This window comes from Notolepis coatsorum (genome assembly GCF_963971535.1).
Source record: "Notolepis coatsorum genome assembly, chromosome: 1".
NCBI classification, from domain to species: Eukaryota; Metazoa; Chordata; class Actinopteri; order Aulopiformes; family Paralepididae; genus Notolepis; species Notolepis coatsorum.
In genome coordinates this window covers 189795266-189867354 of record NC_140165.1, presented here as the reverse complement: position 1 = coordinate 189867354, position 72089 = coordinate 189795266, and the positions used below count along the sequence as shown (strand labels likewise).

Genomic DNA, 72089 nt, shown 5'->3' with positions numbered 1-72089 from the left:
TATATAGCTAGAACATCTTCCTCTGTCATCCTGATATATAGCTAGAACATCTTCCTCTGTCATCTTGATATATAGCTAGAACATCTTCCTCTGTCATCCTGATATCTAACTAGAACCTCTTCCTCTGTCATCCTGATATATAGCTAGAACATCTTCCTCTGTCATCCTGATACATAGCTAGAACATCTTCCTCTGTCATCCTGATATATAGCTAGAACATATTCCTCTGTCATCCTGATATCTAGCTAGAACATCTTCTTCTGTCATCCTGATATATAGCTAGAACATCTTCCTCTGTCATCCTGATATATAGCTAGAACATCGTCCTCTGTCATCCTGATATATAGCTAGAACATCTTCCTCTGTCATCCTGATATATAGCTAGAACATCTTCCTCTGTCATCCTGATATATAGCTAGAACATCTTCCTCTGTCATCTTGATATATAGCTAGAACATCTTCCTCTGTCATCCTGATATATAGCTAGAACCTCTTCCTCTGTCATCCTGATATCTAACTAGAACATCTTCCAATGTCATCCTGATATCTAACTAGAACCTCTTCCTCTGTCATCCTGATATATAGCTAGAACATCTTCCTCTGTCATCCTGATATATAGCTAGAACATCTTCCTCTGTCATCCTGATATATAGCTAGAACATCTTCCTCTGTCATCCTGATATCTAACTAGGACATCTTCCTATGTCATCCTGATATATAGCTAGAACCTCTTCCTCTGTCATCCTGATATATAGCTAGAACATCTTCCTCTGTCATCCTGATATATAGCTAGAACATCTTCCTCTGTCATCCTGATATATAGCTAGAACATCTTCTTCTGTCATCCTGATATCTAACTAGAACATATTCCTCTGTCATCCTGATATCTAACTAGAACCTCTTCCTCTGTCATCCTGATATATAGCTAGAACATCTTCTTCTGTCATCCTGATATCTAACTAGAACATATTCCTCTGTCATCCTGATATCTAACTAGAACCCCTTCCTCTGTCATCCTGATATATAGCTAGAACATCTTCCTCTGTCATCCTGATATATAGCTAGAACATCTTCTTCTGTCATCCTGATATCTAACTAGAACCTCTTCCTCTGTCATCCTGATATCTAACCAGAACATCTTCCTCTGTCATCCTGATATATAGCTAGAACATCTTCCTCTGTCATCCTGATATATAGCTAGAACATCTTCCTCTGTCATCCTGATATATAGCTAGACATCTTCCTCTGTCATCCTGATATCTAACTAGAACCTCTTCCTCTGTCATCCTGATATATAGCTAGAACATCTTCCTCTGTCATCCTGATATCTAACTAGAACCTCTTCCTCTGTCATCCTGATATATAGCTAGAACATCTTCCTCTGTCATCCTGATATCTAACTTACTAGAACATCTTCCTCTGTCATCCTGATATCTAACTAGAACCTCTTCCTCTGTCATCCTGATATATAGCTAGAACATCCTCCTCTGTCATCCTGATATCTAGCTAGAACATCTTCCTCTGTCATCCTGATATCTAACTAGAACCTCTTCCTCTGTCATCCTGATATCTAACTAGAACCTCTTCCTCTGTCATCCTGATATATAGCTAGAACCTCTTCCTCTGTCATCCTGATATATAGCTAGAACATCTTCCTCTGTCATCCTGATATATAGCTAGAACATCTTCCTCTGTCATCCTGATATATATAGAACATCTTCTTCTGTCATCCTGATATCTAACTAGAACATCTTCCTCTGTCATCCTGATATCTAACTAGAACCTCTTCCTCTGTCATCCTGATATATAGCTAGAACATCTTCCTCTGTCATCCTGATATCTAGCTAGAACATCTTCCTCTGTCATCCTGATATATAGCTAGAACATCTTCCGCTGTCATCCTGATATCTAACTAGAATATCTTCCTCTGTCATCCTGATATATAGCTAGAACATCGTCCTCTGTCATCCTGATATATAGCTAGAACCTCTTCCTCTGTCATCCTGATATATAGCTAGAACATCTTCCTCTGTCATCCTGATATCTAACTTACTAGAACATCTTCCTCTGTCATCCTGATATATAGCTAGAACATCTTCCTCTGTCATCCTGATATATAGCTAGAACATCTTCCTCTGTCATCCTGATATCTAACTTACTAGAACATCTTCCTCTGTCATCCTGATATATAGCTAGAACATCTTCCTCTGTCATCCTGATATCTAACTAGAACATCTTCCTCTGTCATCCTGATATCTAGCTAGAACATCTTCCTCTGTCATCCTGATATATAGCTAGAACATCTTCCTCTGTCATCCTGATATCTAGCTAGAACATCTTCCTCTGTCATCCTGATATCTAGCTAGAACATCTTCCTCTGTCATCCTGATATCTAACTAGAACCTCTTCCTCTGTCATCCTGATATATAGCTAGAACCTCTTCCTCTGTCATCCTTATATATAGCTAGAACATCTTCCTCTGTCATCCTGATATCTAGCTAGAACATCTTCCGCTGTCATCCTGATATCTAACTAGAATATCTTCCTCTGTCATCCTGATATATAGCTAGAACATCTTCCTCTGTCATCCTGATATCTAGCTAGAACATCTTCCTCTGTCATCCTGATATATAGCTAGAACCTCTTCCTCTGTCATCCTGATATATAGCTAGAACCTCTTCCTCTGTCATCCTGATATATAGCTAGAACATCTTCCTCTGTCATCCTGATATCTAACTAGAATATCTTCCTCTGTCATCCTGATATCTAGCTAGAACATCGTCCTCTGTCATCCTGATATATAGCTAGAACCTCTTCCTCTGTCATCCTGATATATAGCTAGAACCTCTTCCTCTGTCATCCTGATATATAGCTAGAACATCTTCCTCTGTCATCCTGATATCTAACTTACTAGAACATCTTCCTCTGTCATCCTGATATATAGCTAGAACATCTTCCTCTGTCATCCTGATATCTAACTTACTAGAACATCTTCCTCTGTCATCCTGATATCTAACTAGAACATCTTCCTCTGTCATCCTGATATCTAACTAGAACATATTCCTCTGTCATCCTGATATCTAGCTAGAACATCTTCCTCTGTCATCCTGATATATAGCTAGAACATCTTCCTCTGTCATCCTGATATCTAGCTAGAACATCTTCCTCTGTCATCCTGATATCTAACTTACTAGAACATCTTCCTCTGTCATCCTGATATCTAACTTACTAGAACATATTCCGCTGTCATCCTGATATCTAGCTAGAACATCTTCCTCTGTCATCCTCCTGATATATAGCTAGAACATCTTCCTCTGTCATCCTGATATATAGCTAGAACATCTTCCTCTGTCATCCTGATATCTAACTAGAACATCTTCCTCTGTCATCCTGATATCTAACTAGAACCTCTTCCTCTGTCATCCTGATATATAGCTAGAACCTCTTCCTCTGTCATCCTTATATATAGCTAGAACATCTTCCTCTGTCATCCTGATATCTAGCTAGAACCTCTTCCTCTGTCATCCTGATATCTAACTAGAACCTCTTCCTCTGTCATCCTGATATATAGCTAGAACCTCTTCCTCTGTCATCCTGATATCTAGCTAGAACATCTTCCTCTGTCATCCTGATATCTAGCTAGAACATCTTCCTCTGTCATCCTGATATCTAACTAGAACCTCTTCCTCTGTCATCCTGATATATAGCTAGAACCTCTTCCTCTGTCATCCTTATATATAGCTAGAACATCTTCCTCTGTCATCCTGATATCTAGCTAGAACCTCTTCCGCTGTCATCCTGATATCTAACTAGAATATATTCCTCTGTCATCCTGATATATAGCTAGAACATCGTCCTCTGTCATCCTGATATATAGCTAGAACCTCTTCCTCTGTCATCCTGATATATAGCTAGAACCTCTTCCTCTGTCATCCTGATATATAGCTAGAACATCTTCCTCTGTCATCCTGATATATAGCTAGAACATCTTCCTCTGTCATCCTGATATCTAACTTACTAGAACATCTTCCTCTGCCATCCTGATATATAACTAGAACCTCTTCCTCTGTCATCCTGATATATAGCTAGAACATCTTCCTCTGTCATCCTGATATATAGCTAGAACATCTTCTTCTGTCATCCTGATATCTAACTAGAACCTCTTCCTCTGTCATCCTGATATATAGCTAGAACATCTTCCTCTGTCATCCTGATATATAGCTAGAACATCTTCCTCTGTCATCCTGATATATAGCTAGAACATCTTCCTATGTCATCCTGATACATAGCTAGAACATCTTCCTCTGTCATCCTGATATATAGCTAGAACCTCTTCCTCTGTCATCCTGATATATAGCTAGAACATCTTCTTCTGTCATCCTGATATATAGCTAGAACATCTTCCTCTGTCATCCTGATATATAGCTAGAACATCTTCCTCTGTCATCCTGATATATAGCTAGAACATCTTCCTCTGTCATCTTGATATATAGCTAGAACATCTTCCTCTGTCATCCTGATATCTAACTAGAACCTCTTCCTCTGTCATCCTGATATATAGCTAGAACATCTTCCTCTGTCATCCTGATATATAGCTAGAACATCTTCCTCTGTCATCCTGATATCTAACTTACTAGAACATCTTCCTCTGTCATCCTGATATCTAACTAGAACCTCTTCCTCTGTCATCCTGATATATAGCTAGAACATCTTCTGGCATCCTGATATCTAACTAGAACCTCTTCCTCTGTCATCCTGATATATAGCTAGAACATCTTCCTCTGTCATCCTGATATATAGCTAGAACATCTTCCTCTGTCATCCTGATATATAGCTAGAACATCTTCCTCTGTCATCCTGATACATAGCTAGAACATCTTCCTCTGTCATCCTGATATATAGCTAGAACATCTTCCTCTGTCATCTTGATATATAGCTAGAACATCTTCCTCTGTCATCCTGATATCTAACTAGAACCTCTTCCTCTGTCATCCTGATATATAGCTAGAACATCTTCCTCTGTCATCCTGATATATAGCTAGAACATCTTCCTCTGTCATCCTGATATCTAACTTACTAGAACATCTTCCTCTGTCATCCTGATATCTAACTAGAACCTCTTCCTCTGTCATCCTGATATATAGCTAGAACATCTTCTGGCATCCTGATATCTAACTAGAACCTCTTCCTCTGTCATCCTGATATATAGCTAGAACATCTTCCTCTGTCATCCTGATATATAGCTAGAACATCTTCCTCTGTCATCCTGATATATAGCTAGAACATCTTCCTCTGTCATCCTGATACATAGCTAGAACATCTTCCTCTGTCATCCTGATATATAGCTAGAACATATTCCTCTGTCATCCTGATATCTAGCTAGAACATCTTCTTCTGTCATCCTGATATATAGCTAGAACATCTTCCTCTGTCATCCTGATATATAGCTAGAACATATTCCTCTGTCATCCTGATATCTAACTAGAACCTCTTCCTCTGTCATCCTGATATATAGCTAGAACACCGTCCTCTGTCATCCTGATATATAGCTAGAACATCTTCCTCTGTCATCCTGATATATAGCTAGAACATCTTCCTCTGTCATCCTGATATATAGCTAGAACATCTTCCTCTGTCATCTTGATATATAGCTAGAACATCTTCCTCTGTCATCCTGATATCTAACTAGAACCTCTTCCTCTGTCATCCTGATACATAGCTAGAACATCTTCCTCTGTCATCCTGATATATAGCTAGAACATATTCCTCTGTCATCCTGATATATAGCTAGAACATCTTCCTCTGTCATCCTGATATATAGCTAGAACATATTCCTCTGTCATCCTGATATCTAACTAGAACCTCTTCCTCTGTCATCCTGATATATAGCTAGAACATCGTCCTCTGTCATCCTGATATATAGCTAGAACATCTTCCTCTGTCATCCTGATATATAGCTAGAACATCTTCCTCTGTCATCCTGATATATAGCTAGAACATCTTCCTCTGTCATCTTGATATATAGCTAGAACATCTTCCTCTGTCATCCTGATATCTAACTAGAACCTCTTCCTCTGTCATCCTGATATATAGCTAGAACATCTTCCTCTGTCATCCTGATATATAGCTAGAACATCTTCCTCTGTCATCCTGATATATAGCTAGAACATCTTCCTCTGTCATCCTGATATCTAACTAGAACATCTTCCTATGTCATCCTGATATATAGCTAGAACATCTTCCTCTGTCATCCTGATATATAGCTAGAACATCTTCCTCTGTCATCCTTATATATAGCTAGAACATCTTCCTCTGTCATCCTGATATCTAGCTAGAACCTCTTCCGCTGTCATCCTGATATCTAACTAGAATATATTCCTCTGTCATCCTGATATATAGCTAGAACATCGTCCTCTGTCATCCTGATATATAGCTAGAACCTCTTCCTCTGTCATCCTGATATATAGCTAGAACCTCTTCCTCTGTCATCCTGATATATAGCTAGAACATCTTCCTCTGTCATCCTGATATATAGCTAGAACATCTTCCTCTGTCATCCTGATATCTAACTTACTAGAACATCTTCCTCTGCCATCCTGATATATAACTAGAACCTCTTCCTCTGTCATCCTGATATATAGCTAGAACATCTTCCTCTGTCATCCTGATATATAGCTAGAACATCTTCTTCTGTCATCCTGATATCTAACTAGAACCTCTTCCTCTGTCATCCTGATATATAGCTAGAACATCTTCCTCTGTCATCCTGATATATAGCTAGAACATCTTCCTCTGTCATCCTGATATATAGCTAGAACATCTTCCTATGTCATCCTGATACATAGCTAGAACATCTTCCTCTGTCATCCTGATATATAGCTAGAACCTCTTCCTCTGTCATCCTGATATATAGCTAGAACATCTTCTTCTGTCATCCTGATATATAGCTAGAACATCTTCCTCTGTCATCCTGATATATAGCTAGAACATCTTCCTCTGTCATCCTGATATATAGCTAGAACATCTTCCTCTGTCATCTTGATATATAGCTAGAACATCTTCCTCTGTCATCCTGATATCTAACTAGAACCTCTTCCTCTGTCATCCTGATATATAGCTAGAACATCTTCCTCTGTCATCCTGATATATAGCTAGAACATCTTCCTCTGTCATCCTGATATCTAACTTACTAGAACATCTTCCTCTGTCATCCTGATATCTAACTAGAACCTCTTCCTCTGTCATCCTGATATATAGCTAGAACATCTTCTGGCATCCTGATATCTAACTAGAACCTCTTCCTCTGTCATCCTGATATATAGCTAGAACATCTTCCTCTGTCATCCTGATATATAGCTAGAACATCTTCCTCTGTCATCCTGATATATAGCTAGAACATCTTCCTCTGTCATCCTGATACATAGCTAGAACATCTTCCTCTGTCATCCTGATATATAGCTAGAACATCTTCCTCTGTCATCTTGATATATAGCTAGAACATCTTCCTCTGTCATCCTGATATCTAACTAGAACCTCTTCCTCTGTCATCCTGATATATAGCTAGAACATCTTCCTCTGTCATCCTGATATATAGCTAGAACATCTTCCTCTGTCATCCTGATATCTAACTTACTAGAACATCTTCCTCTGTCATCCTGATATCTAACTAGAACCTCTTCCTCTGTCATCCTGATATATAGCTAGAACATCTTCTGGCATCCTGATATCTAACTAGAACCTCTTCCTCTGTCATCCTGATATATAGCTAGAACATCTTCCTCTGTCATCCTGATATATAGCTAGAACATCTTCCTCTGTCATCCTGATATATAGCTAGAACATCTTCCTCTGTCATCCTGATACATAGCTAGAACATCTTCCTCTGTCATCCTGATATATAGCTAGAACATATTCCTCTGTCATCCTGATATCTAGCTAGAACATCTTCTTCTGTCATCCTGATATATAGCTAGAACATCTTCCTCTGTCATCCTGATATATAGCTAGAACATATTCCTCTGTCATCCTGATATCTAACTAGAACCTCTTCCTCTGTCATCCTGATATATAGCTAGAACACCGTCCTCTGTCATCCTGATATATAGCTAGAACATCTTCCTCTGTCATCCTGATATATAGCTAGAACATCTTCCTCTGTCATCCTGATATATAGCTAGAACATCTTCCTCTGTCATCTTGATATATAGCTAGAACATCTTCCTCTGTCATCCTGATATCTAACTAGAACCTCTTCCTCTGTCATCCTGATACATAGCTAGAACATCTTCCTCTGTCATCCTGATATATAGCTAGAACATATTCCTCTGTCATCCTGATATCTAGCTAGAACATCTTCTTCTGTCATCCTGATATATAGCTAGAACATCTTCCTCTGTCATCCTGATATATAGCTAGAACATATTCCTCTGTCATCCTGATATCTAACTAGAACCTCTTCCTCTGTCATCCTGATATATAGCTAGAACATCGTCCTCTGTCATCCTGATATATAGCTAGAACATCTTCCTCTGTCATCCTGATATATAGCTAGAACATCTTCCTCTGTCATCCTGATATATAGCTAGAACATCTTCCTCTGTCATCTTGATATATAGCTAGAACATCTTCCTCTGTCATCCTGATATCTAACTAGAACCTCTTCCTCTGTCATCCTGATATATAGCTAGAACATCTTCCTCTGTCATCCTGATATATAGCTAGAACATCTTCCTCTGTCATCCTGATATATAGCTAGAACATCTTCCTCTGTCATCCTGATATCTAACTAGAACATCTTCCTATGTCATCCTGATATATAGCTAGAACCTCTTCCTCTGTCATCCTGATATATAGCTAGAACATCTTCCTCTGTCATCCTGATATATAGCTAGAACATCTTCCTCTGTCATCCTGATATATAGCTAGAACATCTTCTTCTGTCATCCTGATATCTAACTAGAACATATTCCTCTGTCATCCTGATATCTAACTAGAACCTCTTCCTCTGTCATCCTGATATATAGCTAGAACATCTTCTTCTGTCATCCTGATATCTAACTAGAACATATTCCTCTGTCATCCTGATATCTAACTAGAACCCCTTCCTCTGTCATCCTGATATATAGCTAGAACATCTTCCTCTGTCATCCTGATATATAGCTAGAACATCTTCTTCTGTCATCCTGATATCTAACTAGAACCTCTTCCTCTGTCATCCTGATATCTAACCAGAACATCTTCCTCTGTCATCCTGATATATAGCTAGAACATCTTCCTCTGTCATCCTGATATATAGCTAGAACATCTTCCTCTGTCATCCTGATATATAGCTAGACATCTTCCTCTGTCATCCTGATATCTAACTAGAACCTCTTCCTCTGTCATCCTGATATATAGCTAGAACATCTTCCTCTGTCATCCTGATATCTAACTAGAACCTCTTCCTCTGTCATCCTGATATATAGCTAGAACATCTTCCTCTGTCATCCTGATATCTAACTTACTAGAACATCTTCCCCTGTCACCCTGATATCTAACTTACTAGAACATCTTCCTCTGTCATCCTGATATCTAACTAGAACCTCTTCCTCTGTCATCCTGATATATAGCTAGAACATCTTCATCTGTCATCCTGATATATAGCTAGAACATCTTCCTCTGTCATCCTGATATCTAACTAGAACCTCTTCCTCTGTCATCCTGATATCTAACTAGAACCTCTTCCTCTGTCATCCTGATATATAGCTAGAACCTCTTCCTCTGTCATCCTGATATATAGCTAGAACATCTTCCTCTGTCATCCTGATATATAGCTAGAACATCTTCCTCTGTCATCCTGATATATATAGAACATCTTCTTCTGTCATCCTGATATCTAACTAGAACATCTTCCTCTGTCATCCTGATATCTAACTAGAACCTCTTCCTCTGTCATCCTGATATATAGCTAGAACCTCTTCCTCTGTCATCCTGATATATAGCTAGAACATCTTCCTCTGTCATCCTGATATCTAGCTAGAACATCTTCCTCTGTCATCCTGATATATAGCTAGAACATCTTCCGCTGTCATCCTGATATCTAACTAGAATATCTTCCTCTGTCATCCTGATATATAGCTAGAACATCGTCCTCTGTCATCCTGATATATAGCTAGAACCTCTTCCTCTGTCATCCTGATATATAGCTAGAACATCTTCCTCTGTCATCCTGATATCTAACTTACTAGAACATCTTCCTCTGTCATCCTGATATATAGCTAGAACATCTTCCTCTGTCATCCTGATATCTAACTAGAACATCTTCCTCTGTCATCCTGATATCTAGCTAGAACATCTTCCTCTGTCATCCTGATATATAGCTAGAACATCTTCCTCTGTCATCCTGATATCTAGCTAGAACATCTTCCTCTGTCATCCTGATATCTAACTAGAACCTCTTCCTCTGTCATCCTGATATATAGCTAGAACCTCTTCCTCTGTCATCCTGATATATAGCTAGAACATCTTCCTCTGTCATCCTGATATCTAGCTAGAACCTCTTCCGCTGTCATCCTGATATCTAACTAGAATATCTTCCTCTGTCATCCTGATATATAGCTAAAACATCGTCCTCTGTCATCCTGATATATAGCTAGAACCTCTTCCTCTGTCATCCTGATATATAGCTAGAACCTCTTCCTCTGTCATCCTGATATATAGCTAGAACATCTTCCTCTGTCATCCTGATATCTAACTTACTAGAACATCTTCCTCTGTCATCCTGATATCTAGCTAGAACATCTTCCTCTGTCATCCTGATATCTAGCTAGAACATCTTCCTCTGTCATCCTGATATCTAACTTACTAGAACATCTTCCTCTGTCATCCTGATATCTAACTTACTAGAACATATTCCGCTGTCATCCTGATATCTAACTAGAACATCTTCCTCTGTCATCCTGATATCTAACTAGAACATCTTCCTCTGTCATCCTGATATCTAACTTACTAGAACATCTTCCTCTGTCATCCTGATATCTAACTTACTAGAACATATTCCGCTGTCATCCTGATATCTAGCTAGAACATCTTCCTCTGTCATCCTGATATATAGCTAGAACATCTTCCTCTGTCATCCTGATATCTAACTAGAACATCTTCCTCTGTCATCCTGATATCTAACTAGAACCTCTTCCTCTGTCATCCTGATATATAGCTAGAACATCTTCCTCTGTCATCCTGATATCTAGCTAGAACATCTTCCTCTGTCATCCTGATATCTAGCTAGAACATCTTCCTCTGTCATCCTGATATCTAACTAGAACCTCTTCCTCTGTCATCCTGATATATAGCTAGAACCTCTTCCTCTGTCATCCTTATATATAGCTAGAACATCTTCCTCTGTCATCCTGATATCTAGCTAGAACCTCTTCCGCTGTCATCCTGATATCTAACTAGAATATCTTCCTCTGTCATCCTGATATATAGCTAGAACATCGTCCTCTGTCATCCTGATATATAGCTAGAACCTCTTCCTCTGTCATCCTGATATATAGCTAGAACCTCTTCCTCTGTCATCCTGATATATAGCTAGAACATCTTCCTCTGTCATCCTGATATCTAACTTACTAGAACATCTTCCTCTGTCATCCTGATATATAGCTAGAACATCTTCCTCTGTCATCCTGATATCTAACTAGAACCTCTTCCTCTGTCATCCTGATATATAGCTAGAACACCGTCCTCTGTCATCCTGATATATAGCTAGAACATCTTCCTCTGTCATCCTGATATATAGCTAGAACATCTTCCTCTGTCATCCTGATATCTAACTAGAACCTCTTCCTCTGTCATCCTGATATATAGCTAGAACATCCTCCTCTGTCATCCTGATATCTAGCTAGAACATCTTCCTCTGTCATCCTGATATCTAACTAGAACCTCTTCCTCTGTCATCCTGATATCTAACTAGAACCTCTTCCTCTGTCATCCTGATATATAGCTAGAACCTCTTCCTCTGTCATCCTGATATATAGCTAGAACATCTTCCTCTGTCATCCTGATATATAGCTAGAACATCTTCCTCTGTCATCCTGATATATATAGAACATCTTCTTCTGTCATCCTGATATCTAACTAGAACATCTTCCTCTGTCATCCTGATATCTAACTAGAACCTCTTCCTCTGTCATCCTGATATATAGCTAGAACATCTTCCTCTGTCATCCTGATATCTAGCTAGAACATCTTCCTCTGTCATCCTGATATATAGCTAGAACATCTTCCGCTGTCATCCTGATATCTAACTAGAATATCTTCCTCTGTCATCCTGATATATAGCTAGAACATCGTCCTCTGTCATCCTGATATATAGCTAGAACCTCTTCCTCTGTCATCCTGATATATAGCTAGAACATCTTCCTCTGTCATCCTGATATCTAACTTACTAGAACATCTTCCTCTGTCATCCTGATATATAGCTAGAACATCTTCCTCTGTCATCCTGATATATAGCTAGAACATCTTCCTCTGTCATCCTGATATCTAACTTACTAGAACATCTTCCTCTGTCATCCTGATATATAGCTAGAACATCTTCCTCTGTCATCCTGATATCTAACTAGAACATCTTCCTCTGTCATCCTGATATCTAGCTAGAACATCTTCCTCTGTCATCCTGATATATAGCTAGAACATCTTCCTCTGTCATCCTGATATCTAGCTAGAACATCTTCCTCTGTCATCCTGATATCTAGCTAGAACATCTTCCTCTGTCATCCTGATATCTAACTAGAACCTCTTCCTCTGTCATCCTGATATATAGCTAGAACCTCTTCCTCTGTCATCCTTATATATAGCTAGAACATCTTCCTCTGTCATCCTGATATCTAGCTAGAACATCTTCCGCTGTCATCCTGATATCTAACTAGAATATCTTCCTCTGTCATCCTGATATATAGCTAGAACATCTTCCTCTGTCATCCTGATATCTAGCTAGAACATCTTCCTCTGTCATCCTGATATATAGCTAGAACCTCTTCCTCTGTCATCCTGATATATAGCTAGAACCTCTTCCTCTGTCATCCTGATATATAGCTAGAACATCTTCCTCTGTCATCCTGATATCTAACTAGAATATCTTCCTCTGTCATCCTGATATCTAGCTAGAACATCGTCCTCTGTCATCCTGATATATAGCTAGAACCTCTTCCTCTGTCATCCTGATATATAGCTAGAACCTCTTCCTCTGTCATCCTGATATATAGCTAGAACATCTTCCTCTGTCATCCTGATATCTAACTTACTAGAACATCTTCCTCTGTCATCCTGATATATAGCTAGAACATCTTCCTCTGTCATCCTGATATCTAACTTACTAGAACATCTTCCTCTGTCATCCTGATATCTAACTAGAACATCTTCCTCTGTCATCCTGATATCTAACTAGAACATATTCCTCTGTCATCCTGATATCTAGCTAGAACATCTTCCTCTGTCATCCTGATATATAGCTAGAACATCTTCCTCTGTCATCCTGATATCTAGCTAGAACATCTTCCTCTGTCATCCTGATATCTAACTTACTAGAACATCTTCCTCTGTCATCCTGATATCTAACTTACTAGAACATATTCCGCTGTCATCCTGATATCTAGCTAGAACATCTTCCTCTGTCATCCTCCTGATATATAGCTAGAACATCTTCCTCTGTCATCCTGATATATAGCTAGAACATCTTCCTCTGTCATCCTGATATCTAACTAGAACATCTTCCTCTGTCATCCTGATATCTAACTAGAACCTCTTCCTCTGTCATCCTGATATATAGCTAGAACCTCTTCCTCTGTCATCCTTATATATAGCTAGAACATCTTCCTCTGTCATCCTGATATCTAGCTAGAACCTCTTCCTCTGTCATCCTGATATCTAACTAGAACCTCTTCCTCTGTCATCCTGATATATAGCTAGAACCTCTTCCTCTGTCATCCTGATATCTAGCTAGAACATCTTCCTCTGTCATCCTGATATCTAGCTAGAACATCTTCCTCTGTCATCCTGATATCTAACTAGAACCTCTTCCTCTGTCATCCTGATATATAGCTAGAACCTCTTCCTCTGTCATCCTTATATATAGCTAGAACATCTTCCTCTGTCATCCTGATATCTAGCTAGAACCTCTTCCGCTGTCATCCTGATATCTAACTAGAATATATTCCTCTGTCATCCTGATATATAGCTAGAACATCGTCCTCTGTCATCCTGATATATAGCTAGAACCTCTTCCTCTGTCATCCTGATATATAGCTAGAACCTCTTCCTCTGTCATCCTGATATATAGCTAGAACATCTTCCTCTGTCATCCTGATATATAGCTAGAACATCTTCCTCTGTCATCCTGATATCTAACTTACTAGAACATCTTCCTCTGCCATCCTGATATATAACTAGAACCTCTTCCTCTGTCATCCTGATATATAGCTAGAACATCTTCCTCTGTCATCCTGATATATAGCTAGAACATCTTCTTCTGTCATCCTGATATCTAACTAGAACCTCTTCCTCTGTCATCCTGATATATAGCTAGAACATCTTCCTCTGTCATCCTGATATATAGCTAGAACATCTTCCTCTGTCATCCTGATATATAGCTAGAACATCTTCCTATGTCATCCTGATACATAGCTAGAACATCTTCCTCTGTCATCCTGATATATAGCTAGAACCTCTTCCTCTGTCATCCTGATATATAGCTAGAACATCTTCTTCTGTCATCCTGATATATAGCTAGAACATCTTCCTCTGTCATCCTGATATATAGCTAGAACATCTTCCTCTGTCATCCTGATATATAGCTAGAACATCTTCCTCTGTCATCTTGATATATAGCTAGAACATCTTCCTCTGTCATCCTGATATCTAACTAGAACCTCTTCCTCTGTCATCCTGATATATAGCTAGAACATCTTCCTCTGTCATCCTGATATATAGCTAGAACATCTTCCTCTGTCATCCTGATATCTAACTTACTAGAACATCTTCCTCTGTCATCCTGATATCTAACTAGAACCTCTTCCTCTGTCATCCTGATATATAGCTAGAACATCTTCTGGCATCCTGATATCTAACTAGAACCTCTTCCTCTGTCATCCTGATATATAGCTAGAACATCTTCCTCTGTCATCCTGATATATAGCTAGAACATCTTCCTCTGTCATCCTGATATATAGCTAGAACATCTTCCTCTGTCATCCTGATACATAGCTAGAACATCTTCCTCTGTCATCCTGATATATAGCTAGAACATCTTCCTCTGTCATCTTGATATATAGCTAGAACATCTTCCTCTGTCATCCTGATATCTAACTAGAACCTCTTCCTCTGTCATCCTGATATATAGCTAGAACATCTTCCTCTGTCATCCTGATATATAGCTAGAACATCTTCCTCTGTCATCCTGATATCTAACTTACTAGAACATCTTCCTCTGTCATCCTGATATCTAACTAGAACCTCTTCCTCTGTCATCCTGATATATAGCTAGAACATCTTCTGGCATCCTGATATCTAACTAGAACCTCTTCCTCTGTCATCCTGATATATAGCTAGAACATCTTCCTCTGTCATCCTGATATATAGCTAGAACATCTTCCTCTGTCATCCTGATATATAGCTAGAACATCTTCCTCTGTCATCCTGATACATAGCTAGAACATCTTCCTCTGTCATCCTGATATATAGCTAGAACATATTCCTCTGTCATCCTGATATCTAGCTAGAACATCTTCTTCTGTCATCCTGATATATAGCTAGAACATCTTCCTCTGTCATCCTGATATATAGCTAGAACATATTCCTCTGTCATCCTGATATCTAACTAGAACCTCTTCCTCTGTCATCCTGATATATAGCTAGAACACCGTCCTCTGTCATCCTGATATATAGCTAGAACATCTTCCTCTGTCATCCTGATATATAGCTAGAACATCTTCCTCTGTCATCCTGATATATAGCTAGAACATCTTCCTCTGTCATCTTGATATATAGCTAGAACATCTTCCTCTGTCATCCTGATATCTAACTAGAACCTCTTCCTCTGTCATCCTGATACATAGCTAGAACATCTTCCTCTGTCATCCTGATATATAGCTAGAACATATTCCTCTGTCATCCTGATATATAGCTAGAACATCTTCCTCTGTCATCCTGATATATAGCTAGAACATATTCCTCTGTCATCCTGATATCTAACTAGAACCTCTTCCTCTGTCATCCTGATATATAGCTAGAACATCGTCCTCTGTCATCCTGATATATAGCTAGAACATCTTCCTCTGTCATCCTGATATATAGCTAGAACATCTTCCTCTGTCATCCTGATATATAGCTAGAACATCTTCCTCTGTCATCTTGATATATAGCTAGAACATCTTCCTCTGTCATCCTGATATCTAACTAGAACCTCTTCCTCTGTCATCCTGATATATAGCTAGAACATCTTCCTCTGTCATCCTGATATATAGCTAGAACATCTTCCTCTGTCATCCTGATATATAGCTAGAACATCTTCCTCTGTCATCCTGATATCTAACTAGAACATCTTCCTATGTCATCCTGATATATAGCTAGAACATCTTCCTCTGTCATCCTGATATATAGCTAGAACATCTTCCTCTGTCATCCTTATATATAGCTAGAACATCTTCCTCTGTCATCCTGATATCTAGCTAGAACCTCTTCCGCTGTCATCCTGATATCTAACTAGAATATATTCCTCTGTCATCCTGATATATAGCTAGAACATCGTCCTCTGTCATCCTGATATATAGCTAGAACCTCTTCCTCTGTCATCCTGATATATAGCTAGAACCTCTTCCTCTGTCATCCTGATATATAGCTAGAACATCTTCCTCTGTCATCCTGATATATAGCTAGAACATCTTCCTCTGTCATCCTGATATCTAACTTACTAGAACATCTTCCTCTGCCATCCTGATATATAACTAGAACCTCTTCCTCTGTCATCCTGATATATAGCTAGAACATCTTCCTCTGTCATCCTGATATATAGCTAGAACATCTTCTTCTGTCATCCTGATATCTAACTAGAACCTCTTCCTCTGTCATCCTGATATATAGCTAGAACATCTTCCTCTGTCATCCTGATATATAGCTAGAACATCTTCCTCTGTCATCCTGATATATAGCTAGAACATCTTCCTATGTCATCCTGATACATAGCTAGAACATCTTCCTCTGTCATCCTGATATATAGCTAGAACCTCTTCCTCTGTCATCCTGATATATAGCTAGAACATCTTCTTCTGTCATCCTGATATATAGCTAGAACATCTTCCTCTGTCATCCTGATATATAGCTAGAACATCTTCCTCTGTCATCCTGATATATAGCTAGAACATCTTCCTCTGTCATCTTGATATATAGCTAGAACATCTTCCTCTGTCATCCTGATATCTAACTAGAACCTCTTCCTCTGTCATCCTGATATATAGCTAGAACATCTTCCTCTGTCATCCTGATATATAGCTAGAACATCTTCCTCTGTCATCCTGATATCTAACTTACTAGAACATCTTCCTCTGTCATCCTGATATCTAACTAGAACCTCTTCCTCTGTCATCCTGATATATAGCTAGAACATCTTCTGGCATCCTGATATCTAACTAGAACCTCTTCCTCTGTCATCCTGATATATAGCTAGAACATCTTCCTCTGTCATCCTGATATATAGCTAGAACATCTTCCTCTGTCATCCTGATATATAGCTAGAACATCTTCCTCTGTCATCCTGATACATAGCTAGAACATCTTCCTCTGTCATCCTGATATATAGCTAGAACATCTTCCTCTGTCATCTTGATATATAGCTAGAACATCTTCCTCTGTCATCCTGATATCTAACTAGAACCTCTTCCTCTGTCATCCTGATATATAGCTAGAACATCTTCCTCTGTCATCCTGATATATAGCTAGAACATCTTCCTCTGTCATCCTGATATCTAACTTACTAGAACATCTTCCTCTGTCATCCTGATATCTAACTAGAACCTCTTCCTCTGTCATCCTGATATATAGCTAGAACATCTTCTGGCATCCTGATATCTAACTAGAACCTCTTCCTCTGTCATCCTGATATATAGCTAGAACATCTTCCTCTGTCATCCTGATATATAGCTAGAACATCTTCCTCTGTCATCCTGATATATAGCTAGAACATCTTCCTCTGTCATCCTGATACATAGCTAGAACATCTTCCTCTGTCATCCTGATATATAGCTAGAACATATTCCTCTGTCATCCTGATATCTAGCTAGAACATCTTCTTCTGTCATCCTGATATATAGCTAGAACATCTTCCTCTGTCATCCTGATATATAGCTAGAACATATTCCTCTGTCATCCTGATATCTAACTAGAACCTCTTCCTCTGTCATCCTGATATATAGCTAGAACACCGTCCTCTGTCATCCTGATATATAGCTAGAACATCTTCCTCTGTCATCCTGATATATAGCTAGAACATCTTCCTCTGTCATCCTGATATATAGCTAGAACATCTTCCTCTGTCATCTTGATATATAGCTAGAACATCTTCCTCTGTCATCCTGATATCTAACTAGAACCTCTTCCTCTGTCATCCTGATACATAGCTAGAACATCTTCCTCTGTCATCCTGATATATAGCTAGAACATATTCCTCTGTCATCCTGATATCTAGCTAGAACATCTTCTTCTGTCATCCTGATATATAGCTAGAACATCTTCCTCTGTCATCCTGATATATAGCTAGAACATATTCCTCTGTCATCCTGATATCTAACTAGAACCTCTTCCTCTGTCATCCTGATATATAGCTAGAACATCGTCCTCTGTCATCCTGATATATAGCTAGAACATCTTCCTCTGTCATCCTGATATATAGCTAGAACATCTTCCTCTGTCATCCTGATATATAGCTAGAACATCTTCCTCTGTCATCTTGATATATAGCTAGAACATCTTCCTCTGTCATCCTGATATCTAACTAGAACCTCTTCCTCTGTCATCCTGATATATAGCTAGAACATCTTCCTCTGTCATCCTGATATATAGCTAGAACATCTTCCTCTGTCATCCTGATATATAGCTAGAACATCTTCCTCTGTCATCCTGATATCTAACTAGAACATCTTCCTATGTCATCCTGATATATAGCTAGAACCTCTTCCTCTGTCATCCTGATATATAGCTAGAACATCTTCCTCTGTCATCCTGATATATAGCTAGAACATCTTCCTCTGTCATCCTGATATATAGCTAGAACATCTTCTTCTGTCATCCTGATATCTAACTAGAACATATTCCTCTGTCATCCTGATATCTAACTAGAACCTCTTCCTCTGTCATCCTGATATATAGCTAGAACATCTTCTTCTGTCATCCTGATATCTAACTAGAACATATTCCTCTGTCATCCTGATATCTAACTAGAACCCCTTCCTCTGTCATCCTGATATATAGCTAGAACATCTTCCTCTGTCATCCTGATATATAGCTAGAACATCTTCTTCTGTCATCCTGATATCTAACTAGAACCTCTTCCTCTGTCATCCTGATATCTAACCAGAACATCTTCCTCTGTCATCCTGATATATAGCTAGAACATCTTCCTCTGTCATCCTGATATATAGCTAGAACATCTTCCTCTGTCATCCTGATATATAGCTAGACATCTTCCTCTGTCATCCTGATATCTAACTAGAACCTCTTCCTCTGTCATCCTGATATATAGCTAGAACATCTTCCTCTGTCATCCTGATATCTAACTAGAACCTCTTCCTCTGTCATCCTGATATATAGCTAGAACATCTTCCTCTGTCATCCTGATATCTAACTTACTAGAACATCTTCCCCTGTCACCCTGATATCTAACTTACTAGAACATCTTCCTCTGTCATCCTGATATCTAACTAGAACCTCTTCCTCTGTCATCCTGATATATAGCTAGAACATCTTCATCTGTCATCCTGATATATAGCTAGAACATCTTCCTCTGTCATCCTGATATCTAACTAGAACCTCTTCCTCTGTCATCCTGATATCTAACTAGAACCTCTTCCTCTGTCATCCTGATATATAGCTAGAACCTCTTCCTCTGTCATCCTGATATATAGCTAGAACATCTTCCTCTGTCATCCTGATATATAGCTAGAACATCTTCCTCTGTCATCCTGATATATATAGAACATCTTCTTCTGTCATCCTGATATCTAACTAGAACATCTTCCTCTGTCATCCTGATATCTAACTAGAACCTCTTCCTCTGTCATCCTGATATATAGCTAGAACCTCTTCCTCTGTCATCCTGATATATAGCTAGAACATCTTCCTCTGTCATCCTGATATCTAGCTAGAACATCTTCCTCTGTCATCCTGATATATAGCTAGAACATCTTCCGCTGTCATCCTGATATCTAACTAGAATATCTTCCTCTGTCATCCTGATATATAGCTAGAACATCGTCCTCTGTCATCCTGATATATAGCTAGAACCTCTTCCTCTGTCATCCTGATATATAGCTAGAACATCTTCCTCTGTCATCCTGATATCTAACTTACTAGAACATCTTCCTCTGTCATCCTGATATATAGCTAGAACATCTTCCTCTGTCATCCTGATATCTAACTAGAACATCTTCCTCTGTCATCCTGATATCTAGCTAGAACATCTTCCTCTGTCATCCTGATATATAGCTAGAACATCTTCCTCTGTCATCCTGATATCTAGCTAGAACATCTTCCTCTGTCATCCTGATATCTAACTAGAACCTCTTCCTCTGTCATCCTGATATATAGCTAGAACCTCTTCCTCTGTCATCCTGATATATAGCTAGAACATCTTCCTCTGTCATCCTGATATCTAGCTAGAACCTCTTCCGCTGTCATCCTGATATCTAACTAGAATATCTTCCTCTGTCATCCTGATATATAGCTAAAACATCGTCCTCTGTCATCCTGATATATAGCTAGAACCTCTTCCTCTGTCATCCTGATATATAGCTAGAACCTCTTCCTCTGTCATCCTGATATATAGCTAGAACATCTTCCTCTGTCATCCTGATATCTAACTTACTAGAACATCTTCCTCTGTCATCCTGATATCTAGCTAGAACATCTTCCTCTGTCATCCTGATATCTAGCTAGAACATCTTCCTCTGTCATCCTGATATCTAACTTACTAGAACATCTTCCTCTGTCATCCTGATATCTAACTTACTAGAACATATTCCGCTGTCATCCTGATATCTAACTAGAACATCTTCCTCTGTCATCCTGATATCTAACTAGAACATCTTCCTCTGTCATCCTGATATCTAACTTACTAGAACATCTTCCTCTGTCATCCTGATATCTAACTTACTAGAACATATTCCGCTGTCATCCTGATATCTAGCTAGAACATCTTCCTCTGTCATCCTGATATATAGCTAGAACATCTTCCTCTGTCATCCTGATATCTAACTAGAACATCTTCCTCTGTCATCCTGATATCTAACTAGAACCTCTTCCTCTGTCATCCTGATATATAGCTAGAACATCTTCCTCTGTCATCCTGATATCTAGCTAGAACATCTTCCTCTGTCATCCTGATATCTAGCTAGAACATCTTCCTCTGTCATCCTGATATCTAACTAGAACCTCTTCCTCTGTCATCCTGATATATAGCTAGAACCTCTTCCTCTGTCATCCTTATATATAGCTAGAACATCTTCCTCTGTCATCCTGATATCTAGCTAGAACCTCTTCCGCTGTCATCCTGATATCTAACTAGAATATCTTCCTCTGTCATCCTGATATATAGCTAGAACATCGTCCTCTGTCATCCTGATATATAGCTAGAACCTCTTCCTCTGTCATCCTGATATATAGCTAGAACCTCTTCCTCTGTCATCCTGATATATAGCTAGAACATCTTCCTCTGTCATCCTGATATCTAACTTACTAGAACATCTTCCTCTGTCATCCTGATATATAGCTAGAACATCTTCCTCTGTCATCCTGATATCTAACTTACTAGAACATCTTCCTCTGTCATCCTGATATCTAACTAGAACATCTTCCTCTGTCATCCTGATATCTAACTAGAACATCTTCCTCTGTCATCCTGATATATAGCTAGAACATCTTCCTCTGTCATCCTGATATCTAGCTAGAACATCTTCCTCTGTCATCCTGATATCTAGCTAGAACATCTTCCTCTGTCATCCTGATATCTAACTTACTAGAACATCTTCCTCTGTCATCCTGATATCTAACTTACTAGAACATATTCCGCTGTCATCCTGATATCTTACTAGAACATCTTCCTCTGTCATCCTGATATATAGCTAGAACATCTTCCTCTGTCATCCTGATATCTAACTAGAACATCTTCCTCTGTCATCCTGATATCTAACTAGAACATCCTCCTCTGTCATCCTGATATCTAACTAGAACATCTTCCTCTGTCATCCTGATATCTAACTTACTAGAACCTCCTCCTCTGTCATCCTGTTCTTGTTGGGGCGCCCAAGTGGTGAACCATGTAACACGCTGCGTCGCGAAGTGGTTGACCCGGGTTCGATTCCCGGACCCGGCGTCCTTTGCCGAATGTCTCCCCCGCTCTGTCTCCCGTTCTTCCTCTCTCTCTCTCTCTCTCTCTCTCTCTCTCTCTCTCTCTCTACCGGACTCTCTACTCTGTGACTTTTCTTTGACCTTAGTTTGTTGTTTATTTGGTTCACAAATGGTTGTCACAATAGCAGGTTATAAACCTGAAAGGGTATGAAAGGAAATGTTTCAACATCAACATAATACATAGGCTATAATAATATCATAAATTATAATTAACATTAATACATTTAGCCTATATCAGTTCATTCAAATAAACAATTACCAAATGCATTTTCATTAAGAACATTCATTCAGCATTTACCAATAATCAACATTATTCTTTAAACATAACCATGTCATGAATGTCATGCATCAAATGTTCAAACAATATATTCAAACTGTTGTAATGTCAAACATTACAGGTCTACAGCTCATGTATACACTACAGACCGCAGAAACACCATTTTCCAGGGTGCACCGGGACCGCATGTCAAACATTCCTGCTGAGCAGAGCTAACATGCTAACATGCTAGCTAATATGCTAGGGAGCTAACAGCTAACATAAGCAAAGCACAAAAAAGCAAGCAAAGCACATTGAAGGAAATCGATGTTTTTCAAAGTCTATATAATGTATAAATAGTGGTGGATGACAGCATCTACTTACTACTTGAGCAGGAGATTCCAGGAGAGAGGATATCCTACAGAATGGATAGATAAAGCTGCTAACCGCTTTGATGTGGCCACACAGGACGAATGCCTACAACCTAGAATTAGACCCACTAAGGACCAGTCCCCACTGTGCTGCACTACATACTCTCCTGTAGGGTTTGAATTAAAAAAGATCCTACATAAACATTGGCACATCATCAACTCTGATCCCAAACTCCAAGCTGTTTTCAAGGAACCTCCTGCCGTAGTTTACAAACGCCCCCCCCAACCTGAGAAACCAACTAGTGAGATCCTATAGCCCACCCACGGCTCACAGACCCACGTTCCTAGATAACACCCCGGATGGGAACTATAAGTGTGGTAACTGTGCACAGTGTGGCTATACTATTAAGAGTAAGACCTACACACATCCACGTAATGGTAAAACCCTCAGAGTCCGTGGCTTCATCACCTGTAGCTCCACTCATGTCGTCTACCTCATCAAATGCCCTTGTGGCCTGTGCTATGTAGGTAAAACCAACCGGCAACTCAAAATACGCATCAGCGAACACCGCAGCAACATCAGATGTGGTGATGAACATAACCCGGTTGCAGTACACTTTAGACAGGCAGGACACAATATCAGCACATTAAGATACACTGGTATTGAAAAGGTAGAGAGACCAGCGAGAGGAGGAGACCATGGCAAACTACTTTTGCAGAGAGAGACCTACCATATTCACACCCTGCAGACTATGGCCCCTCTTGGACTGAACGAAGAGTTTGACATCAAACCCTTCCTGTAAATACACACATTCTGTCCTGATTCTCTGTTTTTTTAAGTTTTCTTATTATATATTTTCTCAATTTTGGCATGTGAAGGTGTGTCACATTCAACTACTAAACTACCGTACTACTGTTATTGTTACTATGTACCGTATGTTCTAGGCACTTGAGCTGCAATATGGTCTGTAAATGTGTAGCCTATAGGCTAATTAATTTGAACTTTGACCTGGCTCAACCTTGACCTTTAATTTGTATATGTATATATACCCCACCCCTTTTCACATGTCGTTGACACTTGAAAAAGGCCACAGGCCGAAATGTTGTGTTCAAGTACATTAAAACTTGGGAACACTATATACGGTGTGCAGACTTTTTTTCCACAAACATTACAGCATCTACTTATAGCCATCTCAGAGGAGGAGGACGGCAGAGAGAATCAGTGTGTTAGCAGCAGACTAAGATAGAGCCCAGGGCTTCGAGGTTGTTCAGCTTGTTAAACATAAACACTGATAAGGACAGAGAACAGTGCAGGAATGGTCAGAGAGAGAGTTTGACATCACTAGAAATGGACATTTAATGTGTGTTAAAGGTGAAGAGCAGTTGCCATGACAGCACGTCACATAGCGACGAGAAGAAGGGGGTGGGCCTGTCGTTGCTATGCCGAGAATATTATAATGTGAGTTTCCGTCCGGGTGTAAGTTAGAACAGGACGCAAGGCTGATACGAGCAGACGTGGAGAGAGAGACTAGAGGGTGGTGGGAGGGGCCTCAACCACCATTGGACTAAAAGCAGAAGAGATGATAGAATAATGACTTTAGTCAAGGACAATTACAGAATTGGTTTCCATCTGATTACGAGGCTCTGAGGATCTGAGAAAAGAGATCACGTTGCAGTGTTGTTTCTTCTGACTATGGATGTACTAACAAGGGGTTGATACAGTGTGTGACAGCTAATGAGAGATCCAAGTAAAATTACACAACGCGGAGGCCGGTCACGGAACAGCAGGTGACGAGGGAATTAAATGAGTAAAGGCTGGAAACACTGTTTTCTTTCAACATGAACATAAAGCAAGCAGAGCACATGAACATAAAGCAAGCAGGGAAGGTGAATGTAAACATACCATTGGGCTATCACATTCCTGGTCTGAATGCAGTCAACTCCCTGAGCAAAATGCACTACCTGAATGAGCTGGGGTTTCAATGCAAGTCCTCTGGGGCTGCCCACATAGATGCCAGACGGTAAACCAGTCAAGCCCTCCCATGCTGCCCGCATAGATGCCTGATATAAATTATTATTTCTTTACTCCTAAAGTTAATTAATTTCAATTTACTTTTGAAAATAGTTGCAAGGAGTACATTTTATCATTTAGGGGACATTTAAATTATACCATTTGTTTTGGATAAATAATATATGTAATTTTGAGTCAATAAAATACATTTGGCTCTCTTTGCTCCTAAAGAGTTCGACAGTCATTATATCTAACTAGAACATCGTCCTGTCATCCTGATATATAGCTAGAACATCTTCCTCTGTCATCCTGATATCTAACTACAACATCTTCCTCTGTCATCCTGATATCTAACTACAACATCTTCCTCTGTCATCCTGATATCTAACTACAACATATTCCTCTGTCATCCTGATATCTAACTACAACATCTTCCTCTGTCATCCTGATATCTAACTAGAACATCTTCCTGTCATCCTGATATCTAACTAGAACCTCTTCCTCTGTCATCCTGATATCTAACTAAAACCCCTTTCTCTGTCAACCTGATATCTAACTAACACCTCTTCCTCTGATCTCTAATTACAACCTCCTCCTCTGATCCCTTGCTAGAACATCTTCCTCTGTCATCCTGATATCTAACTACATCTTCCTCTGATCTCTAGCTAGAACATCTTTCCCTGTCATCCTGATATCCAGCTAGAACCTCTTCTGTATATTTGAATATATATATATTTGTTTCTTACCATATATATATGTATCCACATCTGTCTGTACATACCTGCATATAATAATCTTTACCTATCTGTGTAGATACTATATCTATATCTGTAAATATCCCTTACCTACCTTTACTAGTTATACCATTGGTTAGTATGACTTAAGTGTCTGTATACCTGTATCACTGCACATAATACTATAACACTGTACTTACATCTGATTAGTACTATTACTCAATAGTACTAATTTATATATTTTATATCCAGTTTAATCACCTGTATAGTGTTAATACTATTACAATTGCACTCTGGTTGGATGCCAAACGTCTTTGTGTACTGCACTTATGCTAACAATAAATTAATCTAATCTAGCTAGAACCTGTAATGTGAGAAGGTTGTATGATGTGAGTTGGTCAAGGTAAGGCACCATGTGGGGGGTTACATGTTTGTGAGTGGTACCCAATCACCATCCTCACCTAGCTGAGTGGTACCTAATCACCATCCTCACCTAGCTGAGTGGTACCTAATCACCATCCTCACCTAGCTGAGTGGTACCTAATCACCATCCTCACCTAGCTGAGTGGTACCTAATCACCATCCTCACCTAGCTGAGTGGTACCTAATCACCATCCTCACCTAGCTGAGTGGTACCTAATCACCATCTTCACCTAGCTGAGTGGTACCTAATCACCATCCTCACCTAGCTGAGTGGTACCTAATCACCATCCTCACCTAGCTGAGTGGTACCTAATCACCATCCTCACCTAGCTGAGTGGTACCTAATCACCATCCTCACCTAGCTGAGTGGTACCTAATCACCATCCTCACCTAGCTGAGTGGTACCTAATCACCATCCTCACCTAGCTGAGTGGTACCTAATAACCATCCTCACCTAGCTGAGTGGTACCCAATCACCATCCTCACCTAGCTGAGTGGTACCCAATCACCATCCTCACCTAGCTGAGTGGTACCCAATCACCATCCTCACCTAGCTGAGTTGTACCTAATCACCATCCTCACCTAGCTGAGTGGTATCTAATCACCATCCTCACCTAGCTGAGTGGTACCTAATCACCATCCTCACCTAGCTGAGTGGTACCTAATCACCATCCTCACCTAGCTGAGTGGTACCTAATCACCATCCTCACCCTAGCTGAGTGGTACCCAATCATCATCCTCTCCCATATTTTAGGGAAATATTTGATATACAGCCATCTTTTCAGAGCAGTTAGCCAATGTGTGAGGGTCCGGCCGTCCCTGGACCTTTCTCCCCTTTCCATCATCCTCAACAGCCCCCACTCTTGCACAGACTTTCCTCTACTCCTCAACAGCCCCCACCTTTGCACAGACTTTTCCCAGCCCCTGGATCTTTGTTGTCACTACCCCTCCTGGTGCACTGGTTTATGTTTAATGTCTATATGTCTCTCTGTGCCCTTCCCCTGCTACATTGTCTCTTGTTCCCTTGTTAATTGTTATGTATTAGTTCCTTGTATTGTTCCCTGTTTATTTCCCCAGTGTGTTTGGTATTGTGTTTTCCTATACCCCTGTGTGTTAGTTCTACCTTCCCTCTCAGGTGTGTCTTGTTACCAATTACCCCCTTGTGTTAATCAGCCTGTGTATTTATGCCGGTGTACCCCTTGTCTCCCTGTGGCGTCATTGCGTTTCCTGCCTTGTTCCCCTTGGTCTGTTCCTGCCGTTTTCGGATTAGTCTTGTCTCCCTGTGTATCCTGGCTCTCTCACCTGGTAATGTTTTTGCACCGTGTGCCTCCCCAGCTTTGCTGTATCTTGTTTTCGTTTATTTTCTAGTTTCTCAGTTAGTGTCGTTACTGTTTGTTTGGCTTCTTTATTTTTCAAGTGTCTCTCCTGCGAGTATTTTTCAGCACCGTCTTGTGACGTGTCATTTTGTTTTGTACATTTTTGGACTTGCTCTCTTTATGAGATTATTCTTTGTTTTGTATTTTGCCCTCTGCCAGTCTTAAGCTGTGCGATTCCTTGTTTTGTTTTACTGCTGCCTTGAAGTATTTTTTGTTATTCACATCTACCTCTCCCTCTTCTCTGTTTGCGCTTGGGTCCTCTGCCAACACAATCCCTAACACAATGCCCCTCATCGACATACTCAAGGCAAGTCAGAGAAGTGTAATATAGCAGTTGAGGCAAGATGCCCTAGAATCTAAAATGCAAAATAAATGAACACAACCACACAGCCATGGCCTCCTTCTTCTTCTGGTTTTATTCAGAGCAAAGTTACAGTGAAAGGTATGACAGCCAGGAGGAGAGTGAGCGCTGTGGCCGGGGGGGCGGACTGTTGCCTAGCGCTGTTCAAATAGAACTCTGCCACCTTCTTGTTGGGGTTGGGGCCCGTGAACCACAGCTGCATGCAGCGTCCGGAGGACTTTGTCAGTGTGGTGTACAGGTAGGACTTGGACCAGATCTGCTCACACATGGACTGGGCTGTGGGGAAAACCTCTGTCCACTTCCTGCACCTGGCGCTCTGAGGACATCTGTTAAGACCTGAGAGAGACAGAGGACATCTGTTAGGACCTGAGAGAGACAGGAGACATCTAGGATACATCTGTTAGACCTGAGAGAGACAGAGGACATCCGTTAGGACCTGAGAGAGACAAGAGACATCTAGGAGACATCTGTTAGAACTGAGAGAGACAGAGGACCTCCGTTAGGACCTGAGAGACAAGAGACATATAGGATACATCCGTTAGACCTGAGAGAGACAGAGGACATCCGTTAGGACCTGAGAGAGACAAGAGACATCCGTTAGGACCTGAGAGAGGCAAGAGACATCCGTTAGGACCTGAGAGAGACAAGAGACATATAGGATACATCCGTTAGACCTGAGAGAGACAGAAGACATCCGTTAGGACCTGAGAGAGACAAGAGACATCCGTTAGGACCTGAGAGAGACAGGAGACATCTAGGATACATCTGTTAGACCTGAGAGAGACAGAGGACATCCGTTAGGACCTGAGAGAGACAAGAGACATCTAGGAGACATCTGTTAGAACTGAGAGAGACAGAGGACATCCGTTAGGACCTGAGAGAGACAAGAGACATATAGGATACATCCGTTAGACCTGAGAGAGACAGAGGACATCCGTTAGGACCTGAGAGAGACAAGAGACATCCGTTAGGACCTGAGAGAGGCAAGATACATCCGTTAGGACCTGAGAGAGACAAGAGACATATAGGATACATCCGTTAGACCTGAGAGAGACAGAAGACATCCGTTAGACCTGAGAGAGACAGAGGACATCCGTTAGGACCTGAGAGAGACAAGAGACATATAGGATACATCCGTTAGACCTGAGAGAGACAGAAGACATATGTTAGGACCTGAGCAACAGGGAACATCTATTAAGACCTGAGTGAGACAGACAGGGCCGGGACATAATATGTTAGGACATGAAAGAAACAGACATGGGACATATGTTAGGACATGAGAGAAACAGACAAGGGACATCTGTTAAGACATGAGAGACAGACAGGGAGCATCTGTTAGGACATGAGAGAAACAGACATGGGACATCTGTTAAGACATGAGAGAGACAGACAGGGAGCATCTGTTAGGACATGAGAGAAACAGACATGGGACATCTGTTAAGACATGAGATACAGACAGGGAGCATCTGTTAGGACATGAGAGAAACAGACATGGGACATCTGTTAAGACATGAGAGAGACAGACAGGGAGCATCTCTTAGTCTTTTAGGACTGGAGAGACAGGAAGCACATGTTAGGACATTAGAGAGACAGACAGGAGACATCTGTTAGGACCTGAGTGAGACAGGTTACTGGTTAGACACTCCGGTTAGAGGTACATAATGTGTGTGTATGTACCTGCGCTCCAGTCCCAGGTTCATAATGTGTGTGTATGTACCTGCGCTCCAGTCCCAGGTTCATAATGTGTGTGTATGTACCTGCGCTCCAATCCCAGGTTCATAATGTGTGTGTATGTACCTGCGCTCCAGTCCCAGGTTCATAATGTGTGTGTATGTACCTGCGCTCCAATCCCAGGTTCATAATGTGTGTGTATGTAACTGCGCTCCAGTTAGAGGTACATAATGTGTGTGTATGTATTTGCGCTCCAGTCCCAGGTTCATAATGTGTGTATGTACCTGCGCTCCAGTCCCAGCCATAGTGCCAGTCACTCTTGCAGGTGAAGTCATTCTGACAGTCATCCCACCAGCTGTGACAGTCCTCCATGCACAGAGGAACGTCCAGGATACGCTCCTTACGCCAAGACTGGTCCACCTGCAGCACACATACACGCACGCATGCACGCACACACACACACACACACACACACACACACACACACACACACACACACACACACACACACACACACACACACACACACACACACACACACTCCTTATACTGCCATCTAGTGGTTCTGACTATAAGCACACACTGGATTTAACATTGATTGATTGATTGATTGAAAACTTTATTAACAGATTGCAGAATGGGTACAGTACAGTACAGCTCAATACATACAATTGTTAAGGGGATGCAGACCAGAGAAAGACTTTCATCTTGTTTACATCAGGGTCCCCCATTTTCAATTCATCATAACATATATGACACACATGACATACAGATAGACAGTACTGCTACATCTATACATTTATGACATACCAGATTTGCAAATACAGTACTGTTTGTGATACAAAAAGTGTCCAGAAAAGAGTGTATATACATTTGTCGTAGAAACTGTACATTGGAGGAGGTTGGGTAGGTGGGGTGGGGTTGGGTGGGCGGGGGGGGGGGGGGGGGTGGACACTGTACATTGGAGGTGGGGGGGGGGGGGTGGGTGGGGGACACTGTACACTGTACATTGGAATACTGACAAATCCATACTTGGTCATTTACTGTACAACTGGGTTAGGACATTTGTCTCCCCCATCTCCCCTAACAGACTTCCATAGATGGGTTTCCTGCTTGTAAACACACCACGTTTGTTGTTCAGCTATATCCGCTGAATCACGTGATTGAGTCACCCCATACCAGCTCCGAACTACTGCATTATGCAAAAAAAGTATAATGGAGCTCTATGGAGAAACCATGACACTGCCCTGACTAAAAGTATAAATGGAGCTCTATGGAGAAACCATGGCATTCCCCTAACTAAAAGTATAATGGAGTTTTATGGAGAAACCATGACACTGCCCTGACTAAAAGTATAATGGAGCTCTATGGAGAAACCATGGCACTGAACTGACTAAAAGTATAATGGAGCTCTATGGAGAAACCATGGCACTGAACTGACTAAAAGTATAATGGGCTCTATGGAAAAACAGGGAAAAATATGGATATTTTAGATATTAGAGGTTACAGCACCCAGTGTCAAGTCTAGTGAGGTGAGCGCATTCTAAAACTTTTTTTTTATTTTGTTCAGCTCTATGGAGAAACCATGACACTGAACTGACTAAAAGTATAATGGAGTTTTATGGAAAAACCATGACACTGCCTGACTAAAAGTATAAATGGAGCTCTATGGAGAAACCATGGCACTCCCCTAACTAAAAGTGTTGAGCGCAGTTTCTCTTGCATTGCATGTAGAAGAAAATACACGTTGTCCAAGGAGATATATCTTTAGCCTTTAGCTTGTTTATTGAAAAGCACAACTTCACCGCATCACATTTGGTGGGATAGGTATAGAACTTGTGGAGGTATGCACCTGTGCACACACACCTCGATAGACTGAGAAGAAGAGTAGGAAGAGAGAACACACCTCCGCTGACGCGGTCATATATAGATGACGTGATGACGTCATTACGTGCATCCTTTCGATAAGACGCTACAGCGCTCCCCAGTGATATAAACAAGTACTGCATATATATACATTTGGTAATATACATTCCTCTGAGTACATGTATTCATATCTCGTAACACCCCCACTTGAACTCAGGTTGCTACAATCTTAAGTAAAGTAGAAACATAACGTAAAAATAAATGTGGACCTCTGTCTAAACACATTTCAAGTTCCAAAAATGATCTTTTCAAACTTCTCCAGTTTCATCCTTGTTACAGGTTTTGTAAAAATATCAGCAACCATTTCGTCTGTAGGACAATATATCAAAGTTACTCTTCCCTCATTTACTGTGGACCTGATAAAATTATATTTAATATCCACATGCTTGCACCTCTGTCTGTGTACAGGGTTCTTGGCTAGAGCAATTGTTCCCTGGTTGTCCTCATGTACCACTGCCTGTGTGTACTTGTAATCATCAATACCTTCCAAAAGCTGTTCTAGGTATATAACATCTGCTATGGTTGTAGCAAGGGCAATGTATTCCGCCTCACAAGTGGAAAGTGCAACCGTGGGTTGCTTCTTAGTTTTCCAGGAAACTAGAGAGCTGTTCTTGCTCAGACTTACACAGTACCCTGTGGTACTACGTCTATCGCTGATATCAGCCGCCCAATCTGCATCACTGTAGGCTTGTATGCCTAACACCTCACTGCGGTTTTGTCTGAAACATAACCCCTTGTCTGCAGTGCCTTTGAGATATCTTAGTACATGTTTCACAGTAACCCATTGCTCCTCTGTTGGCTCTGCGAAATACTGGGATAATCTACTCACCACAAAACTTAGATCTGGTCTAGTACAAGTAGTCAAGTATATGAGGCTTCCTACCGCCTCTCTGTATAGCCTGACGTCCTCCATCCTGACTGCATCCTCTTTCCTCTGTGTATTCTAACTTTTGTTCACAGGGCGTTTCTTTGATTCTACAGTTCTGCATCTCAAAACGCTCTAGTATCTTGTTTGTGTATTTTTCCTGTGACATAGTTACACATCCCTTGGATTGCTTGAAATCAATACCCAGAAAATGTTTGAGTATTCCAAGATCTTTCATTTAAAACTTTTCTGACAGCATTTCTTTCACCTCTCTCAGTCTCTCATCATTGCTGGCTGCAATAATCAAGTCATCGACCCATATGATTATGATCACTTTCCCTTCTCTCTTGTCTCTTGGGAATAAACACAATGGTCGGCTGGGTTTTGTGTGAATCCACTCTCAGTTAGACAGTCATGTAGAATCCTATTCCAGTTCCGCCCAGACTGTTTAAGACCATAGAGTGATTTCTCTATTTTATACACTAGACCTTCAACTTTTTCTTCATAACCCTCTGGTGGATTGATGTATATTTCATAGTCTATGGGAGCGTGTAAATATGCTGTTTTCACGTCCATCTGGTGAAGGACTAAGTCCTCCATTGCCGCTTTCTGAAGCAGTACTCTGACACTTGTCAAGTTTGCTGTGGGTGAAAATGTTTCCCCGTAATCTATTCCTATTTTCTGGCTGTAACCCTTGGCCACAAAATGTGCTTTGTATTTGTCTCTGCCATTTACATCACTCTTGATGGCGTAGACCCATTTTCCCCCCACTACCTTTTTGTCTTTCAGCAGGGTTGTCAATGTAAACGTATTGTTCTCGTTTAACGAGTGGATCTCCTCATCCATGGCTTTTACCCACTCGCCTGAGTTAACTGATCCCATAGCTTCCCCAAACGTCTGTGGTACGCCACATACTGCTCTGTAGCAATAGTCTATGGTGGCATGAGCCCCATCACTTTCACTGTCTCCGTTACTTACGAAGTCCTGTAAACTACTAGGTTTTTTCCTGTCTCTGTTTGGATACCTCCTATACTCGGGTTCCACCTCTGTCACACTTTGTGTTGTGTTTTGGTCCATAGACCTTGCCCTTTGACTGTCTCTCTGTACACTTGGTCCTTGAGCATCCTCTGTGCTCTGATTGGCCTCCTGTGTATCCTCACTGGTCCTAGGCTGTCTCACACTGCCATAGCTATCGTTAGGGTCTGACTCAACTGTTTGTGTCTGTTTCTCCACAGCTGCCTTACTCACAAACTTCACTAATCTGTGTTTGAGTACTTTGTTTGTATCTGGGTTGTAAACCAAATACGCCGGGCTGTTTTTATCGTAGCCTACAAAACGTCCCTCGTCACACCTGGAGTCAAGTTTACCCTTGTCCTGTTTGTACGAGTAACATACAGAGCCAAACGTCTGCATTTTGGCTACATTTGGCTTTTTGCCTGTCAGCATCTGGTAAGGGGTCTTCCCTGTGCGCCTGCTAAAACATCTGTTTCGTACCATAGCTGCTGTTTGTACTGCATAGTGCCATAACTGTTTTGGTAGCCTGCTCTCAGCTATCATGCATCTCCCCATCTCAAAAAGTGATCGCCAATTTCGCTCCGCGGTTCCGTTTTAGAACGGGGAGTATGGGGCGGACGTTTGATGTCTGATTTTATTTTTCCTCATCAGCGTCTGAAAATCACCACTAGTGAATTCTGTTCCGTTGTCGGACCCGATGCACTTTACTGTCCCATATGGGGATGTATCTGCTAGGAACTTTTCCGTAGCCTGTATTGTGTCGCTTTTCTTTTTAAGAAAATATACAAACACTGCGCTCGAGTAATCATCGGTGAACGACTGTACATATTTGTAACCATCGATTGACTCTGTCGATACAGGACCTGCTAGGTCTGTGTGCACCATCTGTAAGGGAGCCTCTGCTCTTGTATCAGGTTCTCGGTTTCTGGTTTGTGCAAACTTTCCCTGTATACACACCTCACACTCTTGCTCGGGCCTACATGTCTTGCATACCCTCTACTACATTTTTCAGCTTCAACACATCATCATAGTTACAGTGGCCTAATATCTCATGCCATGTCTGTATGGTGTGACATGTATTACATTTATCATTAGGTTCACCTAGACTCCTAGAGTATGCAAGTAATACAATTTACCGTAAACATGAATGTGAAATTTTGTACCATCTTTTGTTACCAGAGCATCTTTCTTCTCCTTGAACACGACTGTGGCCCCACTGGTCGTTTCTGCTTTCACGGAGAAAATTTTCTGCGGATATGAAGGAATGAACAAAGCGTCTCTCAGTGTTGCTGTACGCCACTGTCCTGCGCTGTCCATCAGGGATACCTCTGCAGTCCCCCTCCGCTGTGCGACTCCGCTGCACCGGGTGCCGTCCGCCAACTTGACACTGTGCGCTTCTGGCCTGAACGCGCTGTCGAAATCTTTAAACATCTTCATGTCTGTGATGATATGGGAGGTGGCGCCCGTATCCACCATCAGTCCCCTCTCCTGGGTGCTGAACGCCGTCTGGCGCTGGTTTCCTGTCGCGACGTCCCTCAGTTTGAACGCGTAGTCATCGCGTAGTCATCGCCGCCATCCTCCGAGACTTTTAACCAGGCTCATCTGAGCCGGTCTCTCCCCAAATACAGGCAGCAAGTCACTTGCCCAACTCGGGGAGTGAACACTCTGGATCACTACTACTGTACTATTAGGCAGGCCTACCATTCTGTCCCCCGTGCTGCACTGGGCAACAGTGATCATCATCTCATCCACCTGATCCCTCGCTACAGGCAGAGATTAAAACAATCAAAACCTGTAGTGCGGAGCTTCAGAGTGTGGTCCAGTGAGGCATGCAAGTGTCTCCGTGCCTGGCTGGAGAGGGCAGGCTGTGACCAGGACTTTGTTGAGTGGGCGGGGCCTGAGGCTGGAAACAACCTGAATGACTACACAGATACTGTGACATCATTCATCAGCCTCGGCGAGGAGGTGTGTGTCCCCCTCCGCACTAGGAAGATCTTCAACAACAACAAGCCCTGGTTTTCAGCCCAACTCAGGCGGCTGAGGTCGGAGAAGGAGGTGGCCAGGCTCAGTGGTGATGCTCATCGGTTCAGGCAGGCCAAGTACAAATTCGCCAAAGAGGTGAGGGAGGCGAAACTTCGCTTCTCAGAGAAACTGCGGCAGCAGCTCTCTGAGGGGAATCCCTCCTCCGTATGGAAAGGCCTCAAGACCATTACAAACTATAAGCCGAAGTCACCACAGGCGCCTGATAACCTCCCCCTGGCGAACGAGCTAAACACATTTTACTGTAGGTTTGAGAAAGAGGTTCCCCCCGCCCCCTTCCTTCCTCGGTCACAACCTCCATCCCCCCACCCCAATGCCCCCCCCCCCTCCCCACCCCCCCCCCCCCCTCCCCTCTCTCTGTCAGTGTGAGAGAGGTGAAACGGCTGTTTTCTAGTCAGAATCCCCGGAAGGCGGCCAGCCCGGACTCTGTCTCCCCCTCTGCCCTGAAGCACTGTGCTGACCAGCTCGCACCGGTGTTTACCACCATTTTTAATGCATCGCTGGAGCTGTGTCACGTCCCAGCATGCTTCAAGGCCTCAACCATCATCCCCGTCCCCAAGAAGGCCAAGGTCACGGGGCCTTAATGACTACAGACCTGTCGCCCTGACCTCTGTGGTCATGAAGGTCCTGGAGCCAGGCCCGGACTGGCCATCGGGAGCACCGGGAGTTTTCCCGGTGGCCTGGCCTGCACAGATAAAAAAAAAAAAAAAACTATAAAAAAAAAATATATATATATATTATTATTAGGGCTGTCAGTTTATCGCGTTAATTAGATTAATTAATTACACAGCAAATTATCGCGTTATGAAAATTAACTCAAAATTAATTACATTTTTTTTTATCTCATTCATTCCATAAGAACGTAGAATACACATTACAGACTTTTTTTATATGGTCCATTTGCATGTTCTTGGTATCTGATTCTAGGGACATCTATGGATCTCAGCGAATGTATTCCCAGTGTCCGAAATACTGTGTCTGTTACTAGGCTTGAGTAAATTGTAATGAACCAAATGAGAATATCAATAAAACATTTTTTTTATCTTTGACTGTGAATAACACTATGCTCAAATTGACCAGACCTGAAAAATCTAAGCAAATTAATAGATGGAAGATGATTAAACAGAAGGTTTTGTAGATACAGTACTGAATTCTGCCATCCGGACACATGCAATTTGAAATATGATTATAGAATATAGAATATCAGGCATAAAATGGTTATGCGATTAAAATGCGATTAATTAGATTAATTAATTACAAATCCTGTAATTAATTAGATTAATTTTTTTAATCGCCTGACAGCACTAATTATTATAATTATTTTTTTGCCAGGCCATTGTTTCTAGTTGTGGCGGCGGCGCGGCGCGATAGTTAGATAACCTAGGTGGGTGGGGAACAACCAGTGGTGCAGTCGTAATATGGGAACTGGTTACACGCCACGTGCACGCGCGCTCCCGCACACGCGCATACATGTTCCCTCAGTTGCGCACAGAACAGATGATTATTATGCATAACAATGGAGATCAAGCAGCCCCCCACCTTCTCGTAGGTTCCTATTATTATGCAAAGTCTAGGTGAGAAGTGCCGGCCACCGGCCGGGTAGCTTTCTACAACGGCCGGGTACTTATCATTGCGCGCACTTCTGCCCTGAGTGACTACTAATAACACGCCGTGTAACCGCGTGTGTGCACGACTGCACCCCTGGGAACAACCAGGATTTCACTGTCTGCGACAGAGTTGGAGAACTATCTGACTCTCTCTCCCTCACGCGGATCACACACACACAATGGAGCCGTGCTGCCGCTTGTGATTGGTGGAGGCGGGACCAGGCGATACAACTGATTGACAGCTGAGGCGGCGAATGGAATGGCAGACGGCACTGAGATGCAGAATAACAGCCAGGCAATGAGCCAGGTAGTGAGGGACTCGGGAGAGATACAGTAGAGCGAAAGTCAATTAACGTTGATGTCAAGATGGACAGTGGAAGAAAGAGAAAGGGTGGAGGAGAGAGGGATAAAACAAAGAAAAAGAAAGGCCCTTACAGGAGAGAGTGGTTAACTGTATTATAATAGTAAATAGAAAAATATGTTGTGCTCTTGCTTTTTTCTTTTTGAAGGTGGAGAGAGTAGCATTGCTAGTGCCACAACAGTTTTATTTGAGGTCCATAACAGTACATTGTACTAAGCAATTGTTGGCTCATTAGTTTGTGATTCACATGCACTAAAATTCACCAGAATGCAGGAAATTAAGTCTTTGTAACAACAAATTTCCTGGTGGGGGACCCCCAGACCCCCGCTTAAAAAGTGGCCTGATTGGGGCTATATTTTGCGCTATATCTCCCGGTATGAATTATTTCCCCAGTCCGGCCCTGCCTGGAGCGCTTTGTCCTGGCCCACCTGAAGCTCATTACTGATCCTGTGCTGGACCCGCTGCAGTTCGCGTACAGAGCCAACAGATCCACAGAGGATGCTGTGAACATGGCTCTGCACTACACGCTGGAACATCTGGACTACGCGGGCAACTATGTCAGGATCTTGTATGTGGACTTCAGCTCGGCCTTCAACACCATTGTTACAAAGGATCAGATTAAACCGAATATATATATTTATTGATTGATATATATTGCATAGTATTTGTATATCGTTTGATATCCCTTGTATATTCCTTGTACATATACACGGAATATCCCTTTAGCCCAGACCATAATATTTCATTCTCCTATTGGACAGCGGTCCACAGGCGCCAGAGCCATGCCTCCGGAGTCAGGTTCAAAGTCACCGTCAAGACATGTCTGGACATGCCCGGCCTTGCCCAGGGCTACGAGACAGAAATGAGGTTGGCACTAGTTTGTTCGCCGTGCATATAAATATGGCGCAGGTGAATACAGAAGCACTTAGTCAGAAGTCCAGAGTTACCCAATAAGTTGAAGCCTCACCCACGATACTCCGTGCGGTGAAGTATGGCCTGTTTGGCCCCAGAATAGAGCATTGAGACCGCGTGCGAATTAATAACTGAATTGTCAGAGTTTGGCGCTATACCGTCGAGTGCGACATATTTCTATTAAGTCAGTAATAGTCTATTTGTGTATAGTGTATCGTGCGGCTAAAGTTCTACAGTGACCAGCATCACCAACGCTTCCTCGTATCAGCTAGAGTGCTTATCCAGGCTGGGCTGCTTTCATGGCGCTTTCACCCGAGGAGACCTAGACGAGAACCGTGTGGACATGTACACTGGATTAATCTACCCGACGACTACATAGCCCTTTGCGGCTGGATTATATTTGCTTTGGTCCTGTGATTTATGGAGCGGAGAATCGCCGACGCCTACACGTGTGGGATTTACCCTGTGAGGAGCCAGGTCGAGTCGGCGCCTCAGAGAGCCTGAGGCCGGCTAGCTTTCTTCACTGTGGAGCTACAGTCTACGGAGAACAGCTGTATTCGTCTGTGGATCAAGAGACTATTGCACCGTCTCCTGTACTTGGAGTCTCCTTAGTCATCGTTGACCAGACTCTCTACTACCGACAGATCCTCTACCCCTGCTGGCTTACAACCGGGGGGACCCTTCCAGTATCTCCCGCTATATATTACTAGTGTACCATAGATATAGTTCCCTAAGATTCAGGTTGTATAATTACCTCCTGCGTAACCAGAGAATGGACATTCATTATTGATTTGCCTACGCATATTCCTTTGCCTTATAAGCGCATCCAAAGTATACAGAGAAGTATATTATGTACCTTTTGCTGCAATAAATACTTAATTACCATTTGGTGTGGAACCGATTCATTGTGGGAAGTGTTCATTATATTTATATATCATGTACTGTATGGCCAGTAATTAAAGTACATAAAGCGGTAGTGGTTTAATGATACCATACTTATCAATACAGTGAGGGAATTGTACCCCTCAGTTACAATTGGTCCTTCGAGCCGGAGGGTAACTAGTGTAATATTAATATAGTGGTATTAATATTGACATGGCCTATGATGAACACTCCACAAAACGGTTCTCCTAAAGTAGATCGCCCGCAGCGTAGACGGCAGACACCTCAGTACTTAGAGGATTACGTTGCCAATATACTACCTAGCCTTCTACAGACGGTAAACGCGGAAAAAGTAGATAGTAAAATTATGTCCGACCCTATCGACCAGGCTACCCGCCAATAGAGGCCCTAGTGGGTTCTAACGTAACTGACCAAGCTCACGGTAGGGACCAGGAGGGACCCGACATGACTTTACCCCCCGCCAAGACCGAAGAAGTAGTCCCCGGAGAGCTCCAGGATAAAGACAGCTCTCCAGGGATGGAACTCTACCCGCTACAAGAAGAGGAGAGCACCCCGGAGATGGATCTCCAGGACTCGCCACAGGAGAACAGATCTCCAACGAGTACTGCCAGGAGCGGATCACCTCAACCAGCGTCTTCCCCCAGCGAGGCGGACAAGATGCTGGCACAGGCATTCCTCGCCAGCCTAGCAGCCTCAACAGAGCGCGATCGACTCCAAGCACAGACGCTTAGTGAGCGCGAACATTCTTCCATGGAAAGAGAACGCCTTCAAGCGCAGCAACGGAGCGACGAAGATCGTATACGTCTAGAGATTAGACGCCTTCAGACGGAAGAGAATATGGTAAGGGACCGGGCCGAGGCCCAGCGCGCCGCCGCCGAAGCCCAGCGCGCCGCCGCCGAAGCCCAGCGCGCCGCTGCCGGTGCCCAAAGAGAAGCAGAGCGCGACCTCGCTCTCATCAAGCGCGAAGCCGAGCGCGACCGATTACAAGCGCAGATAATGGAGCAGCTGATCACCAGGGCAACACCCCCTCCCTCCGCACGGGGTTCCAGGGCCTCGTCAAGACAAGGGTCAAGGGCACCCTCCCCTACCCGATCAAGCGACCCTGAGCCCGACCACCAGAGAGAGCCTATACCCCCCTCCGAACTCCTTCTCCGACCGGTCCACGCGAGACCCAGCTACAAGGAAGAAACGGTCTACACCGCGGAGAGGCTAAATAGACGACTACAGGACCTAGAGGACCTGCCAGAGGAAGAAGAAGAGGGAGAGGAGGAGAATCAAGCCCGACAGCAGCACAGTACTCCACAGGACCAGGAGGTCCAGTACAGCCCAGGCTCTACCCCCGCGGCTCTGCGCTACAGACCCCCGACTCAATGCACGGGTGAGCTTGACGCACGACCAGCCCCGAGGGACAGCACCTGGATACGCGGGCCATGGTACTCAGCAGGTACCAGCCCACCAAGAGGCGTAAGAGGAGACTCGCCTAGGAGGCCTCTCTTCCAACGCTCACCGATGTGCCAGCCATCCATGGCATCATACATTGGCACACCGACGTTTCCGGACTTCACCCACGAGAACAGAGCACAGTACACGGAGCTACGAATGTGCTTAGAGACAATGATGTCCGATGTAGCTGATGAACCGTACAAGTATGCTATCCTACTGAAGCACCTCAAGGTGCCCCGAGCGCACAATATAGCGCTGGCCTATGCCACCTCTACTACCCCATACACAGCGGCTCTAGCAGCACTCGACCAAAGATATGGACGCATATGGGACTACGTAATACAAGAGATAAGGCATATTGACCGCCTACCCCCAGCCACAGACAATCGCTCACTAGATGACCTGTCTATCAAGGTACAATCCCTGGTAGGGATGCTGGGGGCGCAAAGAGAAAAGGGTATGCACGAACTGTACGCGAACTCTAATGTCGAGAGGATTTTAGAGAAGCTTCCGCCCGCCCGACAAGAGCGCTTCAGGCGGCAAAGAGACCACCGTGATCCTAACGGTCCCGAGCCATCCCTCCTAGACCTAGCCGACTTCCTGGCGAGAGAAGTCAACAGCCTACGGTTGGATACGTTCATGCGGAGCACCCCAAGCTCCAGAGAGGGACCTAGGAGAGCAAACGATGGCCGAAGATTGGTGACCGTCATGCACCAATCAGAATCAGTACCGAGCAGCAAGAACCACAGTACCCCCTCGATGAAAGAGAAGTGGAAGATGGTGTGCCCGTACTGCGAAAAGGAACACTGGTTGTCACAATGTGACACGTTCAAGAAGATGACCGCCGACGAGGTGAGTCAATGGATAAAGTCCAACCGACGCTGTTACCGATGTGCGCGCAGTCACATGGCAGCCGATTGCCGCTTAAAGAAGAGGTGTAGTCGGTGTGACGGAGCCCACCTAGATGTCCTACACGACAGTAACAGAAGAAAGCCTGCACCCTCAAGCAGCACAAAGGCAAGTGTTATGTACATTGACCCCGCCAGCAGCGGGGGCGCCCGGGTGCTCTTAAAGGTGGTCCGCGTAACACTGAGTTACCAAGATAAGGTCATGGACACTTACGCCGTCCTTGACGACGGGTCAGAGAAGACCCTTCTCCTCGCGTCCGCTGCGGGCCAGCTGGGGCTGCGGGGGAGCGAAAACCAGATGACGATTCGGACAATAAGAAGAGATCTAAAGACGATAAAGGGCGAGAATGTCTCCTTCACTATCGCAGCAAGCGGGCAGCCAGAGAGACGGTATAGGATTACTAATGCTTTCACCAGCCAAGAAATAGGCCTGTCGCAGTACACCTACCCCATCGCCAAGCTGATGGATAAATATGTGCACCTGCGTCAACTACCTATACCGCTCATAGACGGTGCCACCCCGACCCTGCTGATAGGCTCCGACCATGCAGACCTCATCGTCCCGATAGACCGGGTCCACACAGGGCCCAGAGGCTGTCCTGCAGCAGTCGAGACCCGCCTAGGATGGACATTACAAGGCCCCCTCGCTAAGTCTCTTAACCGAACAGCAGCCACTAACTGCCTCCACTCCAGAGTGACAGAAGAAGACATCACCCTCCTACAGCATGTCGAGAGGCTATGGACACTAGAGACAATGCCCTTTAAGAACGAAAAGAAAGACATTCGTTCCAAGGAAGACATTTACGCTATAGCCCTCCTCGAGCAAGGGACAAAGAGAGTCAAAGTCAACGGAGTGATGAGATACGCAACTCCACTCCTGAGGCGAGAGGGTATGCCTACCTTCCACGCCCCAAAAGAAGCGACGGAGCGGTATCTATTGAACACAGAGCGGCGCCTAGCCAGAGACCCCGCTCAAGAGACGGTGTACCGCGCTGAGATTAACAAGCTAATCACAGCGGGACACATAAAGAAAATTGACATTAAAGAGGCCGATCAGACGACCGAATCATGGTACGTGCCGCACCACAAAGTCCACCACAACGGCAAGGATCGTATTGTGTTCAACTGCAGCTACCAGATCGGATCACAAAATCTGAATAAAGAGCTCTTGCCCGGCCCAACACTCGGCCCCTCTCTACTAGGCGTGTTACTACGTTTCCGCCAAGACAAGGTGGCCATCAGCGGTGACATCAAAGGGATGTTCCTGCAGGTGAGACTAGTGGAGGAGGACAAGCCCCTGCTGCGGTTCCTATGGAGAGAGAGGATCGGGGGTGAGCAACCAGCCATCTATCAATGGGAAGTCCTCCCTTTCGGAACCACATGCAGCCCATGCTGTGCTACGTTTGCACTGCAAAAACACGTCGCAGAGGACCCAGCAGCTGATGAAGAGGTCCGACAAAGTGTAGGAAATAGTTTCTACGTGGACAACTGTCTGCAAAGCGTCTCGACGCCAGAAGAAGCCGAAGCCCTTCTACTCAAGCTCCGCGCCTCCCTGATCAAAGGCGGCTTTGATCTCAGGCAGTGGGCCAGCAGCGACCCGCAAGTATTGCGCAGCCTCTCCCCCGAGGACAAGGCAGCAAGCAGCGAGACCTGGATGGCGACCATCCCAGGAGAAGCCCAAGAAATGACATTAGGACTAGTCTGGCGCTTCAAAACAGACTCGCTCCATTATAAACACACACCCCTGACCAAGGAGCAGGGAAGGTCGACTGCACTACCGACCACCAGACGGAGTGTATACAGAACACTCGCCAGACAATATGACCCGTTGGGATGTATTCTACCTTACACCACCAGGGCAAAGATGATTGTAAGAGCGTTATGGGACAAGGACCAGGGCTGGGACGACCCCATACCCGAACACCATGCATCCACCTGGAGAGAGTGGGAGACGGAACTCAGCTCACTCCCAGGTGTCAACATACGCCGCAGCTACTTCCCACCCACAGTGAGGCCGGAGACGTGCCAGATGGACCTGCACGTCTTCAGCGACGCCTCCGAAGTAGCCTACGGTTCGGTGGCCTACTTGCGTGCCCGAGAGGAGGGAGGAGAAATACATACTGCTTTCATTCTGGCTCGCTCAAGAATAGCCCCACGAAAGCAACAATCTATCCCACGTCTAGAGCTCTGCGCAGCCCTAGCAGGAGCGCAACTCGCCACGTTAATCCAACGTGAACTCACCATTCCGGTGCAAAGAACAATCTTGTGGTCAGACTCCACGACAGTACTCACATGGATCCGGTCTGATTCGTGCAGATACAAGGTCTTCGTGGGAGTCAGAGTCACAGAGATTCAAGATTTAACAGAAGTAGCAAGCTGGAGGTATGTGGACACAAAACACAACCCAGCTGACGTCATCACCCGGGGAATGTCCCTGGATGACCTCACCCGTCACAACCTATACAGTGACGGGCCAGAGTTCCTCAAGCTCCCGGAAGAAGAGTGGCCTACACCCACCCCACGGGAAGCGAGTAAAGAGGAGGCCGAAAACAAGAAATCTATGTTCTGTGGATTGAACACACTCGTCTCCACAGACCCCGACATAGACGATTGCCTCACCCTAGAGAGTGCGCAGCTAAAGACATTCCTGTGGCACCACCCAGAGGTTCAGCTCACTACTGACATTACAGCAGCTGACTACGAAGAAGCAGAACTTCTTCTACTACAACGAGCCCAGAGAGACTCGTTCCCCGATGAGCTAGACTGTCTACAGGGAGCAAAGCCCGTCCCATCAGACAGCAGACTGCTCCACCTAGCCCCCGAGAGCGACGCCCATGGTCTCATCAGAGTGGGTGGTCGTCTGCGGAGAGCTCCAGACTTACCGGATGACGTCAAGTACCCGATAGTCTTAAACAGCCGACACAAGGTCACAGAGCTGATCATAAAGAAATACGACGAGGATGTGCATCACGCCGGGGAAGAGAGAGTCTTCGCGGAGATCAGACGTCGTTATTGGATACTGCAAGGGAGAGAACCAGTGCGGCGCTTCCAGCGAACCTGTCTAGACTGTCGTAAGTGGCGAGCGCAGCCCAGTATACCCCGGATGGCTGACCTACCTCCCTGTCGCCTCCGACTCGGCGACAAGCCTTTTCACTCCACCGGTATGGACTGTTTCGGCCCGCTGTATATAAAGAAAGGAAGAGGAACCGAGAAGCGGTGGGGTATTGTATTCAAATGCATGACCACCCGAGCGATGCATATAGAACTCCTTCCAACCATGAGCACAGACTCATTCCTTATGGCCTTCCGAAGATTCACATCGCGGAAAGGCAAACCGTCTATATTATTGTCTGATCACGGGACAAACTTCAAAGGCGGAGAAAGAGAGCTGAGAGAGAGCTTCCAAGCTATGGGCCCAGAACTTAAGACCCACCTCGCTCCATCCCAGATTGACTTCCAGTTTAATCCCCCAAACGCACCTCACTTCGGTGGAACTTGGGAACGAGAAGTACGTTCAATAAAGACAGCCCTGTACGCCGTGCTTGGGGCCCAGACCGTGGCGGAAGAAGTCCTAATGACAGTCCTCACGGAGATCGAGGGAGTGTTGAACTCAAAGCCCCTCGGTTACATCTCAAGTGATGTAGCAGATGTCGACCCAGTCACCCCCAACACACTCTTGATGGGGCGGCTGGACCCCGCGCTACCACAGACAATGTACAGGCCTGAAGAAGCGAACGGCCGAAGAATGTGGAGGTACAGTCAAGTATTGGCTGACAAGTTTTTGAACAGCTTCCTACTCCACTATCTACCGTCTCTACAGACCCGCCAGAAATGGGTGAAAGAGAGAGACAATTTGACAGAAGGAACAGTCGTCATGATTATCGACCAGTCACTACCCCGAGCTATGTGGCCGGCTGGCCGCGTAAGCAAAGTGATCACCGGTGCCGACGGAAAGGTCCGAGCAGCCGAAGCGCTCGTCCAAGGACGGATCTACACCCGACCCGTGGCGAGGCTAATAGAACTGCCAAGGCTCCCCGATACTATCGATGACGACCATGACCCACGACTTTGTGAACTGACCGACCCCTCACAACAGACATTGAGTAGTGGACAGTGCGGTTAATCTGTCTCTGCTTAGCTAATTAGGTGGGACTAATTAGGGGGCGGCTGTTACAAAGGATCAGATTAAACCGAATATATATATTTATTGATTGATATATATTGCATAGTATTTGTATATCGTTTGATATCCCTTGTATATTCCTTGTACATATACACGGAATATCCCTTTAGCCCAGACCATAATATTTCATTCTCCTATTGGACAGCGGTCCACAGGCGCCAGAGCCATGCCTCCGGAGTCAGGTTCAAAGTCACCGTCAAGACATGTCTGGACATGCCCGGCCTTGCCCAGGGCTACGAGACAGAAATGAGGTTGGCACTAGTTTGTTCGCCGTGCATATAAATATGGCGCAGGTGAATACAGAAGCACTTAGTCAGAAGTCCAGAGTTACCCAATAAGTTGAAGCCTCACCCACGATACTCCGTGCGGTGAAGTATGCCCTGTTTGGCCCCAGAATAGAGCATTGAGACCGCGTGCGAATTAATAACTGAATTGTCAGAGTTTGGCGCTATACCGTCGAGTGCGACATATTTCTATTAAGTCAGTAATAGTCTATTTGTGTATAGTGTATCGTGCGGCTAAAGTTCTACAGTGACCAGCATCACCAACGCTTCCTCGTATCAGCTAGAGTGCTTATCCTGCTTTCATGGCGCTTTCACCCGAGGAGACCTAGACGAGAACCGTGTGGACATGTACACTGGATTAATCTACCCGACGACTACATAGCCCTTTGCGGCTGGATTATATTTGCTTTGGTCCTGTGATTTATGGAGCGGAGAATCGCCGACGCCTACACGTGTGGGATTTACCCTGTGAGGAGCCAGGTCGAGTCGGCGCCTCAGAGAGCCTGAGGCCGGCTAGCTTTCTTCACTGTGGAGCTACAGTCTACGGAGAACAGCTGTATTCATCTGTGGATCAAGAGACTATTGCACCGTCTCCTGTACTTGGAGTCTCCTTAGTCATCATTGACCAGACTCTCTACTACCGACAGATCCTCTACCCCTGCTGGCTTACAACCGGGGGGACCCTTCCAGTATCTCCCGCTATATATTACTAGTGTACCATAGATATAGTTCCCTAAGATTCAGGTTGTATAATTACCTCCTGCGTAACCAGAGAATGGACATTCATTATTGATTTGCCTACGCATATTCCTTTGCCTTATAAGCGCATCCAAAGTATACAGAGAAGTATATTATGTACCTTTTGCTGCAATAAATACTTAATTACCATTTGGTGTGGAACCGATTCATTGTGGGAAGTGTTCATTATATTTATATATCATGTACTGTATGGCCAGTAATTAAAGTACATAAAGCGGTAGTGGTTTAATGATACCATACTTATCAATACAGTCAGGGAATTGTATCCCTCAGTTACAACCATCCTTCCACCCATCCTGGAGCACCAGCTATCCCTGCTGCAGGTGCCGGCCTCCACTCGCAGGTGGATTACGGACTTCCTGTCCAACAGGTCTCAGCGGGTGAGGCTGGGGAAGAGCATTTCCAGCTCTAGGTCCACCAGCACCGGTTCCCTGCAGGGCTGCGTCCTGTCCCCACTACTGTTCTCCCTGTACACCAACAGCTGTGCCTCTCTCCACCCCTCAGTCAAACTCCTGAAATTCGCTGACGACACCACCCTGGTGGGTCTCATCTCCAGGGGGGACGAGTCGGCCTATAGGAGGGAGATCGAGAGGCTGCAGAGCTGGTGCAGCTGCAACAACCTGGAGCTCAATGCTCAAAAGACAGTGGAGATGTAGTGGACTTCAGGAAGAAAGCAGCCCTGCCCCCTCCCATCATACTGGGAGGCACTCCGTGGAGTCATGCTTCCTCGGCATGACCATCTCCCGGGATTTGAAGTGGGAGCTCAACATCACGGGCCTGCTCAAGAAGGCCCAGGGGAGGATGTTCTTCCTCCGGCAGTTAAACAAATATAAACTGCAGAGGACCATGATGGCCCAATTCTACACGCCCATCATTGAGTCCATCCTCACCCACTCACTGGTTCCCCGCTGCAGCGGCAAAAGATCTCACCAAGCTGCAGCGGGTGATTCGCTCCGCGGAGAGGGTGATCGGCTGTCCCCTGCCCTCCCTCAGGTCCCTGCACGACTCCAGGGCGCTGAAGAGGGCGAGGAAGATCATGGCCGACCCATCCCACCCCGGTCACAGCCTCTTCACCCTGCTCCCCTCTGGGAGAAGGCTGAGGATCCCAAAGGCTGTGAAAGCTCGTCACAGACTGAGCTTCTTCCCCTCAGCCGCCAGGCTGATCAATGCCTCAGCCCCCCCCCCCCCCCCCCCCCTCTGCCCCCAAGTGACACTGGCACAATGACACTGACTGCACTGCACTAGTCCGTACTGGAACTCTGCACTCTTCACTTTATATATATATATATATGTAATTTATTGATTAATCCTCCACTGCACTGTTTTGTTTCTTGTCATGTGTCTGTGTTGGTGTTGTCGTTTACTGTGAAAAAATAAAAGAAAATGCATACACTGTATTGCTGCAACAATTACCAATGTGTTTTTACACAAATGGCTCAATAAAGGAATCTGAATCTGAATCTGACTTTACTCACGCCATCTTTGTCCTTGCGCCTGCATGTGGCATCTTTGTGCGAGTCACTCTTGCAATGACCGCACCATGTCTTCTGTCGACACGCTATCGCTCGGTGGCCTTTGGTACCGCATTTGAAGCACACCATATCTTTGTCCTCTCTCCGGTCACAACCGTCACCACGTGTGTTACAAAGGATCAGATTAAACCGAATATATATATTTATTGATTGATATATATTGCATAGTATTTGTATATCGTTTGATATCCCTTGTATATTCCTTGTACATATACACGGAATACCCCTTTAGCCCAGACCATAATATTTCATTCTCCTATTGGACAGCGGTCCACAGGCGCCAGAGCCATGCCTCCGGAGTCAGGTTCAAAGTCACCGTCAAGACATGTCTGTGCATGCCCGGCCTTGCCCAGGGATACGCGACAGAAATGAGGCTGGCACTAGATTGTTCGCCGTGCATATAAATATGGCGCAGGTGAATACAGAAGCACTTAGTCAGAAGTCTAGAGTTACCCAATAAGTTGAAGCCTCACCCACGATACAACGTGCGGTGAAGTATGGCCTGTTTGGCCCCGAATAGAGCATTGAGACCGCGTGCGAATTAATAACTGAATTGTCAGAGTTTGGCGCTATACCGTCGAGTGCGACATATTTCTATTAAGTCAGTAATAGTCTATTTGTGTATAGTGTATCGTGCGGCTAAAGTTCTACAGTGACCAGCATCACCAACGCTTCCTCGTACCAGCTAGAGTGCTTATCCAGGCTGGGCTGCTTTCATGGCGCTTTCACCCGAGGAGACCTAGACGAGAACCGTGTGGACATGTACACTGGATTAATCTACCCGACGACTACATAGCCCTTTGCGGCTGGATTATATTTGTTTTGGTCCTGTGATTTATGGAGAGGAGAATCGCCGACACCTACACGTGTGGGATTTACCCTGTGAGGAGCCAGGTCGAGTCGGCGCCTCAGAGAGCCTGAGGCCGGCTAGCTTTCTTCACTGTGGAGCTACAGTCTACGGAGAACAGCTGTATTCGTCTGTGGATCAAGAGACTATTGCACCGTCTCCTGTACTTGGAGTCTCCTTAGTCATCGTTGACCAGACTCTCTACTACCGACAGATCCTCTACCCCTGCTGGCTTACAACCGGGGGGACCCTTCCAGTATCTCCCGCTATATATTACTAGTGTACCATAGATATAATTCCCTAAGATTCAGGTTGTATAATTACCTCCTGCGTAACCAGAGAATGGACATTCATTATTGATTTGCCTACGCACATTCCTTTGCCTTATAAGCGCATCCAAAGTAAGATACAGAGAAGTATATTATGTACCTTTTGCTGCAATAAATACTTGATTATACCTTTGTGTGGAACCGATTCATTGTGGGAAGTGTTCATCATATTTATATATCATGTACTGTATGGCCAGTAATTAAAGTACATAAAGCGGTAGTGGTTTAATGATACCATACTTATCAATACAGTCAGGGAATTGTACCCCTCAGTTACAATTGGTCCTTCGAGCCGGAGGGTAACTAGTGTAATATTAATATAGTGGTATTAATATTGACATGGCCTATGATGAACACTCCACAAAACGGTTCTCCTAAAGTAGATCGCCCGCAGCGTAGACGGCAGACACCTCAGTACTTAGAGGATTACGTTGCCAATATACTACCTAGCTTTCTACAGACGGTAAACGCGGAAAAAGTAGATAGTAAAATTATGTCCGACCCTATCGACCAGGCTACCCCGCCAATAGAGGCCCTAGTGGGTTCTAACGTAACTGACCAAGCTCACGGTAGGGACCAGGAGGGACCCGACATGACTTTACCCCCCGCCAAGACCGAAGAAGTAGTCCCCGGAGAGCTCCAGGATAAAGACAGCCCTCCAGGGATGGAACTCTACCCGCTACAAGAAGAGGAGAGCACCCCGGAGATGGATCTCCAGGACTCGCCACAGGAGAACAGATCTCCAACGAGTACTGCCAGGAGCGGATCACCTCAACCAGCGTCTTCCCCCAGCGAGGCGGACAAGATGCTGGCACAGGCATTCCTCGCCAGCCTAGCAGCCTCAACAGAGCGCGATCGACTCCAAGCACAGACGCTTAGTGAGCGCGAACATTCTTCCATGGAAAGAGAACGCCTTCAGGCGCAGCAACGGAGCGACGAAGATCGTATACGTCTAGAGATTAGACGCCTTCAGACGGAAGAGAATATGGTAAGGGACCGGGCCGAAGCCCAGCGCGCCGCCGCCAAAGCCCAGCGCGCCGCCGCCGAAGCCCAGCGCGCCGCTGCCGGTGCCCAAAGAGAAGCATAGCGCGACCTCGCTCTCACCAAGCGCGAAGCCGAGCGCGACCGATTACAAGCGCGGATAATGGAGCAGCTGATCACCAGGGCAACACCCCCTCCCTCCGCACGGGGTTCCAGGGCCTCGTCAAGACAAGGGTCAAGGGCACCCTCCCCTACCCGATCAAGCGACCCTGAGCCCGACCACCAGAGAGAGCCTATACCCCCCTCCGAACCCCTTCCCCGACCGGTCCAAGTGAGACCCAGCTACAAGGAAGAAACGGTCTACACCGCGGAGAGGCTAAATAGACGACTACAGGATCTAGAGGACCTGCCAGAGGAACAAGAAGAGGGAGAGGAGGAGAATCAAGCCCGACAGCAGCACAGTACTCCACAGGACCAGGAGGTCCAGTACAGCCCAGGCTCTACCCCCGCGGCTCTGCGCTACAGACCCCCGACTCAATTCACGGGTGAGCTTGACGCACGACCAGCCCCGAGGAACAGCACCTGGATACGCGGGCCATGGTACCCAGCAGGTACCAGCCCACCAAGAGGCGTAAGAGGAGACTCGCCTAGGAGGCCTCTCTTCCAACGCTCACCGATGTGCCAGCCATCCATGGCATCATACATTGGCACACCGACGTTTCCGGACTTCACCCACGAGAACAGAGCACAGTACACGGAGCTACGAATGTGCTTAGAGACAATGATGTCCGATGTAGCTGATGAACCGTACAAGTATGCTATCCTACTGAAGCACCTCAAGGTGCCCCGAGCGCACAATATAGCGCTGGCCTATGCCACCTCTACTACCCCATACACAGCGGCTCTAGCAGCACTCGACCAAAGATATGGACGCATATGGGACTATGTAATACAAGAGATAAGGCATATTGACCGCCTACCCCCAGCCACAGACAATCGCTCACTAGATGACCTGTCTATCAAGGTACAATCCCTGGTAGGGATGCTGGGGGCGCAAAGAGAAAAGGGTATGCACGAACTGTACGCAAACTCTAATGTCGAGAGGATTTTAGAGAAGCTTCCGCCCGCCCGACAAGAGCGCTTCAGGCGGCAAAGAGACCACCGTGATCCTAACGGTCCCGAGCCATCCCTCCTAGACCTAGCCGACTTCCTGGCGAGAGAAGTCAACAGCCTACGGTTGGATACGTTCATGCGGAGCACCCCAAGCTCCAGAGAGGGACCTAGGAGAGCAAACGATGGCCGAAGATTGGTGACCGTCATGCACCAATCAGAATCAGTACCGAGCAGCAAGAACCACAGTACCCCCTCGATGAAAGAGAAGTGGAAGATGGTGTGCCCGTACTGCGAAAAGGAACACTGGTTGTCACAATGTGACACATTCAAGAAGATGACCGCCGTCGAGGTGAGTCAATGGATAAAGTCCAACCGACGCTGTTACCGATGTGCGCGCAGTCACATGGCAGCCGATTGCCGCTTAAAGAAGAGGTGTAGTCGGTGTGACGGAGCCCACCTAGATGTCCTACACGACAGTAACAGAAGAAAGCCTGCACCCTCAAGCAGCACAAAGGCAAGTGTTATGTACATTGACCCCGGCAGCAGCGGGGGCGCCCGGGTGCTCTTAAAGGTGGTCCGCGTAACACTGAGTTACCAAGATAAGGTCATGGACACTTACGCCGTCCTTGACGACGGGTCAGAGAAGACCCTTCTCCTCGCGTCCGCTGCGGCCCAGCTGGGGCTGCGGGGGAGCGAAAACCAGATGACGATTCGGACAATAAGAAGAGATCTAAAGACGATAAAGGGCGAGAATGTCTCCTTCACTATCGCAGTAAACGGGCAGCCAGAGAGACGGTATAGGATTACTAACGCTTTCACCAGCCAAGAAATAGGCCTGTCGCAGTACACCTACCCCATCGCCAAGCTGATGGATAAATATGTGCACCTGCGTCAACTACCTATACCGCTCATAGACGGTGCCACCCCGACCCTGCTGATAGGCTCCGACCATGCAGACCTCATCGTCCCGATAGACCGGGTCCACACAGGGCCCAGAGGCTGTCCTGCAGCAGTCGAGACCCGCCTAGGATGGACATTATAAGGCCCCCTCGCTAAGTCTCTTAACCGAACAGCAGCCACTAACTGCCTCCACTCCAGAGTGACAGAAGAAGACACCACCCTCCTGCAGCATGTCGAGAGGCTATGGACACTAGAGACAATGCCCTTTAAGAACGAAAAGAAAGACATTCGTTCCAAGGAAGACATTTACGCTATAGCCCTCCTCGAGCAAGGGACAAAGAGAGTCAAAGTCAACGGAGTGATGAGATACGCAACTCCACTCCTGAGGCGAGAGGGTATGCCTACCTTCCACGCCCCAAAAGAAGCGACGGAGCGGTATCTATTGAACACAGAGCGGCGCCTAGCCAGAGACCCCGCTCAAGAGACTGTGTACCGCGCTGAGATTAACAAGCTAATCACAGCGGGACACATAAAGAAAATTGACATTAAAGAGGCCGATCAGACGACCGAATCATGGTACGTGCCGCACCACAAAGTCCACCACAACGGCAAGGATCGTATTGTGTTCAACTGCAGCTACCAGATCGGATCACAAAATCTGAATAAAGAGCTCTTGCCCGGCCCAACACTCGGCCCCTCTCTACTAGGCGTGTTACTACGTTTCCGCCAAGACAAGGGGCCATCAGCGGCGACATCAAAGGGATGTTCCTGCAGGTGAGACTAGTGGAGGAGGACAAGCCCCTGCTGCGGTTCCTATGGAGAGAGAGGATCGGGGATGAGCAACCAGCCATCTATCAATGGGAAGTCCTCCCTTTCGGAACCACATGCAGCCCATGCTGTGCTACGTTTGCACTGCAAAAACACGTCGCAGAGGACCCAGCAGCTGATGAAGAGGTCCGACAAAGTGTAGGAAATAGTTTCTACGTGGACAACTGTCTGCAAAGCGTCTCGACGCCAGAAGAAGCCGAAGCCCTTCTACTCAAGCTCCGCGCCTCCCTGATCAAAGGCGGCTTTGATCTCAGGCAGTGGGCCAGCAGCGACCCGCAAGTATTGCGCAGCCTCTCCCCCGAGGACAAGGCAGCAAGCAGCGAGACCTGGATGGCGACCATCCCAGGAGAAGCCCAAGAAATGACATTAGGACTAGTCTGGCGCTTCAAAACAGACTCGCTCCATTATAAACACACACCCCTGACCAAGGAGCAGGGAAGGTCGACTGCACTACCGACCACCAGACGGAGTGTATACAGAACACTCGCCAGACAATATGACCCGTTGGGATGTATTCTACCTTACACCACCAGGGCAAAGATGATTGTAAGAGCGTTATGGGACAAGGACCAGGGCTGGGACGACCCCATACCCGAACACCTTGCATCCACCTGGAGAGAGTGGGAGACGGAACTCAGCTCACTCCCAGGTGTCAACATACGCCGCAGCTACTTCCCACCCACAGTGAGGCCGGAGACGTGCCAGATGGACCTGCACGTCTTCAGCGACGCCTCCGAAGTAGCCTACGGTTCGGTGGCCTACTTGCGTGCCCGAGAGGAGGGAGGAGAAATACATACTGCTTTCATTCTGGCTCGCTCAAGAATAGCCCCACGAAAGCAACAATCTATCCCACGTCTAGAGCTCTGCGCAGCCCTAGCAGGAGCGCAACTCGCCACGTTAATCCAACGTGAACTCACCATTCCGGTGCAAAGAACAATCTTGTGGTCAGACTCCACGACAGTACTCACATGGATCCGGTCTGATTCGTGCAGATACAAGGTCTTCGTGGGAGTCAGAGTCACAGAGATTCAAGATTTAACAGAAGTAGCAAGCTGGAGGTATGTGGACACAAAACACAACCCAGCTGACGTCATCACCCGGGGAATGTCCCTGGATGACCTCACCCGTCACAACCTATACAGTGACGGGCCAGAGTTCCTCAAGCTCCCGGAAGAAGAGTGGCCTACACCCACCCCACGGGAAGCGAGTAAAGAGGAGGCCGAAAACAAGAAATCTATGTTCTGTGGATTGAACACACTCGTCTCCACAGACCCCGACATAGACGATTGCCTCACCCTAGAGAGTGCGCAGCTAAAGACATTCCTGTGGCACCACCCAGAGGTTCAGCTCACTACTGACATTACAGCAGCTGACTACGAAGAAGCAGAACTTCTTCTACTACAACGAGCCCAGAGAGACTCGTTCCCCGATGAGCTAGACTGTCTACAGGGAGCAAAGCCCGTCCCATCAGACAGCAGACTGCTCCACCTAGCCCCCGAGAGCGACGCCCATGGTCTCATCAGAGTGGGTGGTCGTCTGCGGAGAGCTCCAGACTTACCGGATGACGTCAAGTACCCGATAGTCTTAAACAGCCGACACAAGGTCACAGAGCTGATCATAAAGAAATACGACGAGGATGTGCATCACGCCGGGGCAGAGAGAGTCTTCGCGGAGATCAGACGTCGTTATTGGATACTGCAAGGGAGAGAAGCAGTGCGGCGCTTCCAGCGAACCTGTCTAGACTGTCGTAAGTGGCGAGCGCAGCCCAGTATACCCCGGATGGCTGACCTACCTCCCTGTCGCCTCCGACTCGGCGACAAGCCCTTTCACTCCACCGGTATGGACTGTTTCGGCCCGCTGTATATAAAGAAAGGAAGAGGAACCGAGAAGCGGTGGGGTATTGTATTCAAATGCATGACCACCCGAGCGATGCATATAGAACTCCTTCCAACCATGAGCACAGACTCATTCCTTATGGCCTTCCGAAGATTCACATTGCGGAAAGGCAAACCGTCTATATTATTGTCTGATCACGGGACAAACTTCAAAGGCGGAGAAAGAGAGCTGAGAGAGAGCTTCCAAGCTATGGGCCCAGAACTTAAGACCCACCTCGCTCCATCCCAGATTGACTTCCAGTTTAATCCCCCGAACGCACCTCACTTCGGTGGAACTTGGGAACGAGAAGTACGTTCAATAAAGACAGCCCTGTACGCCGTGCTTGGGGCCCAGACCGTGGCGGAAGAAGTCCTAATGACAGTCCTCACGGAGATCGAGGGAGTATTGAACTCAAAGCCCCGCGGTTACGTCTCAAGTGATGTAGCAGATGTCGACCCAGTCACCCCCAACACACTCTTGATGGGGCGGCTGGACCCCGCGCTACCACAGACAATGTACAGGCCTGAAGAAGCGAACGGCCGAAGAATGTGGAGGTACAGTCAAGTATTGGCTGACAAGTTTTGGAACAGCTTCCTACTCCACTATCTACCGTCTCTACAGACCCGCCAGAAATGGGTGAAAGAGAGAGACAATTTGACAGAAGGAACAGTCGTCATGATTATCGACCAGTCACTACCCCGAGCTATGTGGCCGCGTAAGCAAAGTGATCACCGGTGCCGACGGAAAGGTCCGAGCAGCCGAAGTGCTCGTCCAAGGACGGATCTACACCCGACCCGTGGCGAGGCTAATAGAACTGCCAAGGCTCCCCGATACTATCGATGATGACCATGACCCATGACTTTGTGAACTGCCCGACCCCTCACAACAGACATTGAGTAGTGGACAGTGCGGTTAATCTGTCTCTGCTTAGCTAATTAGGTGGGACTAATTAGGGGGCGGCTGTTACAAAGGATCAGATTAAACCGAATATATATATTTATTGATTGATATATATTGCATAGTATTTGTATATCGTTTGATATCCTTTGTATATTCCTTGTACATATACACGGAATACCCCTTTAGCCCAGACCATAATATTTCATTCTCCTATTGGACAGCGGTCCACAGGCGCCAGAGCCATGCCTCCGAAGTCAGGTTCAAAGTCACCGTCAAGACATGTCTGTGCATGCCCGGCCTTGCCCAGGGATACGCGACAGAAATGAGGCTGGCACTAGATTGTTCGCCGTGCATATAAATATGGCGCAGGTGAATACAGAAGCACTTAGTCAGAAGTCTAGAGTTACCCAATAAGTTGAAGCCTCACCCACGATACAACGTGCGGTGAAGTATGGCCTGTTTGGCCCCGAATAGAGCATTGAGACCGCGTGCGAATTAATAACTGAATTGTCAGAGTTTGGCGCTATACCGCCGAGTGCGACATATTTCTATTAAGTCAGTAATAGTCTATTTGTGTATAGTGTATCGTGCGGCTAAAGTTCTACAGTGACCAGCATCACCAACGCTTCCTCGTACCAGCTAGAGTGCTTATCCAGGCTGGGCTGCTTTCATGGCGCTTTCACCCGAGGAGACCTAGACGAGAACCGTGTGGACATGTACACTGGATTAATCTACCCGACGACTACATAGCCCTTTGCGGCTGGATTATATTTGTTTTGGTCCTGTGATTTATGGAGCGGAGAATCGCCGACGCCTACACGTGTGGGATTTACCCTGTGAGGAGCCAGGTCGAGTCGGCGCCTCAGAGAGCCTGAGGCCGGCTAGCTTTCTTCACTGTGGAGCTACAGTCTACGGAGAACAGCTGTATTCGTCTGTGGATCAAGAGACTATTGCACCGTCTCCTGTACTTGGAGTCTCCTTAGTCATCGTTGACCAGACTCTCTACTACCGACAGATCCTCTACCCCTGCTGGCTTACAACCGGGGGGACCCTTCCAGTATCTCCCGCTATATATTACTAGTGTACCATAGATATAATTCCCTAAGATTCAGGTTGTATAATTACCTCCTGCGTAACCAGAGAATGGACATTCATTATTGATTTGCCTACGCACATTCCTTTGCCTTATAAGCGCATCCAAAGTAAGATACAGAGAAGTATATTATGTACCTTTTGCTGCAATAAATACTTGATTATACCTTTGTGTGGAACCGATTCATTGTGGGAAGTGTTCATCATATTTATATATCATGTACTGTATGGCCAGTAATTAAAGTACATAAAGCGGTAGTGGTTTAATGATACCATACTTATCAATACAGTCAGGGAATTGTACCCCTCAGTTACAACGTGCATTTGTCCTGGTGGGCCGTCGTCCGAATTTTCCTTGGGTTTTCATCACACTGTCGCTTGACTCAGCTGAGTTTGTCTTCTCAGTTTCTTCAAAACTTCTCAGCCTAGTCTTGAATTCGGTGAATGTGATGTTTTCCTCCGTATGTGCCATGTGTATGGCGAATGGCTTAAACCCCTCAGGCAGTCCCTTTAAGATCATCGCCATGAGTAATCCATCTCCCAGTGTCTCGCCTGCGTTGTGCAGTGCTGTAATGGCGGTCTCTGCTCTGATTATGTAGTCCATTACGTTTTACCCGCTTGCCTTGTGAAGCGATGTTAGCTGGGTGTACAGATTAATTATGCAGGGCTTCCCCTTCCCGGCATAATAGTCTCTCAATATTTTCAGGGCTCTTCTTCCATTTTCAGACGCATCCCTCATTATTAACGAGAGGCTTTTATTGTCCAAACGAAGAATCAGTTCCGCATATGCATCAGCATTTTTCTTTACGTCAGCATCGACCTCTTCTTGAGACCTCGGCTCTCCCAGGACTGTGTCTTTTAGTCCTAGTAAATGAAACTGTCCCAACATTTTAGTCTCCCAAAGTTCATATTTGGTCTCATCTCCGTCGAATAACAGTCGAGGCAACCTACTTGTTCCTCGATGGTCATTCATGATGCTTGGCTTGCTTTGTTCTTGCTAGCTAGCAACCCGTTTGTAGCACGCGGTCCGTTGTGACTTTCTACACGGTGGAGCAATTTTTCTTTTCTTCCGACGACTCCTGGGCCCATAACCTGTTGAGCGTTGCAGTTTCTCTTGCGTTGCATGTAGAAGAAAATACATGTTGTCCAAGGAGATATCTTTAGCCTTTAGCTTGTTTATTGAAAAGCACAACTTCACCGCATCACATTTGGTGGGATAGGTATAGAACTTGTGGAGGTATGCACCTGTGCACACACACCTCGATAGACTGAGAAGAAGAGTAGGAAGAGAGAACACACCTCCGCTGACGCGGTCATATATAGATGACGTGATGACGTCATTACGTGCATCCTTTCGATAAAACGCTACAGCGCTCCCCAGTGATATAAACAAGTACTTCATATATATATATACATTTGGTAATATACATTCCTCTGAGTACATGTATTCATATCTCGTAACAAAAAGTATAATGGAGTTTTATGGAGAAACCATGACACTGCCCTGACTAAAAGTATAATGGAGCTCTATGGAGAAACCATGGCACTGAACTGACTAAAAGTATAATGGAGCTCTATGGGGAAAGAATGGCACTCCCTGACAAAGTATAATGGAGCTCTATGGAGAAACCATGGCACTTCCCTGACTAAAAGTAGTTTCAAACTAAAACGTCTGGGTGTCATTTTGACAAATCAGCATGGCTGTGAGTGTCTTTCACCTTTTACATATCTAGCTTTGGCATGGATTGATTGTTTAGATTGCTAGCATGGCTAACAAATGCGAATATATTGTAGTCTGCCTCACTGTTCTGACCAGGACATTCCTGAGTCCGACGTGGTTGGGAAACGCGTCTATAGTTTAGTTTAGTTTTTTACATTAACCATTTGTAGTAAACAATAAGCTAATTTCCGTAGTCCTAGATGGTAAATTAGGTACAAGACAGTCATACAGTCATATACAGTAAAGGTACAAATAATACAAAATACGGTCATAGAAAGCCCCTCACTCCCTCCCTCCCACCTTAGTAGCACAATTTAAGAACTCCTTACATAGAAAAGGCAGTGCAGAATGAAAATTCCTGCCAAATCCTAACATATACCCACAGATCTTCATCCTAACATATACCCACAGATCTCCATCTACATATCATCTAAAAGCAATCAGTGCTGACAACGTTTGTTGCTTGGTGTCACACACACACACACACACACACACACACACACACACACACACACACACACACACACACACACACACACACACACACACACACACACACACACACACACACACACACACACACACACACACACACACACACACACACACACACAGTACCTTCTGTATCCAGGGACCCAGGTGAGGGGAACACTCGTAGAAGCAGGTGTCTTGGATGAAGTGTCTTTTACACTGAGGAGACATGGTGCCACAATGGTCCCAGTTGAAGTTGTAGAGGTAGGAGTTGTCTTCGTGAGCCTGCACTGTGGTGTTAGCTGTACAGCATGCATTGTCATGCCATGGAGAACACTGGAGAATAGAGAGAGAGAGTGACAGAGACAGAGAGAAAGAGACAAAGAGAGAGAGAAGGAGAGGGGGGGAGGGGGAGGGAGGAGAGAAAAACAAAGAGAGAGATAGAGAGAGACAGAAAGAGACAAGGTGAAAGAGAGAGACAGAGAAGGGGAGGTGAGAGAAACAAAGAGAGAGAGAGAGAGAGAGAGAGAGAGAGAGAGAGAGAGAGAGAGAGAGAGAGAGAGAGAGAGAGAGAGAGAGAGAGAGAGAGAGAGAGAGAGAGAGAGAAACAATGAGAAAGAGAGAGAGACAGAGAGGGAGAGAGAGAAAGAGAGAGAGAAATAGAGAAACAGAGAAAGAGATACAGAGAGATGGAGAGAGACAAAGAAAGAGAGACAGAGAGGGACAAAGAGAGAGAGGGACAAAGACAGTTTTTTCAGGGTAGGATAGGGTTGTAGCCCCCCTCACACTACCACCTTCTGTCCACCAGAGGGCCCCCTGATGCCTCATACTCCTCGGAAGAAACCATTGACAAGTGGGCCAGTGCATGTTTTGTTTTTTTGCCTTGAATGAAGATTATTTCTTTGTCATCCTTTTTACCTGTGTACCATGTTGGGAACTTAATACAAACCATCCAGGCTCGATCTGACAAAGCATGTTAAACCCAGATTCGGCTCAAACAAGGGACTAAACACGTTTAGCAATTATGCCACATCAATGTGGAACGCCCTACCCACAGCCGTAAAAGAAATGTAATCCCTACCCACCTTCAAAACCGCTCTCAAAGAGCACCTACGGGAGGCTGCAATTCGAAACTGGCCCCTGTAAATGTCCAAACCCAACCCCCTCCAATGTACAGTTCTGCCCCCCCCCACCCCACCTACCCAACCCCCTCCAATGTACAGTTCCCCCCCCCCACCCCACCTACTCAACCCCCTCCACACCCCACCTACCCAACCTCCTCCAATGTACAGTTTCTTCCCCCACAAATGTATATACTCTCAATATACATATACAATATCTCAAATGTCACATGCGCGCGCAGAATGGGTACAATACAGTACGGCTCAATACACACAATTGTTAAGGGGATGCAGACCAGAGAAAGACGTTTGTCTTGTTTACATCAGGGTCCCCCATTTCCTATTCATAATGAATTGTAAGTAAGGGTGCAATTAGCACCGTGCAATCTATTCTTTGTGGATCTAGCCCAGAGTGTTTTCAGATGCATACTCAAAATGGAGTGGTAGAAGGGAGAATGTAAAGGATTTGGTTTTTCTTTGAAGAAATTGTGAGGGCTGCAGTTCTTTGGGTCACTAACAGATAATAGGGACTCCAAGTTATTCGTAACAAATAACCACAAAACTGCTAAGCAGACACTAAGGAGAAGGGGAAAAGTAAACAAAAAAACAACATTTACAGGTGGAATAACTCAAAATGAGAGAAAAACAATAAACCTCCACTAAGGGAGCTTTATGGGTAGTGGACTAATAACAGTTCAAAAGAAACAACAGATGCTCAACAGGGCATAGAACAGCACAACACTACTAGAGAGTCTGACCAGAAGGATAGCCTTCACAAAAGGGAATGAGAAAGCAGCTGCACTGAATCAGGTGCAATCAAGCCCACACCTGCCCTAATAACTTAACCACAGTCCAGTGATTGACAGCTGTCCACCACAGGAATAAATCCACAGAATCCAGTGATTGACAGCCGTCCATCACAGAACCACCAAACCAAGTAAAAACCATGACAGAAATACGTTGAATCGCGTGTTGCTTTTTTCTTTCTATCACACCGTTCCAAAGATGATTACAATTATTTCCACTGCTCCAAATCAAGAAGAAATTAAGGATTTGAAGAGGGAGAGACAGAGATTGATTGATTGATTGATTGATTGATTGATTGATTGATTGATTGATTGGTTGAAAATTGTATTAACAGATTGCAGAATGGGTACAATACAGTACAGCTCAATACACACAATTGTTAAGGGGATGCAGACCAGAGAAAGACTTTCGTCTTGTTTACATCAGGGTCCCACATTTTCAATTAATCTTAACATATATGACATACATGACATACAGATAGACAGTACTGCTACATCTAGACATTTATGACATACCAGATTTACAAATACAGTACTGTTTGTGATACAAAAAGAGTCTAAAAAAGAGAGTATATACATTTGACGAAGAAACTGTACATTGGAGGAGGTTGGGTAGGTGGGAGTAGGGGGGGTAGGTTCAATGCTAGCTCACTAGCTTGCTAATGTTACTGGCAAGCTTTCATGAGGTGCGGGGGGTCCCATTGGCGGCGCAGGCCACCCCTTCAAGGCAATGGTAGGGGAAACACTGTAGACATTGGTCCTCGTTCTCGAACGGACATACGTAAAAGTTACTAAGGAATTCCTTCGTAACTCGATTTACGTACTTATTCGGCATTCTCGAACGACTTCGTATTGTAAATTCTTTATGGTTTTATGGTTAATCCATGGGCTCAGATTAGATAAACCTAGATCTCAGAAAATCCAGAGACTCAATGGGCAATCTGCGGAGTTCTGGGAGTAGGTGCGGAAAAGTTACCATTAGGGATGGGTACCGTTCACATTTGAACCTACCTACCTCAGTTGTGAAAAAAAATATCCAAACTTCAAATTCACATTTTCGACTGTTTTCGGCTTGCCATTGCCCCGACTGCTTTGTTGTTGAATCAAGTAAAATCCTAGGTAAGCGTATATTGTGCGTGTGAACGTTGACATGAAAAAAAAAGTGATTTTTTTTTTTTTTTTATAATGTAAAAAAAAAAATACAAAATTATTTTATCTTTATGAATGGTATCTCACGTGAATCGATACTCGGTAGTACCGACGTGTTTCGGTAAGTACCTTTAAAAGTACCGAATTCGGTACCCATCCCTAGTAGTGTGGGGTGGGGGTGGGGGGGGGGGGGGGGGGGTACATTGGAGGTGGTTGGGGGGGGGTAACTGTACATTGGCAGGGGTTGGGTTAGGACATTCACTGTACTTGGAGGGGGTTGGGTTAGGACATTTACAGGGGCCACTTTCGAATTGCAGTCTCCAGAGACAGAGAGACAAAGAAAGAGATTGAGAGAGAGAGAGAAGAGAGAGAGAGAGAGAGAGAGAGAGAGAGAGAGAGAGAGAGAGAGAGAGAGAGAGAGAGATAGAGAGAGAGAGAGAGAGAGAGAGAGAGAGAGAGAGAGAGAGAGAGAGAGAGAGAGAGAGAGAGAGAGAGAGAGAGAGAGAGAGAGAGAGGGAGAGAGAGAGAGAGAGAGAGAGGAGAGAGAGAGAGAGAGAGAGAGAGAGAGAGAGAGACAGCCATACCTGACTGTAGAGGGCACCCTCGGGGCCCGGCTCCACCTTGTGGTGTTTGGCGTCCATACACATGTTGAGTTTGTCCAGAGACACCACCCCACCAGCCAGACCGAGCAACAATACCAACACACCCCACATGGCTCTGCTAGAAGAGGCACACAAAGAAAGACATAACATCAAGGCTATACTCATTCTTATCATCTGCAGGTGGGAGGCAAGAAACAGCGTTCGTGACAGGGGAGGGTTGAATTGGATGATACGAAATTGGGATGGGAGAAAATATAGAAAAATGGGAGAAAAAGTGGATCAAAAAAAAAAGATACCAATTTATTCTCTGTGCGTTCAGTAGAAAGCTATCCAGCTGCAAGCTAGCCTAAATCAACACAAATGAATGGAAGCGGATACGGACCACTAGCCTATTTTAAAAAGGTGTTTTTTAGCCAACAGCTCGTGGTCCGTATCCGCATTCATTTGTGCTTGTTTGTAATTTTTGGTTTAATTAAAAAAAATTACATTTTAAACATGACCTTGGTTGTTTGTGTCCATTTATGTTGCTTCCCTCTGAGCCAGGGTCGTACCAGTGTTAAGCTAGGCTACAGCAGCTCAAAGAAACAGACTAAGAAATGATGTAAACACCATGATCAAAACCGCAAAAGAAATGTCATCAATGACAAAACTGAGGAAAACAAAAACAAACCCCGCAAACTTTGGAAATTACTCAACAACCAACTAGGCTGCAGCAAAAAACTAAAAACCAGATTTACAAACTTAAACATAAAGACAGAAAACACTCTCATCACAGACAAAGTGGATGTGGCCAAATATTATGGGGTAGAACACATAGTAGCATACTACAAAAACCTAGGGGTCCGCAAAGACGACTTCAAACTGGAAATGGTAACAGATGAGGTACTCAAAAAACTGAGCTCCCTCCAACCTAACAAGGCTACTGGCCATGACAACATCCCCTCCAAATTCCTCAGAGACTCAGCAGCCGCCATCACCAGAGTCATCACACACATAATAAACCTCTCCATAAAACAGGGACACGTCCCCAAGGACTTCAAAATTGCGAGAGTGACCCCCCTGCACAAAAAGGGCAGCAAATTAGACCCAGGCAACAGGTTGAAAAGTACCTAGCGGAAAAAAATCTGGCTTCAGAACATCCCACTCCACTGACACATGCCTTCTCTATTTGAATGACCACATCAAACAAGAGGTGGACGCGGGCAAATACTGCGGCATGGTCATGCTGGACCTACAAAAGGCCTTTGACACTGTCAATCACTCCATTCTGATTTACAAGCTAAAAGCAATTGGTTTTGATAGTCTATCAGTGAGCTGGATGCAATCCTACCTTGAGGGGAGAGAACAGATGGTGGAGGTAAACGGTACCCTATCCCCCCCCCCCCCCTCACAGTGAGCTGTGGTGTTCCACAAGGAAGCATACTAGGACCGCTACTGTTCCTAATTTATGCAAATGACATGTCATCAGCTTGTGACTGCAACTTGTTCTTGTTCACGGACGACTCAGCCCTGCTGGTCTCTGACAAGAACAAGTTACAGGTTGAAAAAACCCTCAGCTCAGAACTCGGCAGAATCTGCACCTGGCTCGCTGATAACAAACTATCATTACACCTGGGTAAAACAGAGTCCATTCTCTTCGGATCAAATAACAAACTCAACAAGACCGACGGCTTCTCAGTTACAGTGGGTGACAATATTGTCACAAGGAAAGATGAAATTACATACCTAGGTTCCATCCTAGAGGCAAATCTTTCCTGTGACAAAATGGCATCCAATGTAATCAAAAAAGTCAACCAATGAACTAGATTCTTGTACCGGATGTCCTCTCTGGTAAACAAGAATACCCTGAACTTCAGACTCTGGCAGGAGCACTCATTCAAGGGTACTACGACTATGCTTGCACCTCATGGTACCAAAGCACCTCAAAGGCCCTTAAAATAAAATTACAAACATCACAAAACAAACTGGTCAGACTACGGCTTGACCTTACCCCTAGAACCCACCTCACCCCTGCCCACTTTGACAACCTAGGATGGCTTAGAGTAGACGACAGAGTACAGCAACTTGCAATGGGCCTGGTCTACAAGATACACTACACGACTAAGGTACCCATGTACATGTCAAAATACTTCCCAAAGGTCAGTGAATACCACAACCACAACACCAGAGGGAGCTCCACTAATCATGTTAAACCCAGATTCGGCTCAAACAAGGGACTAAACACGTTTCGCAATTATGCCACATCAATGTGGAACGCCCTACCCACAGCTGTAAAGGAATGTGAATCACTACCCACTTTTAAAACCACTCTCAAGGAGCACCTACGGGAGACGGCAATTCGAAACTGGCCCCTGTAAATGTACAGTAAATGTCCTAACCCAATAATACACAAGACCCTCTTCTTGGGACCAAGTAAGGTTTTGTCGATATTCCAATGTACAGTTTTGCTTGTACAGTTGTACAGTTTGAATACCAGCATTCAACTGTATGCGCCACAGCGGTTTCTATCATCATCATCACCACCATGCATAAAATATATAGGTCCGCCGCCCACGGAGAGGCACGCTGAGGAGGCTGTGCAAACTGCAATGGAATACGGGACATGTCTCTTTACCTAATATTTTTATTCTATCCTGACATTTTTCAGTCGGAAGGGCAGTCTATATGTGCAACGGTAAAAAGGCTAGACCAGACTCTGATCACCTGATCGCCAATGAAAATGTACTGGAAATTTAACAACTCTCTCCCTATCTCTAACACACACACATGAACAAACTCACTATCTATCCCTCTCTCTTACTAACACATACGCACACACACTCCCATACACATAGCCTTCACTCCCAGACATATATTTCTACACACACTACCCCCCCCCCCTCACTCTCATAGCCTTCAACTTGTACACACAGCCTTCTCATAGGCCACTTAGTTGTGTCTACTCTCCTGTATAAATACTTTGTCAGCTCGTGTCTCCATGTTGCAACATTTAATTCTCAGTCAATATTAATAACATCTGGCCAAATTGTTCCACATCAACCACCTGTAGCACCACCCCCTTTGTGGGAATAGCCCTTGTGATCCACATGAAATATATGTGATTTTCATGATCCACATGAAAATATGTGTTTACAATGATTAACGGAACATTTTCATGTCATAATGGTGCTGCTGTGTTTGTCATCCCATCGTGTATACAGAAGGTGGTCCAGTGTGAATCTCGTGGAAAAGTGGAGATATTTGACTAAATATACAGTTTTCTGCCAGAACTTTTAAATGGATTTGATTTTATATGGCAAAAAGCTTACTGTCAGTTACATCAATTAATTATTGAGTGTGTAGTGAGTTCACAGAGTGTGACAGATTAGAAACAGTGGGGGTGAACTCCTCTATGTGTTCCATGGCTGCATATGGAATACATGCAATGTATGGAATATCAGCCATTCTAGGGCTAAACCTATGTGACAAAGACTGATCATTTATAAAAACATACAATTCCTCGGCATGAATATACAGAATTATAGGCTGTGCTATGTCTATCCAATATATAATTTTAATATATTATTAAAAAGATTTTTTTTAATATATCCTGGTATACTATACACACAGACTTGGCTGACAGAAGGAGCACATTCAGTGCTAGACTAAGACTCCCAAGATGTAGCACTGGACCCTGATGTAAACAAGACGAAAGTCTTTCTCTGGTCTGCATCCCCTTAACAATTGTGTGTATTGAGCTGTACTGTACTGTACCCATTCTGCAATCTGTTCATTAAAGTTTTCAATCAATCAATCAATCAATCAATCAATCAATCAATCAATCAATCAATCAATCAATCAATTCAATCAATCAAAGCACTGAACGGCACAGGAAGTCCTTCATTCCGACAGCCATCAGACTTTATAATGCATCACTGTGCCTCACTGCATCACTGAGCACAGGGTGGCAGTACTATCTTCCTGGACTTTTACTTTTACTTTACTTTTAAACCGACATAGTACAAATTTACACTTACTGTATATTTTATATTAGAATGTAACATAGGAAATGTATATCCCGGACCGTATTTTATTCTTAGGCTTACTGTTATTGTTATTCTTATTTGTGACTTTTGTTTTGTCTACCTAAATGTTTACTGTTTACTATGAGTGATTTGTAGTGCCAAATTTCCCTCTGGATGAATAAAGTATTTATATTCTATTCTATCTATTCTATTCTATTTCATATTCAAATGTATGCGGTCCAGAACCAAACATAGAGCTTAGTTTACCTTAAAAGATCCTTTGAGATGACGATAGGCAGAGCGGGAAAATGCTTCCGAGTTGTTCCAGTGACCTCTGAAGACTAGATCAGCCTGACAGCGCGTTTAAAGCATGTGTGTGGAGTGTTTCCGGTAAAAAGACATCTGAGAGGCATGTGAACAATTCCTGCACTTAATCATTTAATATACTGTCGGAGGCCAAAGTCTCAGAGAGGCGTGTGTGTGGCAGGGGGGGGGGGGGGGGCTGTATTTGTGTGTGTGAGAGAGAGAGAGGGAAAGAAAAAGACAGACAGAGAAGAGAGAGAGATAGAGAGGGAATAACAGCTTTTATTAGGTCTTACCTTGAGTTATGTGGCAGGGGGGGGGGTTATCTCAAGCCCCCCCCCCCCCCCCCCCCCCCAACCACACACTTAAAAGTTTATTTCTTTATGATGGTCATCTGTGTGTGAGGATAACACCTCATTAGAGCAGGAACATGTGACAGGTGATCCTGACACTGTGATCCTGATGTGGTGGCCCTGTGTCATGGGTTTCTGAGTAACCAGGGAGGTTTGTTGATGCTGACTCAGGCTACAAGGGTCCCGGTCTTGTTCCGTACTGGTTTTAATCACACCGTTTCCACCTGAAAGGTCTTGATCAGGTGACCAAACATGAGGAGGTGGGGGGGCTATATATAAGGCAGATCCATAAATCATCAATCAGAAAACAGCAATCATACTATATTATACACAGTCATAATATATGTTACAATAAATATAGGCAATAGATAAATACAATTTGTATCTGAATATATACTATGAGTAAAGTAAACAGTATACACAAGGTGCACCATAAATCGAGTAGAGAATTCGTAGAAGGGGAGTTAAATCACATAGTATATTACAATGCATAGTTCAGTAGTGCTCTTGAGTTTGATGTTTGACCGCTAGGATTGTATCCCATCACTGGCTTTGTTGTACATAGTACATTTGTGTGATGGATCACAGTCTATGTGGGTTTGGTTTTAGTTTATTCCTGTGTGCTTTGGATGTATTTAGGGTTATATACTCGTACTGGCCAATCGCGTCTCGCTCTTCGCCATTGAGATATACCTCATCTCCGGTACCTACTGTACTTCATTAACGAAACAAAGCACCCATGCATTTGACCAGGCCCCGCCCCAGCATACCCCTATAAGGCACCAGGCATGGTCACACTCGCCCTTCCTCTTTTTCGTTTTCCATCATGGACCTGCAGTGCATCCCATGTAACTAGTGTTATGAAATGCAGAGAGAATTGAACAATGTTGGGTTTTCGCCGGAGATTTGCCAGCCCCTGGAATCTTCTCGGCATGTTCCAACGGCACGTCGGGTCTGTCCTGGGGTTTCCTCGTCTTTTGACAGCAGATCGAGGGACGTCGCGCGATGTTTAGCTATCGGGCTAACTCGCGCTCAGGTAAGCTCTGTGCCATCAGGCATTAATGCTGGTGTTAGTAATACTGCTTGTTGTCCTGTGAGACAACCAAGTTGTGTATTGGCGCAAGGGGCAGGATATCTGGGTAAACGTGACTCTGAGTTGGACGTTTTCCCGGCTATCCTGGAGCGCGCTGCTAATACTAATGCTGTAATGCTGGGTCACTGTTCTACTGTTCCCCGCTGTGGGATGTCACCGCTTTTCCCTTCTCTTAACCGGTTCATTGATGAAGGTCAGTCGGTAGCTAATGTGGGGGGTTTTGCTGAGACTTATTTACCTTTTTATGGGTAAATGGGCTGACAACAGGGCGTAAGGCAGGTAGCATCGATCCTTTTGAACGGTGTCCCACCCGGAAGCCGACGCTTGAGAGCAAGTCGGCCCGGCAGGTGGCAGTATGGACTGATGATGTTTATACTGCCATAGGATGGAATTTAGCTGCGGCCAGTGTCGTGGCTCAGCTGATTGTTTTTCTGTTCTGGCGTCGGGTAGTGGGGCTGCAGGGCCAGCCGACGCTGAAAACATCGTGCGTGAATCAGTCGCAAGCTATAACCGCAGGGAGGATCAGGATGCTATCAACACTTATTAATAGGCATCTCTGGTTGGAGCAGTCTTCCCTTGGGGAGGAGGAAAGGTTTCTTCTCCTTAAGGCTCCTCTTTCCGCGGAAGGACTTTTTTGTCGTTCTGCGGAAACGCGGGCGGTATTTGACCTGGGCCCCACACCGCCTCACGCCATGCAGCCAGAGGTGAGAGCACGGCCTCGTCAGCGACTATGGCGAGGCCCTCGACCAGCGGCCATGTTTCCCCCGCCTGAGGTACCCTGGGCTCTACGTCAACAGGTGTCCACAAGGCCGACAGCCTTGGCGGCCGAGGGATCGGCTACATTGGATGAGCACGGCCTAAGAAACCGTCGCCATTCTGCTGTGTGCAACCCGCTCTCCGATCACTCCCTCCCCCAACACCAGCGGAAAAGGGGCTCTGATTTGTTTCCTTTGGCTGCGGGGCGCGGGTCTTCATTGAAGCGTATGCGGCCCCACGTTTCGCTTCTCATGGGGACAGGGGCTGACACCCAGTTGATGGCTGAGCCTGGGTCTGTCCGTGAGAATGTTGTGCTGTCACGCGGCTCCCTCGCCACGCGTTCTGCGTCTGCGTTTGGGGAGCCTGGTGTTACATCTGTCACCTTTAAAGGTTGTCAGCAGGGGGACTCAAGGCCTCTTTGGAAGAATGCTCAGCGCGGGTTTCCCCGACCTCGCCTTCGCCAGGCCGGGTATCACGTTAGTGCCTCCCACTCCGGAGAGACCGGTAGTGGTCTGGCAGGCGCGCATGATTTGGGTGGTAGTAATATCACTGCAGGGCTACGGTGTGTAGGAACCCATGGGGTCCTCACACCTTGCATGTCCAGCTGCAGAACAGGCCCTCAGCGGTCCATGCTGGAGGGGTGTTCAGTGGGGGAGCTCTTGTCACCTGGTATGATGTCAGCTTCTCCCGTATCAAACCGGCCCTTTCTGTCGGGGTCCCCCCTTGGGTGCGATTGCCTCGTGGGTTGTGTCAGGGACCGATGTCCCGACTCCACGAAAGGCCCTGCCCGCACGGTTAGTAGGTCCAGAGTTGGCTACGCACAGCGGGTGGGACCGGGCCGCCTATCTACAGTTCCTTGCGGGCCAGCGCCAAATGGCGGCGGGTGCGCTTTGGGACTATCATCACATATGGCTACAGCAGTGCCATATGTCGAAGTGGATGGAGTCAATGTTGAGGCGGGGGCTTGTCTTGCAATTCGCACAAGCCCACCCTCCGTTTTCAGGTTTGGTGCAGACCCTGTTGTCAGGGTCGGCAGCTGTGACAGCTCTGGCCGACGAGATCCAATCTCTGTTGGCGAAGCAAGCCATAGTCATGGTCCCATGGGAGGACGCGATGTCGGGCGTCTACTCCCGGTATTTTCTGGTGCCCAAAAAACCGGGAGGTGTCAGACCTATACTGGATCTGTCCGCGTTCAATCGTCTGATTGTGGCAAGACGGTTCAGAATGTTTACCGTCAAACACCTGTTAAACGCTGTCAGGGTGGGGGACTGGTTCACCTCCATAGACCTGAAGGATGCATATTTTCACATCCCGATTTTCCCTCCTCACAGGAAGTTCCTGCGGTTCCTGTTTCAGGGCGTGGCGTACGAATACCAGAGGTTGCCGTTCGGCTACTCTCTGGCCCCCCGCACATTCACCAAGTGCGTAGAGACCGCGCTGGAGCCTTTACGTCGTCAGGGGATACGAATTATTTTCTATCTCGATGACATTCTGCTCCTCAGCCGGTCGGAGGAGGTCGCCAGGTCTCATACCAGGCTGGTGGTGGAATTCCTCACCAAGCTGGGTTTTGCTGTGAACTGGAAGAAGAGTACGCCTCTTCCCAGTCAACAGGTGGAGTACTTGGGCTTGATTCTAAGCTCAAGGTCCATGAGGGCAACACTCTCGGAGCAGCGGCGAGTGTCTATCCTCGGCGCGCTCAGGGGTCTCCGTCCTGGCGGGACGGTTATGGCGCTGTATGTGATGCGGTCTGATGGCATCTGCTCACTCTGTGGTCCCTCTTGGCCTCCTCTTCATACAGGGGTGGTTTTCCAGTTTGAAAATAGACCTGGTGAGAGACAAGTGGAAACGGTTGAAGGTTCCCTTGTCGATACGGGGGGATCTCGCCTACTGGAGGAGGCCTGGTACCCTCACCAGCGAGATCCCCATGGGCAGCAGGCGGTCACACGTCATGGTCTTCACCGACGCCTCCCTCACGGGATGGGGGGGGACGTGTCGGACCGACGCAGTGGGGGGCAGCTGGACGGTCCGCTATGCACAACAATGTGTTGGAATTGAAGGCGGGACGGACAGCACGACGGCAGTGGCGTATATCAACAGACAGGATGGAGTACGCTCCATCCGTCTGCACCGGGCGGCGTTCGAGCTTTGGCTATGGGCATCTCGCAATCTGCGCAGCCTGACGGCACTCCACATCCCTGGCAGGGAGAATGTGGGCGCAGATGTGATGTCGCGGGGCGGTCTTCGTCACGACGAGTG

The 72089-nt window shown here is 45.2% G+C and overlaps 1 protein-coding gene across 1 annotated transcript; it reads right to left on the bottom strand.

Annotated features, from left to right (window-relative positions):
• Positions 1-28240: 28240 nt before the first annotated feature.
• On the bottom strand, positions 28241-63435 carry folr (folate receptor; the record flags this gene model as incomplete). The annotated part of the gene is made up of 4 exons (XM_084308479.1): positions 28241-28518; positions 30138-30273; positions 59794-59982; positions 63307-63435. 4 exons carry the CDS (start codon positions 63433-63435, stop codon positions 28241-28243), a joined length of 732 nt encoding a protein of 243 aa, XP_084164605.1.
• Between the last annotated feature and the right edge of the window lie 8654 nt (positions 63436-72089).